This window comes from Mixophyes fleayi, chromosome 4 (assembly GCF_038048845.1).
Source record: "Mixophyes fleayi isolate aMixFle1 chromosome 4, aMixFle1.hap1, whole genome shotgun sequence".
Taxonomy (NCBI): Eukaryota; Metazoa; Chordata; class Amphibia; order Anura; family Limnodynastidae; genus Mixophyes; species Mixophyes fleayi.
In genome coordinates, this window is record NC_134405.1 from 248467173 (window position 1) to 248539261 (window position 72089).

The window sequence follows — 72089 nt, forward strand, 5'->3', positions numbered from 1 at the left end:
ACCGGGGCCACCACACTACGCAGTCAAGATAGATAGATGCGTATCATAGATAAAGTACATTCAGTGGTGTGGGGCAAATTGAAAAATATTCAAAATGCACTGACATTATCAAAAACAAGAGGTTGTCACACGCTAAAACTCCAACATGTATATGATGGAGAGGATGGAGGAGCAGCCGTATGTGTAGTGTAATGCAGACCTGTTGAAGGTTTTTTATATATTTTGTTGTGGTGCCCAGTGCCCACTCCTCTAGGCAGTCCAGGTACATTTATTGGTGCGATTCATAAAAGTTCAGGGTTTTTAATATATTGTGGTGACCCACTCCTCTACGCAGTCCAGGTACATTTATTGGTGCGATTCATAAAAGTTCAGGGTTTTTAATATATTGTGGTGACCCACTCCTCTACGCAGTCCAGGTACATTTATTGGTGCGAATCAAACAAGTTGATGGTTTTCTTATTATATATATTGTGGTGACCCACTCCTCTACGCAGTCCAGGTACATTTATTGGTGCGATTCATAAAAGTTCAAGGTTTTTAATATATTGTGGTGACCCACTCCTCTACGCAGTCCAGGTACATTTATTGGTGCGAATCAAACAAGTTGATGGTTTTCTTATTATATATATTGTGGTGACCCACTCCTCTACGCAGTCCAGGTACATTTATTGGTGCGATTCATAAAAGTTCAGGGTTTTTAATATATTGTGGTGACCCACTCCTCTACGCAGTCCAGGTACATTTATTGGTGCGATTCATAAAAGTTCAGGGTTTTTAATATATTGTGGTGACCCACTCCTCTAGGCAGTCCAGGTACATTTATTGGTGCGAATCAAACAAGTTGATGGTTTTCTTATTATATATATTGTGGTGACCCACTCCTCTACGCAGTCCAGGTACATTTATTGGTGCGATTCATAAAAGTTCAGGGTTTTTAATATATTGTGGTGACCCACTCCTCTACGCAGTCCAGGTACATTTATTGGTGCGATTCATAAAAGTTCAGGGTTTTTAATATATTGTGGTGACCCACTCCTCTACGCAGTCCAGGTACATTTATTGGTGCGAATCAAACAAGTTGATGGTTTTCTTATTATATATATTGTGGTGACCCACTCCTCTACGCAGTCCAGGTACATTTATTGGTGCGATTCATAAAAGTTCAGGGTTTTTAATATATTGTGGTGACCCACTCCTCTACGCAGTCCAGGTACATTTATTGGTGCGATTCATAAAAGTTCAGGGTTTTTAATATATTGTGGTGACCCACTCCTCTACGCAGTCCAGGTACATTTATTGGTGCGAATCAAACAAGTTGATGGTTTTCTTATTATATATATTGTGGTGACCCACTCCTCTACGCAGTCCAGGTACATTTATTGGTGCGATTCATAAAAGTTCAGGGTTTTTAATATATTGTGGTGACCCACTCCTCTACGCAGTCCAGGTACATTTATTGGTGCGATTCATAAAAGTTCAGGGTTTTTAATATATTGTGGTGACCCACTCCTCTACGCAGTCCAGGTACATTTATTGGTGCGAATCATACAAGTTGATGGTTTTCTTATTATATATATTGTGGTGACCCACTCCTCTAGGCAGTCCAGGTACATTTATTGGTGCGAATCATAAAAGTTCAGGGTTTTTACTTTTTAATATATATTGTGGTGACCCACTCCTCTACGCAGTCCAGGTACATTTATTGGTGCGATTCATAAAAGTTCAGGGTTTTTAATATATATTGTGGTGACCCACTCCTCTACGCAGTCCAGGTACATTTATTGGTGCGAATCATAAAAGTTCAGGGTTTTTAATATATATTGTGGTGACCCACTCCTCTACGCAGTCCAGAAAGATACCTTGTTGCAACGTTTTGGACTAATAACTATATTGTGAGGTGTTCAGAATACACTGTAAATTAGTGGAAATGCTTGTTATGGAATGTTATTGAGGTTAATAATAGCCTAGGAGTGAAAATAAGCCCAAAAACTTGATTTTTAAACTTTTTATGTTTTTTTCAAAAAAAATCCGAATCCAAAACCTTAAATCCGAACCGAGACCTTTCGTCAAGTGTTTTGCGAGACAAATCCGAACCCCAAAAATAACGAAAATCCGGATCCAAAACACAAAACACGAGACCTCAAAAGTCGCCGGTGCACATCCCTACTCTTATTATGTTACTATAATCCTTCTTGGTCCAAATGCATGACACTCTCTAGATTGATGTAGAAATTTGGCATTTATAAACTTTGTGTTTGGCTATGGTAACTTGCACCAATGGATGCCACTTTCTCAGAAAAAAACACCTGTTTTTCTATCTCTGCTATGTTTCTGGCTATGGATGACATTTGTATCGGGTGCAAAACATCAATCCACATTATGTATAATTATGTTTTGTAATGCTTTATGATTTGTTTCTTGTGTTCAGCAACTTTTGTTTTATATTAATCTATATAATCTATTAATTAATAGATTAATACATTAAATTAATCTATATATTAAATTAATGTGTTTTAAAGTCATCTTTGAAGGTTTAAAATATTGGCAGATGTGCATAAATCAGTTGCGCCTATAGTTTAGCAGCTTACTTCCTTATTGCTCACTCTGCTTAAAAGTATGAAAAAATGCATTGTAACCAATCAAAAACTGCAGTGTTTAATTACTTTCTACATACATTAGTAAACAGGCTATGAATGCTGCTTCATGGCCATATCACCTATATTTTCCACCAACTAAAAAACTCCCAGCACACTCTATGCTCCATAATGGTTATGAAAAGTATGTTTATGCAGTATTGATCTGCAAAAAAATGCTGGTTCTAGTGTAACCACAAGCACAAGTATACCCGTGTCTGCCAGTGCACACTGCAGGTTTCCGTGTCATAGTTATAGTTCTGCCATAGCCTGGTGCTGGTTGCACATTTTGCAATTTGCTGTATCATATTCAGGCCTTAAGCGCTGTTTGGTTCATTTGTGTAGCATGGGGTTTTTATTTATTTATATATATTTAAAATGCCAGTCATTATCATCAAGATGATTATGATGACTGGCATATCTATAATGCAGCAGCATCTAGATATGCTTATAAGAATATACTCCCAGGAAATAAATGACAACCCGCAAATGTTCTGTTGAGATCCTACCTCAAATTATGAGGCATAAACAATAATTCTCACTTCTCCCTTAACCCACTTTAATCTGGTTTTTGCTCCATCAACTCCACTGAGACCATCATCACTAAAGTCACTAACTACCTTCTCTCCGCTAAATCTATGAGACTCTTCTCCCTTGTCATCCTTTTTGACCCCTCTGCTGTCCTTGATACCATTGACCAACCCCTCCATTTGCAAATTCTCCAATCTATAGGCCTCTGTAACACTGTTCTCTCTTCGATCTCCACACCCGACTCCTTCGCTCTCCACTATTCCCTTACCTGTCTGAGTTTCCCCTTCGCCCCTTGCTCTTTTCCCTCTACATCTCTTCCCTCTGTTATTTCATTAACTCAGATGGCCTCATGTACCACCTGTATGCTGATGACACCCAAATCTATCTTTCCTCCCCTGACCTCTGCCCTTCCCTCATTTCTTGTGTTTCCTGCTGTCTCTCAGCTATCTATTCTTGGATATCCCAGCGCTTTCTTAAACATAATATTTCAAAGTCTGACATCATTGTTTCCCCTCCCCCCTTCCAGAGCTCCTTCACCTCCCCATCTCTCCTTCTATTGATAACATGTCCCTCTTCCCTGACTCTCAAGTCTCCTGCCTATGGGTCATCCTTTACTGCTCCCTCTACTTGAAACTTCACATTCAGTCCCTCTCCAAAACTTGCTGCTTCCACTTCTGGAAAATATGCAATATCTGTCCCTTTCTCACCATGGAACCTACTATAACTTTTATTCACTCTCTTATAATCGCTCGCCTTGATTACTGTAACCATCTTCTCTCTGGCCTAACCAAGTCCCCCCTTGCTAATCTTCAAACTATCCTCAATAACGTTGTCTGCCTTATTTATTATTTTTCTGCTCTATCTCTGTTGTCCCTCTCTGCCGGTCGCTTCACTGGCTCACCATAGCCTACAAAGTTAAGTTTAAACTCCTCATCCTCACCTACAAAGACCTCAGCCAATCCTCTTCCTCTACATCTCCAACCTATCTCTACCCACACACCTTCCTGCCCCCTCAACTCTGCCAATGACCATTGCGTCACTACAACACTTCTTCCTTCTTCAGCCTCCAGGAATTTGCCCGGGCTGCTCCTCTTCTGCGGAATTAACCTCTTCTCTCCAAAGCTTCAAGTGTGCCCTTAACAATGATTTTTTTTATTCAAACCTATCAGCCCTCCTCTGACTTGGCTATCACCTCCACTGACCCAACCTGTACTACTCTGTGTTTTCCCCTTCCCTTTAAGATGTAAGCTCTCATGAGCAGCCCCCTCTTTCCTCTTGTTTTCTTTCTACTATTGCATCATTCTTTGTTCCTCTAGGAAAACAGCCATGTTTTCAGGAGCCTAGGTCTACTTCACATTTCACAATACCTTCACTCTTACTCACTGTCCCATAAATAACTTGATCTGCAATACCGAAATTATCTGAGTGTCATCTATTATTATGTTTAATATGTGATAATATAATACAATGGATTGTACATTTACTATGTATTGTTTGCTACTATGAATATGATGTACAAGCTCTGCAAACATTTGTTGTGCCTTACAAAAAAAATGTAATAATAATAATAATAGAGACCAGACATCTCTACCCTAAAATTATAGTTCTTTTCAGGCAAACCTAGGCACAAAAGTTAATGCTTCAGAATATTGAAATATGCGTCAGGGGTATAACAAGACTGAGCAAAAGAACATTTAAATATGTAAAGACTTCTCCTAGAGCCACTGCCTCATTATGAACAACAGTTGTTCACTTCACTCCAGCTGGGATAGTTGATGTCACTTCAAGATTTGGGGACCTGTGACTGTTATTCTTTAATATTGAGTACTGCTAGCAAAATGTTTGGGTGGCAGTGTGAGCGTTAGTATAATGCTTGGAGCGAGATTGATGTTTAAAGGTACTGATGGTATAGCCAATATCTGTGAACAACCCTGATACAATCAAAGTGTGGGATACAGTTGGTTATTGTCAAGGCTTGGCAGTATAGCTGACATAACTAATGTGTGGATAGACTGTTGGCATAAGAATTATGGGGACTGCCGTGCTCTACATTAGTTTGTCTACTGAATGGGATATCTCCTGCGCCAGGCTTTTCTTAAACAGCCCGGTAGCTACATTTGCATTAACCATACGGAAACAACAATTTCCACATGGTTTGACAAATAGGCTGCTTAGTCTCTGTGTTACACTGCATTTAAGTGCAGATTGCACTAAATCATTGCAACAATTCAGATACTTGTTATTATTATCTAACTAGACAGATAAAAACGAATTGCTGCTTGGTTGCTGTAATTCAGAGAAAATGCTGCATCTAAAGTTCACCAGCAACAGTCTCCTATCTGCCAACACAAGCATAGGCAAGAAGTATTAATTACAGAATGAGCTTTTCCTGAAACCCAACATTATCATCAAAAGATTTAAATTCATTTTCATCACAAGTCATTTTTTTAATACTTTAAATATGTAAAATTATATTGAACTTCCTTCCATTAGATAATATACTGTTTGTATGTATTGGTTTTTTTTTAAAGATACTTCATTATACCAGCAAGAAAGCCGACAGTTACAGGTATCAATAATTTGTAAAGATTTGTAATGGCCACGCGAATGCTCCCCATAAACAATTATAACAGGGACAATTTCAAGTGATTCAATAGCATTGCACTCCAACAAATAAAGCCATAGGTTGTTTGTGCATAACTTTTGAATAATACATTCCACATGTTAGGAACCCCTCCAGCCGGCACAACACATGATGGGTAGGTGATCACAAAGTTAAAACGGGTGAAGAACAGCGACCAACGAGCCTGTCTGGGGTTCAGGCGTTTGGCAGACTGTATGTATTGTAGATTCTTGTGATCAGTTATAACAGAGATCTGATGTGTAGCGCCTTCTAGCCAGTGTCGCCACTCCTCAAAGGCCCATTTGATTGCCAATAGCTCCCGGTTACCCACATCATAGTTGGCTTCTGCTGAGGAAAACTGACGGGAGAAGTAGGCACACGGATGTAGGCGGTGAGTATGGGAATCTTTTTGAGACAAGATGTCACCAGCACCGACGTCAGAGGCATCAACTTCAAGAACAAACGGTAATTCAGAATCTGGATGTCTAAGGACCTGAGCTGATACAAACGCTTTCTTCAAAGTCTCAAACGCGGTTATTGCCTGGGGTGGCCAGTTCGTTGGATCCATTCATTTGTGAGTCAAGGTGACAATAGGAGCCCCAATCTCAGCAAAATCGCAAATATATCTTCTATAGTAATTGGCGAGGCCCAGGAACCTCTGCACCGCCTTGAGATTATTCTGTTGTACCCAATCCAGGATAGCTTGGACCTTGGTTGGGTCCATGGAGAATCCCTCAGAGGAGATTACATAAGCTAAGAAGGATACTTTCTGCACCTCAAATTCACATTTTTCTATTTTAGCGTAGAGGTGGTGTTCTCGCAATTTCTGTAGAACTTGTCTGACATGGCCCTGATGTACAGTTAAGGATTTAGAGTATATGAGGATGTCGTCCAAATAGACGACCACGAAATGACCCAGGAATTCCCGTAGCACCTCATTAATCAGATCTTGGAACACCGCAGGCGCGTTACTAAGACCAAACGGCATGACCAGATATTCATAGTGGCCCGAAAGAGTATTGAATGCCATCTTCCACTCATCTCCATCTCTGATCCGGATGAGGTTATATGCACCTCGAAGATCGATTTTGGTGAAAACAGTTGCACCTCTTAATTGGTCAAATAATACGGAGATGAGAGGAAATGGGTAGGTGTTTTTGACTGTGATGAGGTTCAATCCTCTGTAGTCAATACAGGGTCTTAGTCCTCCGTCTTTTTTAGACACAAAAAAACATCCAGCTCCTACCGGAGATTTGGATGGCCTGATGAAGCCTTTCTCCAAATTCTCCTCAATATAATCCTGCATGGACTTGGTCTCGGGGCCCGAGAGAGAATACAATCATCCCTTGGGTAACTTGGAGCCAGGTATGAGCTCGATGGCACAATCGAAGTCACGGTGAGGTGGCAAAGTATCCGCAGCTCTCTTGGAAAACACGTCCCAGAAGTCGTGGTATTGTGAGGGAAGTTGCTCCGGAATAGACTGGACGATTTGCAGAGGCAGGGTCAAGCAAGACCGTGAACAATACGAGCTCCACTGAACGATTTCTCCTTTCTCCCAATCCACAACAGGGTTGTGACGAGAAAGCCAGGGATGGCCCAGGACCAACGGAACCGATGAGCAATCAATAAGGAGAATTGTTATAGACTCCGAATGAAGTGCTCCAATGTTCAAGTATAAAGGCGGAGTCTCCCATTCAACCTTACCTCTAAGCAATGGATTCCCATCTAAGCCACAGACTGTAATAGCGGATTTGAGTCTTACAGGCGGAATTCCAGCGGTGCGGGCGAACCCGATATCAAGGAAATTGCCTGCAGCTCCACTATCAATGAAGGCCGATAAGGCCACGGAACTGGCACCAAAAGTGACTTGTGCGGGAATCAGGACAGCATTCTTTTGGGAAACAACTTGCAGGCCTAAGTGTATCTTTCCCAGAGATGCTCCTTTCTCAGGTTTGTAAGGGCAAGAGTAGGAGAAGTGGCCTTTCTTCCCACAATAAAGGCATAGTCCTTGTGACCGTCTCCTGTTTCTTTCGTCGGAAGATAGGTGAAGCGGCCCTGAGGGCATAGGCTTCTCAACATCTGTGGGAGCGGGAACAATTGCAGATGAGCAAGAAGATGCCTCCTTCTCTGTTCTCCTCTCCTTGATTCTTCTGTCAATTTTAATAGCAAGTTGCATAAGGCTCTCCAACGAGGCAGGGGAAGGATACTGCACAAGTGAATCCTTAACCTCCTCTGATAGTCCTAGGCGAAACTGACTGTGTAATGCTGGGTCGTTCCACTCACAGTCAGGCGACCATCTGCGGAATTCAGCGCAGTATTCTTCTGCAGAACGTTGAGCTTGCTTTAAAACCCGTAGATGAGCCTCAGCAGAGGCAACTCGATCTGGATCATCATAAAGGAGGCCTAGTGCATTAAAGAAGGCTTCCAACGATTGCATGATAGGGCTCGACTGTGGTGGGGTGAAGGCCCAGGACTGGGGGTCACCCTGCAGGAGGGAGATGACAATTCCCACTCTCTGCTGTTCTGAACCAGAAGACCGAGGTTTCAGCCGAAAGTAGAGTTTGCAGCTTTCTTTAAAATTCTGGAACAGGGCTCTATTTCCGGAGAACCGGTCCGGCAAATTTAACTTGGGTTCATCAACTGAACCAGAACTGAGCAGTGTAGTCCGAGGGATCCCTGGGAGGACAAACGCTGGGACAGTTCCCGGATCATCTGGTAGAGAGTCTCAATATGACCCGCCAGGGCTTGAAGAGGAGACGATTTGGTTCCGCTTTCTTCCATACCAACTTCGTCTCCGAAACGTTAGGCCGGTTATAATGTTAGGAACCCCTCCAGCCGGCACAACACAACCCGGAATCTACTCTGCCAATCAGGTGTTCACTGGAGCCCCTGATGGTGGGGACAGACTGGGCCGCAGACTGACAGAGGGTCGTGAAGTGTGTACCGGCTGGGGAGAACCCAGGCAAGCGGAGTGGAGTGCAAGCAGAGGTCAAGGGCCGGCAGCAGATAGCAGATCCGATAAACAAGCCGGGGTCAGGGGTCACGAGCAGACAGGATGGTCGGTATACAAGCCAGAGGTCAAGGTCACGAGAAACACAGGCAGGGTCCAAATCCAGGCAAGGGGTCATACACGGGTAGTCAAATAGGATTTCCAAGAGACAGGAACAAGACACAGAGCAGGACAGAAGACTGGAACAGAAACTATAACCGGCAGTGAGGCTGCAGACCTCACTGCCTTAAATACTAGTGGCCACCAATCAGAGCCTAGCTCTGAATCACACACAGCCCCCTGCCTGATTAATGTATCAGGCATTAATCAGCCTACAGGCTTGTTTAATTAAACCACAGGAAATTTTACCTACTGCGCATGCGCGCCCGGCTTCCTCCCTTGCCGGGACGCAGCACAGGGCAACAGAGATTCCGACCGTTGCCTTGGCAACGGTCGGCCAGGATCCGGAAGTGATGCCCCGGTCGTCATGGCGACGGCCCGGACATCGGAAGAAGGTAACGAGTGTCGCGGCGGTGCCCGCGGCCGCCGCGACTGTCTAACACCACAGCAATCATCATCATCATCATCATTGTGATGATACCAGGATGTTAGGGTAGGAACCCAGAAGAAAGTCCTGGTATCAAGGGGTTCAGGATTACACAGGCAAAGAAAAGGTGTGGATACAACGGTATCTTTATTACAGCTAACTGCAAACAATAGCTTATATATATATCAAACCATAATTCAAACAACACCCAGTGTTCACCAAACTTCAACCATCACCCAGTAACACCCCAGTGTTCAATAACCCCAAATTGTTTATAACGAAAATAGGTTTTCTTTACCAGTCCAAGTTATAGGGGAAGGATGATGTCCGTGATTAATAGAATAAGCCAGGCAGAGCAGACAAGTCTGCAAGTCCAGGAAAAGCTTGTAATCCAATAGCCACAATACTTCCAGGTAAATTCCTCCTCAGCACACGGGCAGCAGTCAAAACTCCAACGCCAGTAGCTTCTAGAAGCAAAAATCCCACACCCAGAAATCTCTCCTGCAGGCCTTCTTAAAGGGACAACATTTCCCATGTGTGGAATCCCTCCCTGCAGGGTTATCCACAGGTCACAGATACTGGGATTGGCTGGCAGGTATTAGAGGGGTGGAGATGGGAGTGGAGAGCTGTCCTTCCCTCATGGCTTTCCCTCCTGCTGTTTTGGAGACTAGGAGTCTGAAACAGATCCAGGGGAAACAATAGCTGCTCCAACCAGTTGCTGATTGACTTATTCCTGGTTAAGTAAGAGAGCCTCCCTGTTTTAACCCCTTCCAGTCATTTGTGATGTCAGAGGGGCTCCAGCTAATCTCAGCTTCCTGTCTGTAAGAGGGGGGGATGCCTTAGTCAGGAAACAGTACATCCACCATGTTGTAATCCGATATAATGTTCAGATGAATACATGTAACCCACCTGGCTTTATTTAAGAATAATATGGTCAACTTAAGTCCATCTCATAGGTTTTTATACACACTTAGATTATGTAACAAATGAGGTTAATAAATTAATGCAACCCAATGTTCACCTAAGCACAAGCAACTTTCATTCTAAGTGTTTAAAATGACAGATGGGGAAAATGATGGCTGTCAGACCCATCGCGTCACATATACCTCCCCCTTCTTAAATCGGGGCAGAGGGACTGGTCTCTTTAGCGGGACCAGGAGGGATGCCTCGGCCAGGTGGGTTTTGGGGTGCCTCTGTCCATTGTCCATTTTGACCAATCTCCTGGGGTGGACATATCCCTGGATCTGGTGGGCGTTTATTTAACAATCCACAATCTCTCAAAGTTCTCGCACTCTCCCATAATTTTAGTTCAGTCTTCCTCCCTGGGTGATGCAATCTCCCACCCACATAGAATAGGCAGAATATTAAAGCATCCAAATAAGTTTGATAATACCACTTGGAGTTTACCGCTTTATTCCCATCCAGCTGCATGTATCCATCTTTTTGCAAAGTTCCCCCCTCCCCCACATCAATCTCCACAGTGGGCACTAACACCTTCGCCTCTGGCGCATCAGGGTAGTGAGTATCTCCCTCCTCCCCCACTTCCATAAGTGAAAGCTGCAAAAGAGTAGGTTCAGTTTGAGGATCCACGATATCCAATGAAGATGTTGGATCTGTAACTGCATCCTTGTTATCCCAGGTACTTCCAGCAAACTCCTGTATTGGGTCACTGGAGTCATTTTCCATGATTGGGTTGCACAGGGGTAATAACCTGGAGTGTCCAGCTAAATTGACTTGTAACAGCTGGGATCCCCACTTCTTTTTCCTGCTTCCTTTCTGTTTACTGGACAAAGGACAGGATAAGCAGGTTTTAACAGAACTTTTCCTGGGTGGCTTTTTGCCACTTTTATTTTTAGCCTGTGACATTCTGATCTCCTGCGAGTCTGTAGTTTGGAGATTAATAGGGCTCAATTGATGTTTCAGAAGTACTAAGCCAAGCATATTACTGTTTTCTCCATTTACCTCTTCAGCCTTCCCTTGTATGTCAGCAGTGTTAATTATCTTTGAAGAAGTACTTACAGTTCTGTTAATGTGCTTTCCTGGAGAAGGAAAATCTCCTGGGTGGTAATCCAGGAGTCCAGTTCCCTGATCATGTTCAGACACCTTTTGCACAGTTCCTGTAAGGACACCCCATTCTGTTCCACTCAGGGTAATTTTCAGAACTGTGAGGTCTTCTAAAGGAGAGGAATGTGACTCTCCAGAATCCTTAACAGGGCCACTTCCAATTATCACTTCTATTTCCGTCCCATTGTCCTTTGTTGTAGGGACTAACTGATTGTCACTCTTTGTGTTCTCCCTTTTGACCCCTGGCATAACAATTCCTTTTTCCTCTCCTTTTAATTCTGTCATATAATCTGTAATAATGATTTCTGCTGAGATCATATGTTGAGCAGGCTTATCTTTCTTTTCTGTCAGACACGGGTACAGCTGCACATCATTTGCATTGGAGAGCACACATGTGCTATCCTGCATTACTTCAATGGGTAACACGTTTTCAGACACAACAGGGGTGAATAACTGGCCTTTTCTGCAATTCTGGGCTGACTCATACACAGTCTCAGGTGCCAGTAGCTCTGGCAGATTATCACAAGATGCTACATGGTACTGGTACTTACATGGTAGTTCTTTTCCATCCAAGTCACCAAATAGGAGGATCTCTCCTAGTCCTTTCTGATTACTCAGAGGTACAACATCCTCACCAAACAGTTCTTCTCCAGCCTCCCCCAAGATGGTAGCTTGGGCAGCTGTGTATAATCCGGTGGGATTGACCTCCCCCTGTTGGTTACGGTGGTCAGCGGGAGCAGAAGAGCAGTTGTAGGTTATGATACTCTTCCTTAAACTGGAGGGCAAAAACATTTCTCGATAAGTGCTTGTCCCAAGGGTGCTGTCTTGGGAGTACCATTGATCACGCAGCATAAAATCACTGTCCTCTAAATCAGCAAAAGGAAACAGGTAGCACAAATTCTCGTGTGGCTTTGGACTAATACCCCTCAATGTTTCTGTTCTTTGGTTGGCGTTTCTCAGTATTTATTCGATAACACTGATCCTGCCACATTTCAGTGTCAGTGAGTCCTTGTAGCAATACCTGGTCCTCTGCTTCTTCAAAACTCTGTTGCAGACATTGCATTTGTTCCCAAAGGGGTATGTGGGGACCTAAAGTGAGCATCCATTTTCTATAAACACTAAAGGCATTGATGGGATTCTCCTGATCTTTTAACAAACGTTTCAGGATATCCATGTGTGTGCAGTACAGGTAAGGTACACCCCGGATCTGGCATTCCACTATCAGCTCCTCCATACTCATTGTCTCTAGTGGATCTGTAGAATCTGCTAATGGGACAGATTCTATTAATACATTTGCAGGGGATTCATCAGGCATGTCCCTGTGCTGTAATAGTCCATTTACATCTTGTTTGTACTGCTGATTATTGTTGTATCTGGATTCTCCCTTGGCCAGATTCTGCATAGTACAAATAACTTCATGTGTAAAATCATCCCATGCTGGTTCATCCCGAAAATTACAGGCACTTGCCTCCTCTTTCAACATTAGGAACACATCCAACAGGTTCTCCAATTTCTCCTGTAGACTGGCTCCTTTCCACATAATAATCTTTGGGCACTCCTCATCCCAATAATCCAAAATGTGCTGCATTGTGGTGGGGTGGTGCAACACATCCATATCCCCATCCTGCAGACACTCCCACAGTCCTTCATCCCAGTACACCTTTCTCCTGGTTGTACTGGACTGTATCATCCCTTCCTTTGGGAACTTTTGCAACAATGGGCTGTGATCTGCTCTCCTCTTTCCAGAGCTCACATCCATTTTACTTCCAGGGGTCACCTCACTGTGATTTCCCCTCCTTGAGACACGGTTCCATCTTCCGTTCTCCACTGGCGGGGTTTGCCTCCCCTTATCAAATTGGCACTTAGGCAGCATCTTCCCTTGCCTCTTGCTTTTGGCACTTGCAACTGTCTTTGGCAATCTGGACATTATAGCAACTGGTTAACTACTGAGTTATAAATTGAAGGTGGTGTTGGTAAGCTATTGCACCTTTACTTTGCAGAGCCTTGGGTGTATCACGATACAACCCCCTGCACTCTACCTGAACATCAGGACTGTGTGATCCCACTGCTTGCCACCATTTGTGATGATACCAGGATGTTAGGGTAGGAACCCAGAAGAAAGTCCTGGTATCAAGGGGTTCAGGATCACACAGGCAAAGAAAAGGTGTGGATACAACGGTATCTTTATTACAGCTAACTGCAAACAATAGCTTATATATATATCAAACCATAATTCAAACAACACCCAGTGTTCACCAAACTTCAACCATCACCCAGTAACACCCCAGTGTTCAATAACCCCAAATTGTTTATAACGAAAATAGGTTTTCTTTACCAGTCCAAGTTATAGGGGAAGGATGATGTCCGTGATTAATAGAATAAGCCAGGCAGAGCAGACAAGTCTGCAAGTCCAGGAAAAGCTTGTAATCCAATAGCCACAATACTTCCAGGTAAATTCCTCCTCAGCACACGGGCAGCAGTCAAAACTCCAACGCCAGTAGCTTCTAGAAGCAAAAATCCCACACCCAGAAATCTCTCCTGCAGGCCTTCTTAAAGGGACAACATTTCCCATGTGTGGAATCCCTCCCTGCAGGGTTATCCACAGGTCACAGATACTGGGATTGGCTGGCAGGTATTAGGGGGGTGGAGACGGGAGTGGAGAGCTGTCCTTCCCTCATGGCTTTCCCTCCTGCTGTTTTGGAGACTAGGAGTCTGAAACAGATCCAGGGGAAACAATAGCTGCTCCAACCAGTTGCTGATTGACTTATTCCTGGTTAAGTAAGAGAGCCTCCCTGTTTTAACCCCTTCCAGTCATTTGTGATGTCAGAGGGGCTCCAGCTAATCTCAGCTTCCTGTCTGTAAGAGGGGGGGGATGCCTTAGTCAGGAAACAGTACATCCACCATGTTGTAATCCGATATAATGTTCAGATGAATACATGTAACCCACCTGGCTTTATTTAAGAATAATATGGTCAACTTAAGTCCATCTCATAGGTTTTTATACACACTTAGATTATGTAACAAATGAGGTTAATAAATTAATGCAACCCAATGTTCACCTAAGCACAAGCAACTTTCATTCTAAGTGTTTAAAATGACAGATGGGGAAAATGATGGCTGTCAGACCCATCGCGTCACAATCATCTATTTATATAGCGCCACTAATTCCTGAGCCCTGTACAGAGAACTCACTCATATCAATCCCTGCCTCATTGGGGCTTACAGTCTAAGCAGTGGAATAGCAGTTATTATTAAATGATTAACCAACACACATTATTAACAAAATAAATAATTCCCTTTAAAACAGAATTAAACAAATTAATTAGCTGTATGACTCACCAATCTAATTCTATTTCAGACTAAAACCACAGGAGTAACTCACTACACTTAAATCATGTGTATTCTATATGGGGTTCCCAGCCAAGTAGGATAAATGAGCGGAACTTAGCAGGATGTGAAATATTGAAAAATATGGTTGAGTTAAAAATGCCACAGGAATTTTCTTGATACTTTTGGCAAGAGCAACAGGAGATATTTGTTGTTTTGTTGTTTGGATGGAGAGAGATATAGGAGGACGACAGACATAAACAACAAGTATTTGCCAGTCTACACAAAGAGTAGAGAAGCAACAAATCCCTGAATCAACAGACTTATAGTTTGTTATGCCAACTCATTCCTTTACTAATGTCTAATACTCCAGTGGTCGGATTTAAGCCAATTAGTAGCTCTGGGCAAAAGATGCATTTTGACCTCAGTGGGGTTCCTGGTACATCCTGTGCTACTTAAAATCTGGCACATTCACAGTGCTGTAAGTAATTAGAAGATCAATTTATTTATTGCTAAGGGAAAACCATTCTTCAGTTGGGAAAGTCACTCCCAATTATAATTTAGTCTTATAATATTTCCCAAAAGTTTATCTATTATATCACCATTGGCTGAGGAACCTCATCAGCTTAGTCACATATGAATCCAATTAGCATCTGATATGTGGCTAGAGGCTCAAATTAATTACTTAATTACTGTCATATGCACAGTTATATATCATTTCATATTTATTGCACTATATGTAAGAATAGGAGACTCACATCCATGAACAATCCATAACATATGAGAGCTTATTTTATACCATGGTGCTGTGTGTACACATGTGTTGTAACTCATAGCAAATAATCTAACTGTATATTTTCTATAATAATAATCTTGATTGCCATTGGCCTCATTTTCAGATCCAAGGGTAGTTCCATCTTGCAAATGAAATCTAAATGAAAAAAAAACAAGTATTTAACTTATGTGCAAAATAATAAACTTATTTACACCCCTTGCATTGCAACATGGTTTTGTCCAGAAAACTTAATGAAGAAAACTTACTCAATTTCTTGCCTAAGTTCTTTAATGAATCAGGCCCATAGTCCTGATATCAGGATTGGCTTTACCAGGACTCTATTTTCTACACTCTAATCTCAATGCCAAGAGAAAGGTCACTTCACATTAATCACTACTTAGCTTATAAATCAAGGTATTATTTCTGACATTACTCTGTGTTAAGTAGTCCTCCCACACTCCATGTATTCTCTCCCATCATATAAGATTTTTTTTTACTTTTCAGCTAATGGATCTGTAAACACCCACATACAATTTCACCAACTTCAATGTTGCTCTATGTTAACAAGAATTAAAATACAATAAAGTTCTGTGGGCGTGTTCATTTAATATATTGTGCAGTATGCTGCATAAATTGTTAAAGAAAACAGTTTCAATGCTCTGATCAAAGCAAAAACACAGTACAAGGTTTTCTTCTTTGGTTTTAACTAGTATTGTCTTTCCATGTCTCTGTGTACAAGCCCCTAGTGCTCCGTATTGGTGAGAAACAACTCTAAATGTATGAACACAGTCACACAGAAATACCTTTTTTCCTCTTTAGAATTTCTACATACCAGGACTAATTTTCTAATAATGCATTTCGGTGCCAAATATGCAAATGAACCACTGCAAGCAATTGACAAAGTTTTTACCTGTCTAGTGTAAGTAAAACAATTAAATTAAGGATCTGTTGGTAAATATAGCAAACAAAGGCATTGACTACATCCTTTAACAAAAGCAAGCAAGGAAAAATAACAGATAAAAGTATAGTAGTCAAACAAATAGCAAATATGACACATAGGTAAATGTTTACATAACATTGAAAGGGAACCCATTATTATAGGGATGGGAGCATTTTTAGAAGAAATTTAGATTCACAAAAGTATTTGCGTCAATGTTTATATCAGGCCTCTACAAAAGAGGGCCAGAAGAGGAACCAACTAGGAACCGGACTATACTGGACCTAGTAATAACAAACAATGTAGACGTAATATCAAATATTCAAGTAAAGGAGTACTTGGGAAACAGTGATCATAATATGGTCTCATTTGAAATTGGTTTCCAGAAGCAACGATATAAGGGATCAACTAGGACTTTAAACTTTAGAAAGGCAAATTTTAATATGCTAAAGGAGTCTATAAAAAGCATAGACTGGGACAAAGCCTTTGAAGGAAAAAATACGTAAGAAAAGTGGGCTGTCTTTAAAATGTGGTTGGAAACATACACGTATAAGTTCATTCCTATGGGAAAGAAATGTAAAAGAATTAAGTCTAAACCAATGTGGCTAAATAAAAAGGTAAGGGAAGAAATGCAAAGAAAGAAGCGTGCATTTAAATTGTTTAAGTCTGAAGGGTCAGAGGAGTCCTTCCGTAGGTACAAGGAATGTAATAAAACATGCAAAAAGGAAATTAGATTGGCTAAATTAGAAAATGAAAGGCACGTTGCAAAAGAAAGTAAGACAAACCCCAAAAAGTTTTTTAAGTATATAAATGGCAAAAGGATTAAAAAAGATAATATAGGACCCCAAGAAGTGAGATGGGCGAATTGATAAATGATACTAAGGAAAAAGCAGAGGTATTAAACACTTTCTTTTCTTCAGTATTTACCAGAGAGGAACAAATGGCAGGAGTAATACATAAAAATGGAAATGAAACCATGCCATTAATTGATACTTGGTTGTCAGAGGAAGAAGTCCAAAGGCAACTGAAAAATATTAAGATAAATAAAGCTCCAGGTCCAGATGGCATACACTCAAGGGTACTTATGGAGTTAAACTCGGAAATAGCTAGACCGCTATTCTTAATTTTCAGAGATTCAATCTAATCAGGCTCAGTACCAAGGGATTGGCGAATAGCAGACGTGGTGCAGTTGTTTAAAAAGGGTACGAGATCACAACCAGAGAATTATAGACCTGTAAGCCTGACATCAATAGTGGGGAAATTACTGTAAGGTATTTTAAGGGACAGTATTCAGGATTACTTGGTACGCAATAAAATTATTAGTGGGATTCAACATGGATTTGTGAGGGATAGGTCATGTCAAACTAATCTAATTAGTTTCTACGAGGAAGTAAGTGGGAACTTAGACCAGGGCAGGACAGTAGATGTGGTCTACTTAGATTTTGCAAAGGCCTTTGATACAGTGCCACACAAGAGGTTGGTTTACAAAATAAGGGAACTGGGTCTTGGAATCAACATTTGTACTTGGATCGAAAACTGGTTAGAGAATAGGGAACAGAGAGTTGTGATAAATGGAACATTTTCTAATTGGTCAAAAGTCTTAAGTGGAGTACCTCAAGGTTCCGTGCTGGGGCCACTTTTTTTATATATATATTTATTAATGACCTTGGTGATGGTTTAGAGAGTAAAGTTTCTATTTTTGCAGATGACACTAAACTCTGTAAGGTAATAAAATCAGAGCAAGATGTAGCTTCTCTACAGAGAGACTTAAATAAACTGGAGGATTGGGCGGCCAAATGGAATATGAGGTTTAACACAGATAAATGTAAGGTTATGCATTCAGGGATCAAAAACAAGAATGCAATCTATAAATTAAATGGAATTAATTTAGGAGAATCTATAATGGAAAAGGATTTTGGGAGTGCTCATAGACAGTAGACTTAGCAATAGTGCTCAATGTCAAGCAGCAGCTGCAAGGGCATAAAAAGGGGCATAGATGCAAGGGAAGACAGTGCAATTTTGCCACTGTATAAATCGTTGGTAAATGGTAAGACCTCATCTTGAATATGCAGTACAGTTCTGGGCACCACTCTATAAAAAAGATAATTGGGAACTACTAGAAAGGGTTCAGAGAAGGGCGACAAAATTGATAAAGGGTATGGAGTCATCAAGTTATGAGGAAAGGTTAGCCAGTTTAGGCATGTTTACTTTAGAAAAGAGGCGTCTAAGGGGAGATATGATTACTATGTACAAATACATTAGGGGTCAATACAGAGAGCTTTTATGGGAACTTTTTACCCCAAGGACCATACACAGGACACGTGGTCATCCCCTAAGGTTAGAGGAGAGGAAAATTCACAATCAGCAAAGGAAGGGGTTCTTTACAGTAAGGGCAGTCAAGATATGGAATTCATTGCCGGGTAAGGTTGTGATGGCAGATTCAATAGATATGTTTAAGAAAGGGTTAGACAAATTTTTAGCGGAAAGGTATATCCAGGGATACGACCGTTAATTAAAATGAAGGATAGTAGTGGATATAGGGTAAAAATAGGACTGCAATATTGAGTCTGGGGGAATTTTCACAATTGAAACAGATTGGCGGTTGCTTACTCTGGATCAATTTCAAATATAAGTGCAGGATCGCAGAGATCCAAAATAGGTTGAACTTGATGGACTGGTGTCTTTTTTCAACCTCATCAACTATGTTACTATGTTACTATGTTAACTGAAAGTAGGCAGTAAGCCAAGTTCTATGTTGTCCTTATATCCTGTCCTTGTCATCATGCCACTCCAAGCCAAGGTCTCAGTGCCAATGGTTATCAAGATGGGACCTGGATTATCATTGATCTGCAGTAGAACAGTGATAAGGCCAAACCACGGAACCAACATAGAACTGGAGTTGCAGCCTGTTAACAAACTGTGCCCTATATTAGCAAGATCATCATTATCATCATCATCATTTATTTATATAGCGCCACTAATTCCGCAGCGCTGTACAGAGAACTCATTCACATCAATCCCTGCCCCATTGGAGCTCACAGTCTAAATTCCCTAACATATACACACACACAGACAGAGAGAGACTAGGGTCAATTTTATAGCAGCCAATTAACCTAGCAGTATATTTTGGATACAATATGAACCCCAAAAGGAGAGTAAATAGGTAGAGGTTAAATATTCAATATGAATGAGAAATTATCCTTCAACATATATTAAATTGTTTCCACACCTGTTTTGGTTGCACTTTTGAAAGGTATGTCTGCATTGTCATATAAACTATTTCTAGCTTACAATATTTGATGGAAAGTTCAACAAGCACCTGGAGCATATGATTATGAAAGTAAACAGCTTACTATCTGCTGCTGTGCACACAAAACCCTGATTGGATTTTAAAGTATGAGTTCTGATCCCTCAACTGAAGAAGCAATGTCCACTCAATGCAGACAGGGTTAATTATACAAGATGTCACATTGGCTAGTTCCAGTATTCAGAGCTTATATACCCATGAAAACTGGTGGATAAGTCACAATATAGTAGCAAGGATACAGGACTGCCTGGGAATCAAAAGGACATCGGGATAGAGTTATTTATGCAGTGGCTAGTAAAATTAGTGTTGGGGTGGGCTGAGTCAGCATAAATATGGAACTTATAGTAAAGCGATATGTGACTGTGATCTTGTGAGTCCTTAGATGTGTAGACTCATTTAATTGGAAAACAAAAAAAAAAACATAGATAACAGGAGTACTTTTTGAAACAAAAGGATGGCCCTGGATACCCATCCAACAGCACCTGTATGTCTGAGCTCTTGTTCCTTTTCTGGGAATTAGTATGAAGATCCACTGAATGGAGCTGTAGTCAACAACACAAGATACCCTAGCTCTATAACAGAAATGGTGGGAAAACAAATTGCTTACTGTTTAAAAAAAAATCAAACTATTAAACTATTGACGTAATAAAGCGAGCATGTATTAATGATCACTTTTTTGTGTCTAGAAATTGTTTATTTCCCATTTTTTATGGTAATATTAGGTTCCTGATAAGAAAGCAGCTTGGTGGCTTAGTGGTTAGCACTTCTGCCTCACAGCGCTGTGGTCATGAGTTCAATTCCAAACCATGGCCTTATCTGTATGGCGTTTGTATGTTCTCCCCGTGTTTGCGTGGGTTTCCTCTGGGTGCTCCGGTTTTCTCCCACACTTCAAAAAACATACTAGTAGGTTAATTGGCTACTATCAAAAATTGACCCTAGTCTCTCTCTCTCTCTCTCTCTCTCTCTCTCTGTATGTTAGGGAATTTAGACTGTAAGCTCCAATGGGGCAGGGACTGATGTGAGTGAGTTCTCTGTACAGCAGTGCGGAATCAGTGGCGCTATATAAATAAATGATGATGATGATGATGATGAAGGAATGTTTCATAATCAGTGATTGTACATTTGTTACTATATTAAATATTTGACGATTGTAGTGTGATAAGCTGATAAAAATTAAGTATTATATACTGGTGTGTAGCACTTTTATTATGTGCTCAACCCTGTATATGTTTTATGTGTGCACTGACCCATCGATTTTTGTAATTAAATCTTATATATTAGTATTTAATTAGGTTCATCCATTATTGAAATTTATAGCATTGCACCATTGCTTAATCTTAAGCTGGGTACACATATATGCAATTATCATGCAGATCACATGATTTACGACCATTTGGTCAGATATTGCAAGAGTGTGTATGTTTCTACGATCATGTTTTATCATACCAAAACACATTGCATCTGTTGATTTGATTTTCTAAACTTCCTAAAAATCATTATCAGTGATTGAATGATTCGATCAAATGTGGACGTGTGGACGCACACACGACTAGCAGTGTAGGCAGATATCTGTAGAGTGTGTACAGTGACAATGTTTCAGCAGATGGTTATGAGAAATGAAGATCACAGATCTGAATGTAAGTTGTGTCAGTGTGTACCCAGCTTAAGATTCATATTATAATTATTTTAAAAAATCCATTAATTGCAAATAGAAATAAATTAAGAACATCCAAATCATTAGTGTTGTTCAGTTTTTCTAAAAGCTATAATCTGTAGTATTATGATTATATTAATTATTATTATTATTATTAATTATTATTTTGGATTCTCAGACATCTTTTCGAAGATACTGCATTTCCTCTAACCCTATTTCTTTGATGTAGCAGTTTACTTTTACTTTTCATTTTTTTTATTACTGCCTTTATTTAGGGACACTGTTGCCATGGTCGACTGTAGAACCATGCCCTAATCCCTATGCTTTCTTGTCCCTGTGAAAATTCAAGGACTTTAAAAATGAATGCCTGGTGGCAAATTTGTCCCTGAAGTTTTTTAATCGGAAGAGTGATGCTATTGGCAAAACAAAATTTATTTAATTTTTGGGAATTTTTTTTTTTTTTTGGGTGGGGGGCTTCAGTGTGTCTATTTCCTCTTCTTTTTTAAGTGTTGAATCATATAAATCCCTTCTCCACAATATCATTGCTTGTGTTCCTTAGACTTCTTTATTGACTCAATATTTCTATTTCAAACACAATCCATTCTCAGGGGTAATAAACAAAAATCACTCCACCATTATTTTTAACTCAATTAAGTTGAAATGATACTAGGTACAAGATGTAATAAGAAGTAGAATAGTCAGGAACGTAGCCAGGGTTCAATAGCCAGGAGAATAGTCAGACAGTGCTAGAAAGTTGAGGCATGAGGGAAGTCATAGGAAGCAGAGGTCATACACGAATGTCAATATCCGTATCTGGAATGCTAGATTAGAGCACAAATATCAATAAACAGGCAATTTGCTGGTTGGCGGTAACCATATTTTATATGGAGTGCAGGTTACTTCAATTTGACATGTCTATAGAGTTTACTCACAAAAATATTTCTCATGATCAGACATGCTGAAAATTTGTGCATGGAAACTATGTCTTACGCAGACAAGCGGGATGTTGAATGGATGAATCCTTTGAGTGGCTTGCAGCGTACCAACCTCATCATCTTGAAGAATGGTTGCGATCTGAGGATTCACCATAGACATTCATACGGTGACACCTGCCTAACATACACATGGTTACAATGTGGCAGCAGGTAAGGACCTATGAGCAACACCAGTCATGTTTTCGGTAGGCAAGGCACTTCCAATGGAGAAAAAAAAAAGTAGAAATGAGAAATTTTTACAAACACAAAATAAATTATAATGCAATAACTTGTCTGAAGGTGAGTTTAAAAGTTTAAATTATGTCACAATATATTTTTTTTAAACCTACATCCTTGTATTTTTAAAGTACTGTACTGTATTTCGGTGGAGCCGTTGATCGGAAGTATCACAGACAGATGTGATCATTTTGACTGTGCCTCTGCTAAACTGATATTTGTATTAAGAAATTGCTAGTGTTTATATGCCCTAAGACAAGGTTCAGATAAGCACTAGATAAGCACTAGAGCTCTAGGAGGATTAGCAAAAGGAGACAGGAAAGTCAGCAAAATCTTATCACTAGTTACAAAACTCAGAACAAGAAATTAGAGATTGTAATTTCAAATACCAGTACAGTCTTGTATCAGTATATGAGTCATTTTACATTTTGTCCATTGGTAAGAGACTTTTATACTGTTTCTAAATGTAAATTACATTATTATATTTCTGCTAGACAAAGTTGTATCTGGGTAAGGCCATTGTTAGATTAGGTACACACTAGAAGTTTATCAGCCAATTATCAGGGCAATCACCCGATAAAAAAACGCGTGGCCACATATTGCGTTAGTACTTACATGATGAACGACAGTCGTTCCAAAGTGCCGATTGTCGTTTCATTTGGTTGGTTGTTCTGTTTAATAATCTCGTTCCAATCACCTTCCAATCATATAGTGTGTACGTACTCATGATCACAATCTCTATAGTTTACAGAGTCATGGGGCTAGATTTACTAAGCTGTGGGTTTGAAAAAGTGGGGATGTTGTCTATAGCAACCAATCAGATTCTAGCTTTCATTTATTTAGTACCTTCTACAAAATGACAGCTAGAATCAGATTGGTTGCTATAGGCAACATCCCCACTTTTTCAAACCCACAGCTTAGTAAATCTAGCCCATGGTCTTTTCAGCCGATGTCGGCAATGAGCATGTCCTGGTGACTAAACGTAGAGAGTGCTGTAGATGGAATAATTTTTTGCTTGTTTGTTTGTTCGTTCTGAGACTGAATATTTTGTTTCAGAATCACAAAAGCTAACAAAATTCATTATGACATGATGTGGATAGCTATAACAAGGGGGTTAATCAGTGAGACAGGAATAAAGAAATTAATGCATTGGTGCTGCCATTCTCTAACAGACTAGATTAGGTAAATCATGTGTAGTGTGTATGCATGAATCGCCCGACCGATCGGAAAATTCTCCAGTGTGTACCTATCCTTTGGAAGGCGGCCAGTAGTCATTGGTGTGGGGATCACAGCAAAAAGAGATGAGGGGGTTGACCCAGTTATTGTTTTTAACAACCCAGCCCAAATTTAGCCTGAAATAACCTCTAGTCCAGTTGTGTATTGCCATTACGCAAGATACCACCAGCCATTGATTAATCCAAATTATGTTATATCAACAACGCCTGCAACACAGTTCAGTTCAGTAAATACTGGCTGCTGGGGCTCACTCTGAAGAAGAGCCAAAGGCAATGTAGCATTATTAAGTAATTACAACAGCACATGCTACTTGCTGGAACCCTGGTCCTTATTTATCACATTCAATGTATTGATTGGACAACACAAAGGAAGACCTTTTAGTAGTATTTCTCTAAAGACATATGACAGCAGGGCACAATATCTCAATAAAATGTCATGTGTACCAATTTATACAAAGAATGGCATTTGATGTTAAAAATTATATTACATTTCTATTTCATTTCTCCTTATCTATTATAACCGAGGGATGATTAAGCCTGAGGGACATGAAAATCTGTGTTCTCATAACTTTATTTGTCCCCTCAATAAAGCCAATTTAAGTAGGCAGGCAAAGTGAGCCTTGGCTACCCCATGTTGTGTCATTGTGGGAGGTCACTTAGGCCGCATTATTAATTTCCCATGCTGATGGTGTTCTGCCTCTTAGTCTGCAGGTCGAGTTGGAGGATAAGTGCTTCGCTTTTCCTTGACAACTGCTTGTGTCTTGGATTTTCTGTTTTCCTTTCCTTTACTTTGTTCGTTACCATTCTTTTCTACTGTATTCATCCCTTTTTTTTTATTTTTCCTAGGTTTCTCCTTCTATCCTTCTTTCCCCTTATTCCTTTTTCTCCACTCCCCTTTTGCTCTCTGCCTTCCCCTGCCCATATATTCCCTTTACCATTATGGAGAAGGCCAGTGTCGGACTGGGGCATGAAGGGCCCACCGGGGGACTGCACCGCTAGGGGCCAACCAGAGGGGGTGTGGCCAGCCATCAAAGAGGCGAGACCAGACACTAGAGGGGAAGTGGTCAGCCCACGAAGGACAGCTAGCACCATAGTGTAGTATATAAAGCGTAGTATATAAGAAGTAAGTGCTGGGCGGGGTCGATCCCGGGTGACCCGCTGCCATAGCAACGGGTGAGATATTGGCCGGGTCACGCTCAGAAAATGGGACGGTAGTATTATTATTGTTACCCATGAATAATGAGCTCGGTGATGTCGTACACCTGGAGGTCAGTAAAGGGGAGAGAGCACACAGGATTTATTGAGATTTTTGGGTGGGAGGTTAGGCAAGAAATGGACATGAAAGCAAAGTAGGTGAAAACAACATTTAAAACCATATGGATGTAGAAAAAAAATGAGGGGAAAATATTTGAGGGGAAAACTAATGACAGGTTCTGGGTTTGTTCTGAACATTTTACAGAGCAGTCTTACCGGTCTAGTGGGTTGCGGAAAACTTTGAAGAAAGATGCTGGCACATAAGCACCAAAATTGGAACATGGAGTAATGCAAGAAGGTGGCCTGGTCTGATATATCACAATTTCTTTTACATCATGTGGATGGCGGTGTGTGTGTGCTTCATTTACCTGGGAAAGAACTAGCACCAGGATGCACTATGGGAAGAAGGCAACTGAAAAGAGGCAGTGTAATGCTCTGGGCAATGTAGTGCTGGGAAACCTTGGGTCCTGGTATTCATGTGGATGTTACTTTGTTACTTTGACACATATTACCTCCATAACCATTGTTGCAGGCCAAGTACACCCCTACATGGCAATGTAATTCTCTGATGGCAGTGGCCTCTTTCAGCAGGATAATGCATCCTTCCACACTGCAAAAAATGTTCAGGAATGGTTTGAAGAACATGACAAAGAGTTCAAGGTGTTGACTTAGCCCCCAAATTCCCCAGATCTCAATCCGATAGACTATCTGTGGGATGTGCTGGAAAAACAAGTCCAAGTCATGGAGGCCCCACCTCGCAACTTGCAGGACTTAAAGGGTCTGCTGCTAACATCTTGGTGCAAGAAACCAAAAGGACACTTTCAGAGGTCTTGTGGTGTCCATGCCTTGACGGGTCAGAGCTGTTTCGGTAGCATGAAAGGGACCTTCACAATATTAGGCAGGTGGTTTTAATGTTGTGGTGGATCGGTATATATATATATATATATATATATATATTGTGGCAAGAGCCCGCTACTGCAGAAGCACACGCGAACAACTTCTTCCTTTTTATGTAGTTTTATTGTCAGGATGGTAAATGTTTTGACACCGTACAGATTTCACAGCAATACTTGGAGACCCCAAATGCTAGCTAGACATAGCTCAGCACTCTTAAGACCAGCCAACTTCTCCAGCGTTGATCTCGGTGCACAAATGATACAAACAAGCTTTTATACCTTATTCTCCTCCCCCAGCCTTAGCTTGATGGACAGGTGACACACCCACCTTCTCTTTAAAAGGAAACGCCCATCACTGGCTCTGTAATTCAAACAGACAAACCCTGTCTGTTTGCTGAGAGGAAGGATTTCAAGTCATGTAAGTTAAACCAAATTTAAACTTTTGCTTTTCATACATAGGTCTTTACACTCAATCTAGGTGCATTACTGCACAAATGTTTTACTCTACTTCCCTGCTTTCTCTGCATATTGCCAGCTAAATGCCTCCTTTTGTTACATATCCCTCCCCCTAGCGTCTCCAAGTAGGGGGACGCGGACTTCGCGAGGAGCTCATATTTACGTGACAACGCATCTGCATTTTTGTGTAGAATCCCGGGTCTATGTTCTACTGAGAACTTGAAAGGTTGCAGTGCCAAGAACCAGCGGGTTACCTTGGCATGTTCTGCATCCATCTCAATGGTGCATGGTCTGTTATCAAGGTGAAGTCTCTGCCTAGGAGATAATAGCGCAGAGCTCCTGTAGCCCATTTTATGGCGAGACATTCTTTCTCCACAGTGGCATATTTTTGTTCCCTTGGAAGCAACTTACGGCTTAGGTACAGGACAGAATTTTCTACTTCATTCTTCTCCTGTGACAGGACTGCACCTAAGCCAACACCAGAAGCATCACTTTGGAGGAAGAACCTCCGGGTAAAATCCGGTGCTTGAGAACTGGGGAGGAACAAAGAGCTAACCGAAGATCAGACCAGGCGGTTTCTGCAGAGTCAGACCAGGTTAATCTATCTGGACAACTTTTTTTAACATGTCCATTAGTGGAGCAGCTCTAGTGGCGAAGTGGCTTACAAACCGCCTGTAGTAACCTACTAAGCCTAAAAAGTTTCTTAACTGTGACTTTTTCTCTAGTCTTGCCCAATTTTTGACTGCCTCTACTTTGTCTAGCTGGGGTTTGACATGCCCTCGAATAACAACGTACCCCAAATATTTGGCTTCTCTCATGGCTATGGCACATTTCTCTGGGTTAGCTGTTAACCCTGCTGACCTTAATAAAGCTAAGACCGCCTCAACTTTGGCTAAATGTAATCCCCAGTCTGGAGTATAAATCACTATATCGTCCAGGTAAGCGGCTGTATAAGCTGTGTGAGGTCGTAGCAATTTATTCATGGCCCTTTGGAAGGTGGCAGGTGCCCCATGCAATCCAAAGGGTAGGACTTTATATTGATAGAGACCATCAGGGGTGGAAAATGCAGTCTTTGGCTTGGCCGTGGAAGTCAGGGGAACTTGCCAATAACCCTTTGTTAGATCAAGGGTTGTCAAATAATTGCTACCAGCAAGATTTTCCACTAGTTCATCCACACGTGACATTGGATAGGCATCAAACTGCGACATACTGTTTAGGCGCCTAAAGTCATTGCAGAACCTAATTGTCCCATTGGGTTTGGTTTCGGGACAAGCACAATGGGACTATTCCACTCACTAGTTGACTCTTCAATCACATCTAACTGGAGCATCTTCTCGACCTCCTTTCTCACGTCTACCCATCTGGCTTCTGGAATACGATACGGCTTCTGCTTTACAATGACTCCTGGCGCAGTGACAATGTCGTGTTCGATTAAGGTAGTGCGCCCAGGAATGGAGGAGAAGACATCCCTGTTCCGGCGAATCATTTCTTCAGTCTGTTGTCTCTGCTGAACGGACAAAGCTGGCTCTATGTGCACCTCAGACTTTTCAATGGCAGTACTCATGACCTGAGGAGAGGTTTCCTCATCATGCCAAGGTTTAAGGAGGTTAACATGATATATTTGCTCCTCCCTTCTCCTACCTAACTGGCGGACTCTGTAATTGACAGGACCGACAGCCTCTAGAATTTCATATGGACCCTGCAAATGGGCGAAAAGTTTGCTTTCCTGGGTGGGAACCAGCACTAGGACCTTGTCCCCAGGCATGAAAGATCGAACAACAGCACTTTTATCATAACTTTTCCTCTGTCGTTCCTGAGCCTCTTTTACATGTTGCTGCACAATGGGCCCTATCTTTCCTAGCCTCTCATACATTTGGGACACAAATTGTAACAGATTTGGCTCCCTGGGACCTTGCTGCTCCCACCCTTCTTTTAACATATCCAAGATACCCCTGGGCTGTCTCCCAAACAATAGCTCAAAGGGACTAAACCCTGTTGAAGCTTGAGGTACCTCACGGATGGCAAACATCAAATAGGGAATAAGAGTGTCCCAATTTTTTTTCTCTTGAGCCACTGCTTTCCTGAGCATGTGCTTTAATATGCGGTTAAAGCATTCCACCAAACCATCTGTTTGTGGATGGTATACAGAGGTGTGAAGCACCGTAACCCCTAGCAACTGGCACATGTCCTTCATCAGTTTAGACATGAATGGAGTACCCTGATCTGTGAGAATTTCTTTGGGTATTCCCAAGCGTGTAAACATCAATACAAGTTCTCTAGCTATGGTGCTGGACTTTATGTTTCGTAGGGGAATTGCCTCTGGATACCTGGTTGCATAGTCAAGCACCACTAGTATATATTGGTGCCCACGTGCGGATTTTTCCAGTGGCCCCACAAGGTCCATGGCTATCCGTTCAAAGGGAACTTGTACTATTGGTATAGGAATGAGAGGTGCCCTGTACATGGGTTTGGGACAGGTTCTCTGACAAATGGGACAGGACCGGCAATACTTTTTCACTGCCATGTGTACACCGGGCCAGTAAAACCTAAGCAGAACTCGTTCCCGTGTTTTATCCTCCCCTAGGTGTCCCCCACAGACATGTGTGTGCTGCTTTTAACACTAGGGGTACATGGACCTGAGGAACCATTAATTGTTCTACTTTTTCCCCCTGTACATTAGCAACTCTATACAGATAATTACTTTTAACAATAAAATATGGTATACCTTCTACAGGCTGGGCGGCTTTCGCTACCCCATTTACCTCAGTTACACTTTTAAAGGCATGTTCCAAAGTGGCATCATTAAGTTGGCCTCGAGCAAAGTCCTGCAGAGAGAACAAAATTGGTATTGCGGACCAGTCCGTATCCTCACTGACAGGCGGGGTGGGCTCATCTGCGACATCACCGACCAATGCTAGTTTGGACTGTCCATGTTTCCCCGCAGGTGGATGCTTTTGTGGAACTGCTGCTGTGACTCCCAGGATGGCATTCCGGTTTGGCGGTTTCCAAAGATCGATGTCCAGATGTTGTGGATCTTTAGGGGGTTCCTTTAAGACCGGGCTTCCGACCGTTGCATCAGTTGCCGGCATGTCCGGCCGGATCCGCTCACCGAGGTCATCATTAAACAGTGGCAAGTCTCGCCCCAAACAGAGTGGATATGGGAGTTTAGGTGCTATGGCAGCTACCACCATAACAGTTTTGTCTTTGAGTGTGACTGGTAGTATTGTTCTTTCATACTCCTCTGTCGTGCCATGTACGCAAAGAACCTTCACCTTGGGCAACCGAGAAGTTATGGTTTCGGGTAAGGCAGAGCTGGAAACCAATGAGAGTTCACTCCCCGAGTCAACCAAGGCCAGAACAAGGTTCTGGTTGATTAGCACAGTCACCCGGAGCAAACGAGGACTTCCTGATATGGGACTCATGGTAAAACAGCTTGGAAAAGCAGGCCCAATATGTGCCACGGAACAGTCCATGGGTTCCTGTAGTTTAGGACACTTTGCCTTAAAGTGGGCTGGCTCACCACATTCAAAACACTTCAGATTAGACGGCTTTACACCTGGCCCTCTGTCCATAGCAAGGATTGTCAAACCTGGCTTTTGGCGTGGCAGCGGCTTTGGCACAAATGCAGGTTCTTTAGTCATTTGCTGTAGCGCATAAAACCTTTCTACCACGGTGGCAAGTTCTTCATAAGTTTGTGGGTCTGATTGCAGAACCCCCCTTTGCAAATCGCGGTTCAGCCCACGGATGCAGTGATCTATCGCCAGAACTTCAATAATCCGAGAAGGCGAATTCTCCTCAGGCTGCAGCCATTTCTTTAAAATTTTAGAAAGCTCAGCCACTTGCACTCTGACCGGTTTTTCTTTAACATAGCGCCATTGGTGATAGCGCTGGGCTCGGCCTGGCCCTGAAACTCCAATGCGAGCCAATATCTCAGACTTTAGGCACAGATAGTCAGAGGCCCGTTCCTCATCTAGATCCATATAAGCTCGCTGAGCTTCACCAGTCAGATATGGCGCCAGCCTCTCAGCCCAATCTTTAGGAGGCCATTTTGCCCTTTTTGCAAGTCTCTCAAAGGACACCAGATATGCTTCTATGTCATCACCTGGCGACATTTTCTGGAGAACAGGACCAAGTGGTTCATTTCTGTCATGTCTCACCTGGCTTAACTCTTCTCTTAAGAGCCTTGTGTTTTCCACATGGGCCTCGGCAACTCGTAGCATCTGAGCTTGCTGCTGTTGCTGCGCAGCGGCCACATTCACGAGAGTTCTCAGTACTTCCTCCATGTTGACGTCTGCACGGGTTGGTTAGCGGAAACTTGCTTCCCGAAGTATCCCTCTCCTGACACCACTTGTGGCAAGAGCCCGTTACTGCTGAAGCACACGCGAACAACTTCTTCCTTTTTATGTAGTTTTATTGTCAGGATGGTAAATGTTTTGACACTGTACAGATTTCACAGCAATACTTGGAGACCCTAAACGCTAGCTAGACATAGCTCAGCTCTCTCAAGACCAGCCAGCTTACCCAGCGTTGATCTCAGTGCACAAATGATATAAACAAGCTATTATACCTGATACTCCTCCCCCAGCCTTAGCTTGATGGGCAGGTGACACACCCACCTTCTCTTTAAAAGGAAACGCCCATCACTATCTCTGTAATTCAAACAGACACACCCTGTCTGTTTGCTGAGAGGAAGGATTTCAAGTCATGTAAGTTAAACCAAATTTAAACTATTGCTTTTCATACATAGGTCTTTACATTCAATCTAGGTGCATTACTGCACAAATGTTTTACTCTACTTCCCTGCTTTCTATGTATATTGCCAGCTAAATGCCTCCTTTTGTTACAATATATATATATATATATATATATGTGTGTGTGTGTGTGTGTGTGTGTGTGTGGGTGTCCATGCTCACAGAGTTGACAGCGTGGGTTTTATATCCCCATGTACGTTATATTGATTGAGGTAAAGTAATGGATCTGAATGTCCCGGCAATAGTGTTTTTTCAGCCTCGCTTTAGACACAAACAAGTGTCTATCAACTTTGCAGTTAGAGCTATCTGTGAACCACTTGAAACTAGGTCATCTTGTGTCAGTAGATGGGCATTCAGAGTTTGTGCACTAAAATCCTCATGTATAATGTAATATAATATTAATATAATATAATATAATATAATATTACAGTCTAATACACAAATCATTGTTATTGTGATTAATGTGTATTTAGTGTTTAAAGTGTGCTCCTGATTTCTTGTCCTGCATTGTGTATGCATCCTGCATACAGTGGTGATACACTTTTTCTTTCATATGACAAATATAAGTGTGCAGACTAATTCCTTTATTTATTTTTTTCATATGTATATCAGTTGTTGTCACAAACAACACTCACCTGAGTCTGCGTGACGCGTGTGTGACACAGGGTTAACCAAAAAACAACTACCTGGTTTGTCTAAAATTTTTAAATCCTTCCCTATCTATGCCACACACTAGCTTTGCCGTACAACTATGCCACCACCAAGGTTGTTTCTATGAAGAGCTGACACTCTTATTTAGGAAGCCTTCGTTTCTCCCTAGAATTATTCTAGCACAATTTACTTTTATCAGAGTTAACATAAACCACAAATGTTCTCCTCGTTTCAATTATGTAGCGTCTTGACCAAACTGTAGCGTGAATTCGTAAGAACACAGAGACTTTAACTTATTAAGTGTAATTTAATATGGAAAATACATCCACAATGCTTAAGATAACACAGGTAAAAAAGGCATACAAATATAATGCAATTGTTTCTTATAAAATAAAAAGGATAAAACACAGAATTTATAACTCATTTATAATCAAGTTTCTGGTGCTGGGAGAAGCAGGAAAACTGGGACACTCTTCAATATCGGATTGACCCAAAAGTGAACAAATTCTTACAGTCACAGTGCAGTTTTAAAACCAATCTGCAGGGCCCACAGAACCCCTTCCTGTGAAGTCAGAACAAACAGGTCTGTGAGAATGCAAATTAGGGTTTTAAGATTCTGTTGTAGAAACACCTTTTAAAATCAGGTTTTTGTTACCCTGTCCTAACATTTCACCAGTATGACTTACAAACATGATTTTACCTCCACACAACATGTCATAAGTTCCCCTTCATCTGCATACCACACATGCCTCTGGTAAGTATGATATTGGAGAAAATGATATGATATTTTCCTGTGACCCTATTCAGCTTGAATGTGTTAGATTTCATTGTCTTGAAAAAGATATTTTCAAAGGCTTTCACGTTTGCGAGCTGCCATAAATGATACAAGGTGCTACAGTGTATCCAGGCTCTTATCTACCCGCCCCCTCTGGGTAGTTTAACATAAACAAAACACATTTGCAGATTTATATGCCTAAAAATTAGCTTGCACATGACAGTTGTGTATTTGAGGTCTGATTGCTCTTTGTGCTAGTCTACTGTATATGCATGCCTATCTAGTTATTTAAAACACGTCCATTCAATTTTGCTGGCCATTTGAAATGTTTGGAGAGATGTGTATTTGTGGATGTGTAACTAGAAAGCTCTGGATATTCTGGCATTGTTAGTGATTCAAATTATGCTTATACTTTACATGTGGAATCCAACAGAATATTTATATAAATGTAGTTTATAACTGTAGTTAAAAAAACAAGCGTGGGACCAAACTTAAAAACACCCATCTAAATAGTCATGGTAAGATCCTGTTTTTATTCAGGATTTATATTAGAAATGTGGATATGGTAGTTTCACATTTCAGTAGTAGTAGTTTACTTCATATTATTGAACTAAATATAAGAAAGTCAACTAAACTATTAAATTAAGAAATAGTTTACAAGATGTCTGATTCACTTTGTATGTGTCCTTAGCACTCAGTGAAGTATTAGTAAATTAAGGGACCCTTATTGATGCTTTTATTGATCAAAATGAATCTGAAGCGCTGAGATTTGCAGGTCAAATCTATGTAGCTGAATCCAAAAAGGTCTATTTGCTGTGTATATCCTCCAAATGTAATTTGACAGCATCTCCTGCACAATGTGGACAGGAAGTGGCAGGCGCGGGCTGGCAGATGTCAGCTCGGGGGGCGCACAGATGACTGCATCACGTCACACGCGATGCGGCCGCATCACAATATACGTGATACGGCCGCATCAGAGCACACGCGGCCGCATCGCCTGTCACATGATGCGGCCGCCTGTGCGCTGATGCGGCCGTATCACGTATATTGTGATGCGCCCGCCGCTGAAAATAGACAATATTGCATCCGCAGGGTGGCTCACCCCCCGGCCCTAACAACGGTAAGACTGAGTGGCCCAGGGGGCCACTGCCCCCCGGGCCAGCCCGCCCCTGGGAAGCGGTGAACATATTCCAAAAAACTGAGGACACAGGTACCAGCATGAAAATAGGGCCACTTAATCACTGGGCAAAAGAGGCATTTGCCCAGGGCCTACTCACTTTTAGGTTCACAAACCCCCTATAAAAATGGCACCACACTCCAACCACCAGCAACTAAGGAAGCTGGCGATGCTCAATTTCTAAGGGCATGAGCAAATAAATAAGGACTCCACCAGTTTTCTTCTTTTCTGCAGAAGGGAGTCTTCATAATGGCAGTGTATATGCTGCAAGATTTGAATAAATAGCAGTATCAAGCAAATAAGCAGTGCAACAATTAAAGAACACCCAATATTCTATATGTTGTTTATGTTCACATAAATTAGTAAGGAGAAAACCATACAGATGCGTTGTTCTTACAACATTTTTATTTTTTTTCTATACACAAATGAGCACGAGGATGAATGATAATAGAAACCTTATCTCATTTTGATTTTAGTTCCGTTCCTGGAAACAGAACATTAAAAGTGGAACTGCAGTAGAAAGGTATAAAAATTGTTTTCATGTGGTTACAGTGAGTGTTCAAAACATCTGTGAAAAACGTGGTGTGTAAAGACTCTAGGATTTGTGAAAAGACAATGTAGTGCAACACGTACAGTCTCCTAAATATAGAACTTCCAAATCCAGTTTACTGCATGCATTCTCCAAGGTATGTTTGACAGTATGTGACAAGACCAAAGCCTGCATATACTCTTCAAGATCAAGGTCCCTGAGTGATTCCACCCAAAATTACTGGAACTGGAGCTGCAAACAGCATTACTATCATGCACAGACAGTTGTCTCTTCACTTGACAGTTGATTCTCGTTCTCTTCAACCTCTCAGCAAAGTGGATGCTTTAGGATGGTTGGGAGAAGCACCCTTGCCTTCTGTACCTTCAGTTACATTGGTCTTTCTAATCTCTGGCATACAATTCCATTAGCAGCTGCCTTATCCGTGTTAAAATCTGGGAGGGACATCTGATAACTGCAGTTGAGTTAGAAGCGCAAGCAAATGTGCTGTAGCATGCAGGCTATATGATCTTCCATTAGGTAGCACCATTAAAGAAGCTGTTTGCTTCTCTCTCTGTAGTGTTGTCAATGGGCAAAGTGTGGCGTGTCTGCAGTGATAAGTCTTGTAGAGGTGTACCTCAGGGTTCTGACACAGTCTCTCAATCTGTGCTGCTTTCAAAATGTTTTCCTTTACCTTAAACAGTTGAAAACACCATATCACATCCCAAGAGAAAACTCTACGTTACTATCAAACTAAGGGGTCTATTTATGGCCCTAGCATGGTAGCCATCGATAAGTTTCACTGCAAATCGCAGCAGGACATAATGAAGTAACACTGATGCGCATGCGTATAGCACTTTCACCAGCGAGGTGGTTTTGTAGTTTATAGATAGAATTAGTTGTGTTGTTCTATTAAGGTATGTCACAGAACTATCCAGCATAGTTAGGCCCTCTTTCACCCCTGCTGTTCATTATGCCAGTTGGAAAAACTAATTTCCCAGACATTTCTTGCCAATGTGCTGGGCTAATACAAAAGTGGAAGCTGCTCAAATCAATTTATAGGCCATAACAGGTGCTGAAAGGGTGGGGTTATCCTGCAAGGAACATACACACAACATTTTTTCCCCCAGCACACTGCTATAGCCAGCAACAGATCTGCCATTTCTACTGTAGATAAAAATGCAAAAGTCTTTGTTGCACACATTTGCAAATGTATGTTTAAGCCATCCTGCCACGCCAAGGCGCTTTTGCATATAGGATGGTCCTACTCTAAACAATGAGAGTCCCTATATTTGGGCCATACATATGTGTTTTTAAATTGAGAGCTAACTTACCAAAGAGGTACCCCAGAAGCCTCCAAATAGCAATCCAATGTCAGCACTCCCCCTCAGCTACTGACACCAACATGCCTCTCAGACAAATACAAAAGTGGAAGCTGCTCAAATCAATTTATAGGCCATAACAGGTGCTGAAAGGGTGGGGTTATCCTGCAAGGAACATACACACAACATTTTTTCCCCCAGCACACTGCTATAGCCAGCAACAGATCTGCCATTTCTACTGTAGATAAAAATGCAAAAGTCTTTGTTGCACACATTTGCAAATGTATGTTTAAGCCATCCTGCCACGCCAAGGCGCTTTTGCATATAGGATGGTCCTACTCTAAACAATGAGAGTCCCTATATTTGGGCCATACATATGTGTTTTTAAATTGAGAGCTAACTTACCAAAGAGGTACCCCAGAAGCCTCCAAATAGCAATCCAATGTCAGCACTCCCCCTCAGCTACTGACACCAACATGCCTCTCAGACAAATACAAAAGTGGAAGCTGCTCAAATCAATTTATAGGCCATAACAGGTGCTGAAAGGGTGGGGTTATCCTGCAAGGAACATACACACAACATTTTTTCCCCCAGCACACTGCTATAGCCAGCAACAGATCTGCCATTTCTACTGTAGATAAAAATGCAAAAGTCTTTGTTGCACACATTTGCAAATGTATGTTTAAGCCATCCTGCCACACAATGTTGTGTGTATGTTCCTTGCAGGATAACCCCACCCTTTCAGCACCTGTTATGGCCTATAAATTGATTTGAGCAGCTTCCACTTTTGTATTTGTCTGAGAGGCATGTTGGTGTCAGTAGCTGAGGGGGAGTGCTGACATTGGATTGCTATTTGGAGGCTTCTGGGGTACCTCTTTGGTAAGTTAGCTCTCAATTTAAAAACACATATGTATGGCCCAAATATAGGGACTCTCATTGTTTAGAGTAGGACCATCCTATATGCAAAAGCGCCTTGGCGTGGCAGGATGGCTTAAACATACATTTGCAAATGTGTGCAACAAAGACTTTTGCATTTTTATCTACAGTAGAAATGGCAGATCTGTTGCTGGCTATAGCAGTGTGCTGGGGGAAAAAATGTTGTGTGTATGTTCCTTGCAGGATAACCCCACCCTTTCAGCACCTGTTATGGCCTATAAATTGATTTGAGCAGCTTCCACTTTTGTATTTGTCTGAGAGGCATGTTGGTGTCAGTAGCTGAGGGGGAGTGCTGACATTGGATTGCTATTTGGAGGCTTCTGGGGTACCTCTTTGGTAAGTTAGCTCTCAATTTAAAAACACATATGTATGGCCCAAATATAGGGACTCTCATTGTTTAGAGTAGGACCATCCTATATGCAAAAGCGCCTTGGCGTGGCAGGATGGCTTAAACATACATTTGCAAATGTGTGCAACAAAGACTTTTGCATTTTTATCTACAGTAGAAATGGCAGATCTGTTGCTGGCTATAGCAGTGTGCTGGGGGAAAAAATGTTGTGTGTATGTTCCTTGCAGGATAACCCCACCCTTTCAGCACCTGTTATGGCCTATAAATTGATTTGAGCAGCTTCCACTTTTGTATTTGTCTGAGAGGCATGTTGGTGTCAGTAGCTGAGGGGGAGTGCTGACATTGGATTGCTATTTGGAGGCTTCTGGGGTACCTCTTTGGTAAGTTAGCTCTCAATTTAAAAACACATATGTATGGCCCAAATATAGGGACTCTCATTGTTTAGAGTAGGACCATCCTATATGCAAAAGCGCCTTGGCGTGGCAGGATGGCTTAAACATACATTTGCAAATGTGTGCAACAAAGACTTTTGCATTTTTATCTACAGTAGAAATGGCAGATCTGTTGCTGGCTATAGCAGTGTGCTGGGGGAAAAAATGTTGTGTGTATGTTCCTTGCAATGTGCTGGGCTGTCAGAATCTCCCTAGGAAGAAGGAAGGGAGAGCAGATGTTGCAGACTCTCTGAGTACTTGCTGTGCCTGTTCTCTCTTTCTCTCCTCCTCAGTTTCAACTCTTGTCGAATAAATATTTTATTTCTGTTACTAGAACGATTTTCAGAATTATTTATTTAGCTTACTGACTGGCTTTAATGCTGAACTATTACCCATGTAAAAGATATGTGCCTCTCCTTAGCTTGAGTTTTTACATGCAGCTGTTTTTCATGGGGCTACTCTGTTCCTGTTATAGCCCCAGATGAAAACCTGGGTGGTGCAAGCAGAAGGACCAATCACTAGCCACAATCAAGAGATTTCCGCTTGTGGTTGGTCCTCCCACTTATACACATCCATAGGTGTTAGTGCAGCATTCCAAAATAATAACAAGGTTATAAGAAAAGCACAGATAATTTTTGAATAATAAAAGGCCATAGTTGCCTACCCTGCTGGAATGTCTGGGAGACTACAAGATTATTGGGTGACATCCAGGAAGAACAGGCTAGGTTACTGGAAGAACTCTAACTGGCCTGTAAACTGGAGATGGATGTACAGTGACGAGGCAAATTTCATCCTCAAACAACTTGCGCTGCCTACTTAAGGATTCAACTGGTGTCATCAATCACACCCACTTCGTCTTTTTATATTTGGCTTCCACATCTCCCAGTTATATAAAAAGTAGGTACAATTAAGTAAGGTGAAGGTGTTAGGCCTGAGTCATTAAGGCCCCCATACTGAGAGCATCTCAACGATGAGCGTTCTCAATGGCACGCAAATCGGCTCTGCATACTCCCGGAGTCAGCAAGGGATGGATCTCAAGATACGTCTGGTGTTGACTATGGGTGTAGGTTCACTCTGCTGTACTAGACCAGACACTGCAGGATACGTACAATACGAATGTGGAATAGAAAATTGCAAAAGAACACACAGAAAAAAAATATTAATCAATTAATGTTACCTGTCAATAATATAGTCATTTATGATTAAAAATGGAAATTGTATAAAAAAAAAACACTTATAATTTTTTGGTCCCATTGATAAACATTAGAGTTAGGCTGTCTTTAATCTCTACTGTGCATAAAATACATTTTTACAGTTGCTCCTGATTGCAGACACATGTTATAGCATGCATACAATACTGACTCAGGACATAGACTAGACCTTTAGATGGTGCAAGAGAGATGGCAGAAAAACAAGAAACTTTCACACACCCAGAGCTTCATTCCGATGTGGCTGCATTTGCTTGAGTTTGGCACACCCATATTGTGCATCGAGTACAGTCACACGCCCATTCCCCGCCCCAATCACTCCCCAAAATCGTAGACCGTTGTAACTGTCATTTGCGTTGGCATACGCAGCAGACTTGCTTTCGTTGATAGCTGAGTGTCCTCTTTCTGGACATGCACAGAAGGGAATTGCTGAGTCATTAAGGAATGTATCTCTGTTTTTTGTGCAAAAAAAAGAAATACATTCCTTAATGACTTAAGGCCTGTTATGTCTAATGATACTTGATTTCCCAGATGGAGATTATGACCTCCTCCAGTACTCAGTTCACTGACCACTCTGCAATAGTTAATGAGGAAGTTTTCTCCCACTCTTGCCCCTACTTCATTATTTACTGTGTCAGTCACTGTGCTACAGCATTGTATGGCCAGAGACCAGAGCTTATGGGGAGGTTGGTAGTATCAGTGCTGCCTCACAAGGCTCCATCCATTTAAGTTATTATGGACCGCATAAAATATGTAATCATAAAAAAAATATAGTGTTAGGTTTATCTAAATAATATAACATGAGGAATAGAATAAATCTAAATTGTCATTTTTTTAACCTGGATTTTTTTTTGTTGAATTCAACAGGCTGAATTGCAAAACATTGCTCAATGCTAATGTTAAAGCACCATCTTGTGGCCAATGTTGAAATAGACCAAGGCAATAACAAAAGTTGAGAAATATCTTTATGAGTTTTCTTTATAACCTGCAACACAGACAGCTATGGATAGAACTGGGAATGAGACATGCCCATTTCCCTTCTATTATCTATCAATTTCACACAATCCAAGATGGATACCAAATGCTCTTCAAAGGAGCAACATCAGCCATTGCCTTCCCCTGCAATCCGTATACGTTCCCCCAAGACCATACAAACATGGCACACATTATGTGAAAGAAAATAGTTTTTGCCACACATTCATACAATCACAGTAAATCATAACAGCATGCATTTGAAAATCCAGTCATACATATCAAAATAACAAACAATGATTTTTCATATAGAAGCAAGTTCCTCCATATGTGATGAGGTTTCACATCACAAAGAAATTCTGTCATTGGTCAGTTTGCTTGACAGACATCTGACTTTAAGGTATTAGCCAATGCAAGCATTGTGACATGCAAATATGAACGCACAAGGACACAATATGCAAAACATTTGAGACAGAAGGAGATGGCTGCTGGGAAACTCTAAACATATTTAGTTTATCACAGAGCTAATTTAAATCTTAGTATTATTAATATTTTGATTTACCTTTGAAGTGAGAGAGCTGATTTTTACTAAAAGTGCAAGTTATATCTCCCCAATATGATTAAGATGATATATGATACAGACCTGCTCACAATTTAGTATAATTAAAGTAATTAACGAAGTCTTTTGCCATTGGGAAGTGAGAGCTGCCCTTTATGATAGGGCTGGCCTTTTGGCTAAGATTAACTGACTGGTCAGGAGGTTGGTAAGCTGAGTTGTAGACAGTGGATATGACTGGTATTTGAAATACTCTCAGACTCAGGATTAACCTGGAGATTCAGAAGGATGTGAACTTGCAATATGTAATGGAAGAGATTTTGTCTCACCTGGTGGCTGTTAAAGCGGAGGATTTATTCTGCCTGCAGGATTTCCCATTGATCGGTCTGAATCATATCACCTTTAATGAGGAAGATAAATGTTATGAGCTATATCAGAACTTGACCTTATTAAGAGGTGATGTATTATTGAAAGCCTGTGTGGTGACCTTGCTGTCTTTGGTCCCTGAAAGGCCAATTACAGTCCATTTATATGATCCATATACAGATCCGGAGTTGGTGATGGCTTTTTTAAAGCAATATTGCGCATGGGTTAAAAAAGGTGAAAGGCTAAAAAATACTTATGGTATTTTCAATGGAGAAATGAAGTTTATGGCAAAGTTAAATTCTGACCCTGATGGCGTTTATGGAGTGAAGCACCCTCCTGCTAATTTTAACATAGCAGGGCACAGGGAGTTTCTCAGCTACCCTGGTCAATACAGGTATTGCATAAAAATGTCTGTGTTTTGGACATATGCAGAGAGATTGTCAGCAAGAGAACGTTTGTAAGAAAGCAGAACATGATGCTTGTAGTTGTCCTGAAAGGATTAAATGTGACCTTTGTGGTGCGGAAGACCATATGGCTATGGAGTGTCCTTTGAAGCACCTGTTGTTGTACCTGTGGCTGAGGCTGTGTGTAAAAAAAATAAAGAGAAGTGTAAGGTGAAAGGTCATGTAAAAAAACAAAAGTCTGAAAATGATGAGAGCCTTGAAATTGACCCTGTGGAGAGTCCAGTGAGTGTCTTGAGCACTAGTGGCTCAGTTATAAAAGATTGGAGCTCATCTGAGGAAGAAGAGGGAAAGAAGGCTAAAATGTTGAAGACTTTACATGGTGATGAGGATGTGTATCAGGTTCTACTGGGCTGTTTGAAGAGATGGATCTTTCTGAAATTCCTGAGATTTAAAAAACAAGAGTTTAGGAAAAAAAATATCAAGATTGTGCCTAGATCTTTTTTGGTGGGTATATTAGATGAGAAATTAATGCATACTTGCTGACTTCTGGCAAGGTCTGTCTTGGAGAGGGGCGTGTCTTGGGGGAGGGAAAGGGCGGGGTGCGGCCAAATGCGTCCTTTTGGCCCCACCCACTGCGACAAATATGCAGTTCTGTAGCGATTCACTGCGAATTGCGTCATTTTAGCCCCGCAAATGCAAAATGCGGGAGACTTGCCAGCTCTCCCGGAAGTCCGTGAGACCGACCCGAATTTCGGGAGTCTCCCCGGACATTCCGGGAGAGTTGGCAAGTATGAATTAATGAGTTTAGGGTTTAAAGTTTGTTCTGTTCAAAAGGACCATTTAATTGTTCCTGAGAGTTTTGGTCATAAAGATAAAGAGTGGCATGAAATGTTTCTAAAAGCCTGTGTTTTTGTATCGGCACCTTGATTTTTCAAGATGGCTGCTGTTTAAAATATTTGGGATGTGTTTTGTGTGTTTTTGGAGGGATGGTGGAGGGCGTGTTTATGCTAATTTTTTTGAAGACATATGTTAGGTTTGTTATATGATTAAAATAAAGATCCATGATGATGAGGTGATAACTGATCTGAGATTGCTACATAATGTGAGGTTTTTGTTTTGTTCCTTTTGAGACAAAACATTGTACAGTTATTTAACCACTGAGTGGTACATATTAAATAAAAGAAATACACATGTAACTAGTGGTTTCCTCTACCAGTGTCACTGTATTACACAGCTGTTATTAAATGTAGCATTAATGATGCATCATTCTGCCAATGAAGTGTGAAAGCTGCCTATGTGTATGGCCATAGTAAAAACATGCAAGTACTGGCTCTGCGTACCATTGTCCAGTCTACTACATAACTGTTTTCATGTTTAGAAATATTAATACTTTAAATGCCTTGAAAATGCTAGAGGTCATTTGTACAAGTTTATGCAAAAAATTAGGTTGTGTCTGGACCTCTTATAAATAACTTTATTTGTGGCTGGATCATGTAGAAATAGTTTATTGTAGAAATGTATTTCAATTAATGGTGCAGGCACCAATGTATATAATTGCAAATGCACTTATCATGTTACATTGGGATGTTTTGTATGGAAATGTCTTGTTTGGGGTTGTAACTTCTCTTTGGGAATACCCAAGTTAGCAATAGAGTGGAGGGATGTGTTTTTGAAAATACCTAGAGACAGGTCCCGGTGGCAACTGGCAAGTGAGCCAATCAGGGCTCACTTCCCGCTACTGGCCAATCAGTGGCCGGACAGGCGGCCATTCCAACTTTTGGCTGCCGCCAGGCGCTGCCGTCTTCAGCCCAGTTCGCCAGCGGAGAAGGAAGAAGACGTGGGATGTCCAGCACCGGAGACACCGGTGGAAGTGGCAGGGAGACCTTGTACGGGCTGGGAGCTACCCTGCCATGTGAAGACAACATGGCAAGGAAGGAAGCCGACGAGGAGGCCATGTAAGGGCTACAAGCCCCCCTGCCAAGAAGACAGCGGGGACACAAGCGCCGAAGCAGAGAAGAGGCGCCATCGGCTGGAGGGTCTGGAAGACCCGAAGACAGCGTGGCAAGCATAGTTTTCTGGGCAGAGCAGGTGAGTACAAAGTCACAGTTAGGTCAAGCACAAGGCCCTGTGGTGCAGATAGGGGGCACAAGGCCCAACCTCAGATAGGACTAGGTAGGGTCCTTCTAGGGCACAAGGCCCCATACTTAGAGACAGGAGGGGGCACAAGGCCCCATAGTTAAAGACAGGGGGGCACAAGGCCACATAGTTAGAGACAGGGGGGCACAAGGCCACATAGTTAGAGACAGGGGGGGCACAAGGCCCCATAGGTAGAGAGGGTGGGGCACAAGGCCCCAGTGATAGCATTTTAGCACAAGGCTCAATAGGAAGTTGGATTAGGGCACAAGGCCCTTGAATAGTAGCAGGGCACAAGGCCTTGGAGTGGTAGTGGGGCACGAGGCCCTTGGTTCAGGCAGTGCACTAGCCCCTTAGGCTAGTCTAGGCTTTAGGCCCCAGTGAGGAAGGGCAGCAGGCCCTGGGGGTTTATCTGGGTGCAAGCATAGCTAGAGTGTAGCAGGATGCAAGGCCCTTAAGAGCGTAGCAGGGGGCAAGCATAGCTAGAGTGTAGCAGGATGCAAGACCCTTGAGAGCATAGCAGGGCGTGAGGCCTTTGAGAGTGTAGCAGGGCGCAAGGCCCATGAGAGCATAGCAGGGCGCAAGGCCCTTGAGAGCGTAGAGAGTTGCAGGCCTCTAAGTGAGGGGAGCGCTAAGCTCCTGACAGATTAGCAGAGCGGCAGCCCTGTAGTTGTAACAAGGATATTGGGTCCTTGTGATTAGAGGGACAGTAGGTCCTGGTGGTTAACAGGGCAGTAGGCCCTTATAGTTGGTAGTGGGTGTTAGGCCCTGGTCTAGCAGGACGCCTGGTCCCTGGGTAGCGTAGGAGACACTTGGTCCCTTGATAATTAAGGGGTTAAATTACAAAGTCCCTCTATCCGTCCTTAAGGGCACCTAAAGTCCTTAGCCCCAGAACAAGGGGGCTTAAGAGCCGGAGCTCGGGCCGCGGGTGGAGGCCTGTGGAGTGACAGAGTTCCAGTGAACCCAGACAGCCGAGGACGTGTGAGTGGGAGAATTCTGTTTGAGGAGAAGAAAGGTACGGTGCGTCCCGTAGTGGTCCCTCATGATTTGGTGAGTACATGGGGTGTTGGGGAAGGGAGTGTTCTGACAACCAAATAAACTACACGAAAATACCTACAAGTACATTATTGCGACAGCTAAATTGTAGGCGCGATGTAAACCAGACGCGAGGTATGCCTCCACATAATATACCTGCATGCATAAAATCCCTACAAATTTGAAATAACAATAGCATAAATGACTACAATAAAGGTGAACGACAATACTAAATGTCTACACAATAAATGCCTACTGAGAAATATTACCTACAAATATTAAAATCACTACAAAAAAATATCCAACAATAAATATTATCTACACTACATAAATGCCTACCAAAAACGACTCAGAAATAATAACTACAAATCCGAAAGCCCTGCTGAATAAATTCCTAAATACAATATTAACGACACAATATTAATGTCTACACAAAAAATCAATACTGAGATATAAACCCTACACATTATATTAGTACACCTGCCCAAATTGATAATCTATTGCTAAAAAAAAAACAACGAATTTACTTACGCTAAAATTTTTTGGGGGAAAACGGCAAGCCTGAAATCAATATCATTAATAGTTATGTAATTCCCTATGTACCAGATTACTACATTATATATTTGCTTTATCAGACATTACACTCTCTGTATCTTTTGTTACATATTTAGTTTATTATTGACAATCAAAGGTGTTGGGACCATAATAGTTTTAACATAACTTTGAACTGAGATGAACATATTGTTATTAATGTATGTTTTCATGTATTATCTAGCCGTGTTTGCTACTACCCTTTTCTGTCATACTCACAAAACATTATGCCAGTTAGTATGCATTTTAATAACAATAATACGTCAGCTGTTTCATTGTGTTCATAAATGGTATTTAATTAGATCTTAATCTTTTTTTCTTGGAGGAACCGTTCTAAATAACTAATATTTTATTTTAACTGCTGCAGTTTATGATGTATAATTGTCAATGTTTATATTAATTCAGATGTAAATTAAGCAAATTGATGTATTCCTTGTAATTTATATTTTTTAAACAATACATATAATTTTTTTTATTATATTCTCAACCATTCTTTAAAAGAAATTTCTCTACAGCTATATTGTGAAACATGTTATTCTAATTATTTCTTATTTTTATATTAAAATGTTGTCACTGTTTTGCACACAACCAATTATTTAAAACATAGTTCATTTTATAACGTAAGCATTGCACAGACACATTGTTTTGTATATGTATTAATTTATTGTTAATTTATTAGTATTGTCATTATTAAAAACACTTGCTCTTATGCTGTTAATGTACAATTCATGCATCAAATCCATTGATTGGGCAGGTAAATCTGTTCTTCTCAATTCTTTATCTCCACTGTGTTTTTGAAAAACAAGTATAAGAAACTGTATAGAAAATATTAACAATATTCCTAGACACACTTTAAATGTAAATCTCCTGTTTAGAGCACTTCAATCACTGTAACATCTCTAAATTTTAATCGTAACTATAAAAATATATTATATCATTACCATTGCCCTAAAACATAAGTACTTACATTTGATTAGGAAATGGAAGGCCCTATGTCATCACTCCATATATGCTAGATATATTCATGGATAGCAGTCATGGACCCCGTTTTTTGTCTTTGTATTCGTTGTCTGTATGGAATACAGATTATAATATCTATGTTCTTCTTTATTGTACATTGAATCCTATAAGAAAAACTCCTAGGGCTAGATTTACTAAGCTGCGGGTTTGAAAAAGTGGGGATGTTGCCTATAGCAACCAATCAGATTCTAGTTTTCATTTATTTAGTACATTCTACAAAATGACAGCTAGAATCTGATTGGTTGCTATAGGCAACATCCCCACTTTTTCAAACCCGCAGCTTAGTAAATCTAGCCCCTAATCTTTATCCAATCTAATATCTATCCTAATAGTGGTGATGTGTTAAAAATTGCATACAGTGTTACTTTATCCAAAAATATTATATTTTCATAGGCAAATCTAATACATATACTCACCCTGTGTTGTGGCTCATGCCCCAGGTATCAGCTCCCATGACCGCTTCAGAGGTCTTCACCTATAGGAACTGCTTTTCCCGTAGAGCTAGATGCGCTCACAGGTGCTCTGATGCCCCCAGGTCTTGTACTCTAGTAGTAGGAGCTGATACCCTGAGAACGTAGCGCTGGTGAATACGCAGAGGTGGAGTGAAACACACAGACAAACAGACTAGGGTCAATTTGTTAGCAGCCAATTAACCTACCAGTATGTTTTTGGAGTGTGGGAGGAAACCAGAGCACCCGGAGGAAACCCACGCAAATATGGGGAGAACATACAAACTCCTTACAGATAAGGCCATGCTCAGGATTTAAACTCATGACCCTAGTGCTGTAAGGCAGATGTGCTAACCACTACGCCACCATGCTGCCCACAAATATTCTTCTCCATGTGTATTGATTCATCCTATATGTAATCTTAAAGACATTTGCTGCGTTTTTTCTTCACTATAGCCAAAAAACTAAAACACACAATTTAGTATAAAAATAAGGAAAGTAAATCAGTTATTAAATACTTTTCATCCACTGTATTTTATAGATGCTTTCGATTGTTGAAATGCTCCTAGGCCTGTGGTAATTCTTATTCAGCACCCTTATCTTCATAGCATACAACATATCCATATCAGAGTTAATATAAAACTATCATTAAAAAGTGGTTTGTAATACATGGTAGCTCAGTGCTTAGACATGGCTCTAAGTGTAGACTTAAGGGCAACTCGCAGGGGAGAAGCTTGACATCCAGACTTGTTTGAAGACCACCATAGGTACTCGAATTACTACTGAAAAAACAACATTTTAAGGAAAAAAAAAATCACTTGCCTGCTCATTTTGGTAGCGCAGCGGTCAACATTGCGCTTGATCAGACATTGCTCTAAGTGCGGACTTACCTGCTTCTTTTGGGTCGTACAGTTTTCCTTCCATCGCTTTTGAATTCACGTACAACGTTTTTATAAATGGTAGGAGATCCCTCTTAAATATGTCATGCGGTCCACTGTTTCCCTCTGGCTAATGCATGTTTGTAATACAGTTTCCCATGGTTTTTGCCCTTGTTGTGGTGGTTTCCTTCGAGTGTTGGCAGTCACCTTCTGTATTTGGGCTTTTGTGGTGTTTAGTTCTTTAATGAAGTAGGTGATTAGGTTGTATACCCCAAACTACTTCTTGCCCATTATGTTGTTCCACCGTCTGAGCCAACCTTCCAATTTATTATTTGTTCGTGGGATACCCAAACTGTTATTTTCATACATCGACCACATTCTGGGGGAAAACAATGGTGCTGTTTTTGTAGATTGGTTGCGAGTTCTTTCCTGACATCTACCAAGAACATAATTTTCCTCTATATATGTCCAGTTCTGCATTTTCGGGTAAATGTCTTTCAAGTTACTCAAAGGCACCTGGGATGTCGTTTGGGGGCGAAAAGGCAAGGGCTTGCAAATGCCTCATGCAGAGTGCAAAGCCAGGGTCAGTGCCGTACAGCTGAGCTAATCCTGCTATCTGGATACTCCGGTAAAGGCTCTGACCCATGTCAAAGAACAAGCAACATTTATGCTGGCAGTATCCAATTTCGAGCTCGGTGGCATTTAATGCAGCTATCTCAAAATCGGTGAGGATATATTGCGGTGCCAGGTCGATGTCAAATTTCATGGCATAATCCTGAAGTTCTTCTAGAAACTTTTGGTAGCACTCCTGGCTTTTACTCGAAAGTAATTCATAAACTAGGGGCACAAAACATCTGGTGTCTTCATTTGTATGAACCATAGCATAGTTGGTGTAGATCTGCCTAAATAATGTTTTAAAGATGCCAACCATCACACAATATTTTTTTTCAAAATTTTCCCAAGTCCCACACAGTAAAATGCGTTTGTCTCAGCCTCTCCACCGATTGCCTGAGAGCAGATTGATTTGGCATGAACACTGTGTTTGTTGATGGCATTTCTGCTGTCAGACTTTGAATTATCTGCGCCGGGGTCTCCACTGTATTCCGTGCTCGTTCTCTGATGTTGTGTCTTGCTCTGACAATATCAGTTCCTTCTGTCCTCACTGCATGGTTATGTTCCGTATGTGAGATGACTTTGTGACTTGAGGCAAATTCGACGGTGATGGCCCATGCTCGACAGCTGCCATTCTTGAACTCGTTCCATCGCCAATAGCACCTTTCTCCATGCTGTTTGTTCTTGGTGAATAGAAATCCATAAATGTTGAGTAGATTTCCACCTTTGAGACGGCATGAGGGAAACCGATTCAGTCGCCATAATTTCTATAGAGTGATAATCCACGTCTAAAGAAATTCCTCTAATTTGCTGATATTGGTCACAAAGCTGGATATCAGCAGAATGGAAAGCAGATGTCCCAAAGGGGTATATAGCAAAATCAATTATCTATAAAAGAGTCAGGCAAAGCCAGATGTACAACACAAATTAGCAAGGTTATTCAGTAGTAATATCTGACTGTGGTCGCAAACACTTTATATAGCGAGTGAGGAGAGGTGCGACTATTTACCTGCATTACGTAATTATTTAAAATATGACAAATTATCTGATTGATAGCATAAAGTTGCAGGTGTCAGTCTGTGTGTCTCTAGTAATTTAATGTTTGTTATTCATTTAGTTTACACTTCTAACAAAGACACGGTCAATGGACACGGTCACGTGAACTTTATTACCTTGTAAATTTGGCGACAGGTTTTCAGTTTGTTAATACGTGCAGACTGTAACATGCAGAGAATTGCAGTTCTTCACAAACAATGTGTGTAATTTGTTTAATAAAAAAAATTAAGATCAGATGGCATACATGTTTGTAATATATTGGTATTCCATATATTATAAATGTACTTTCTATGAGAAACACAACTTTGTGTTTGGATTTATTATTATTATTTATAAATTGGAAAGTAGATTTCAAAACATAAAATACACATTCATTACACTCTGGTGGGTTACTGACAATGTTATGTTAATGATTTTTACTATAAATGTTATGTCCTGTGTTTTCTGTGATTTTTATACAGGTTTTTAATCGATTAATAATTTTATTTAATTTTATAATTTAAATTGAGTACTATTGCAATTAATGGCCATCCTTGGAGGGCATACTACAGAATTGATTCTGTTTAAACACACTTACGTTAATTAAACGTTTTGTTATATATTTATCATTTATATAATAATATTTCATAATAAATCTTCACCAGACTGAGATGCAATCGAAATTAAAATGACAGTAATGAAGTACGCTAGTTATTTTCATTACCAGTTTTTAACGTTAACTATAAATCTGTATTGTGTATATTCTGCTATTAGATCTTTTAAATATGTTTTTTTTATTAATGTAATTAGCAGGTCATTAATTATATTCTAAAAATCTTACTATGTAGGTGATATACTTTTGGATTCATACTCAATATTTATAAACATAATGTTGGTTAGATTCATTTATATTATAGTGCAATGACTTGGGATGGAAATTGAACAATGCAATTAGACTATGTATAGTGTTATCTCAGAAATTAAGAAAAAGCATGGTATTCGTTTGGATTAGGAATGTTAACATTCACTGCACCCACATTACATTACATTGCATGATTAATCCATGTAGTATAATCCAGGGTGTTTATTTGCACTGCCCCCTCGCTACACTTATGTATATTAATAAATCTCATATTAAAAATAACTAAGAATGAATTTAATGTACAGACAGTGTAATTTAAAAAATCAAAATTGTTTATTATAAAGACATTCCTTAGCAATATATACTAAAACCAACATTTAGCAATATAGATTATATCAACAATAATTTTTTGTTGTTTTATAATATTGTACATTGATTAATTGTTGCCTAAAACTTTCTTATGAACGTGTTAAAAAGGTTAATAAAGCTTTGTAGGATGGTGTCAAATTTCTGCCAGTGTCTTTTATTTTCAGTATGTCTTATAGATTTTCAAATGCAAGTTTGATGGCTCAAACAACACATGTGTAGGATAAATGTGTAGAGTTATTGCATATTATCTTCATTATGATATTCACTTTGTGTTGGCAAGTAGATGCTTTATTAGTTTCTTGTAGGACACTTGTTTGTTGCTGTCACTGTGAAAATGACTTTGTAACATCTGTAGAAAAGAATGAAAAAAATAAAATTAGTATATTATATAATTTTAGCTATCATTACACAAGATTATAAGACGGTGGATAAGTCTTCAACTAAGTTTTATTTAAATATACTTACATTTCTAAATGCAGATTAATTAACTTGTCTACAGTCTGTATGTTGTGAGTTGAAGAGGTTATCTTAGAATACACTTTAGTACACAGTCTTGAATTGAAGTTCCAATGTCTGTCAATTGATAGTAACTAAAAAAAAACTATACACATACTAGAAGGTAATTAAAGATGGAGACAAGACAAGAAGCATGTGAGAGACCAGATAGGGGTGAGACTGCCAAAGAAAGAAATGCAAAAAAAAAATTGAGCAAAGGAGGGATATATTTCTGTTCCCAATTGTAATTACCTGATGTAGTGCTGTGCCTCAGGTCTGTAGGTTGTTCTCTCTTCAATGATGAGACGGTTCTTATGTCTTCAATGATGCAGCACAGTTGGCGGCTGGCACAGTTACATTACAACTAGAAAGTGGCATAAAAGGCCTTTTTAGAGAATGCATGTTTTCAGTGGGAAAAGAGGCCAGATATTATTATTATTATTATCATTTATTTGTTGGGCGCCACAAGGTTTCCGCAGCACCGTACATAGTACAAACAGTAGACCATACAGGGTTAAACAGTACAGAACGATAAACACAAAGTACCAATGCTTCAGTAACTTCGGGACAGACCTATGGAGTAAGGACAGAGCAGAAGAACAGGTATGGAGACACGAGGGAAGACAGGCCCTGCTCATACGAGCTTACATCCTAAGGGAGGGTGGACAAATCAGGTACGAGAGGGAGCTGGTGATGCCAGGGGAGAGAAGAAGGGGCCAGGGGAGAGAGGGAAGGGCGAGCAGAGTAGGTGAGGGTTAAGTGGATGGCTGATAAGCTATGAGGAACAGGTGAGTTTTAAGTGCACGTTTGAAGGAGCACAGATTGGGAGTGAGACGGATGGAACGAGGGAGGTCATTCCAGTGCAGGGGGGCAGCTCGGGCAAAGTATTGGATTCTGGCTTGGGAAGTGGTAATTAGAGTGGTGGAGAGGCGACGGTCATTAGCAGAGCGCAGGGATCGGACAGGAGTGTGAATGGTGAGGAGGTTAGAGATATAGGAAGCAGTAGACTGGGAGAGAGCCTTGTAAGTAGTTATGAGGAGTTTGAAGAGGATTCTGTAGGGGATAGGGAGCCAGTGTAAGGAGGCGCAGAGAGGGGAGGCAGAGGAGGAGTGGCGTGAGAGAAAGATGAGTCTAGCAGCCGCATTGAGTACAGAGCAGAGGGGGGCGAGATGAGATAGGGGGAGGCCAGTGAGGAGAAGGTTGCAGTAGTCAAGGCGGGAGATGATGAGTGCATGGATGATGATTTTGGTGGCGTCATGTGAGAGGAAGGGTCGGATGCGGGCGATATTGCGCAGTTGAAAACGACAGGCTTTAGCAAGGGATTGGACATGGGGGGCAAAAGAGAGAGAGGATTCGAAGGTGACACCCAGGCAGCGGAGTTGGGTGACAGAGGAGATGGTGGTGTTATTAACAACGATAGAGAGGTTGTGGTGAGAAGGGAGTCTAGGGGGAGGGAAGACAATGAATTTGGTTTTAGAGATGTTAATTTTGATAAAGCGGGAAGACATCCAGGAGGAGATGGCTGAGAGGCAGTCGGAAACTCGAGAGAGGAGGGAGGAAGAGAGATCAGGAGAAGAAATGTAGAGTTGAATGTCGTCAGCGTAAAGGTGATACTGAAGACCAAAGGAGGAGATAAGGGCACCGAGGGAGGAAGTGTAGAGCGAAAAGAGTAGGGGGCAGAGGACAGAGCCCTGGGGGACACCTACCGAGAGAAGGGAGGGGGTGGAGGAAGAGCCAGACATGGAGACAGAGAAGGAGCGGTTAGCAAGGTAGGAGCAGAACCAGGCGTGGACGGAACCAGAGAGGCTGAGAGAGAGAAGAGTTTGCTGAAGGAGGGGGTGGTCCACTGTGTCAAAGGCTGCAGAGAGGTCAAGGAGGATGAGTATGGAGAAGTGACCCTTCGATTTGGCCGATAGGAGGTCATTGGTCACTTTGGCCAGGGCAGTTTCAGTAGAGTGTAGAGGGCGGTATCCAGATTGGAGAGGGTCAAGGAGGGAATTGTCTGAGAGATATCTGGTGAGGCGACAGCAGACAATTCGCTCAAGAAGTTTGGAGGCGTAGGGGAGAAGAGAGATGGGGCGATAGTTGGCGACAGAGGTGGGGTCAAGATTGGGTTTTTTGAGGATGGGAGAGATAAGAGCATGTTTAAATGAGGAGGGTACTACACCGGAGGAGAGTGATAGGTTAAAAAGGTGTGCCAGGTAGGAGCAGGCAGTGGAAGAGAGAGAGCGAAGGAGGTTAGAGGGGATGGGATCGAGAGGACAGGTGGAGGGTGGAGAGGAAAGAATAAGGGAGCGAACTTCTTCGCCTGATGTGGGGCAGAAGGAGCACCAGAGTTGATTGTTGGAGGGGGGTGGAGCGATGTGGACAGCAGGTGAGGGGATTGTCACCTGCTAGTGACAGATAGTGGTGAGACTGTCAAAGAAAGAAATGAAAAAAACATGGAGCAAGGGAGGCATATATGTCTGGTCCCAAGTGTACTTACCTGATGTGGTGCTGTGCCACAGGCCTGTAGATTGTTCTCTCTTCAATGATGAGGCAGTGCTTCTGTGCAAGTTCTATGGTGTTCACTTTCTGTTTCATCTGTTTGCGTTGCTGATTCCGAGGTTGGTACCCGAGCATGTTGGTAATGCGTTGCAGCACTCTCTTGCACATGTCTTTGCACTTGTCATTTGCGATGAGTTGCAGACTTGTGAAAACTGCGATGTGCGCTGCTGCTGCCGTCTGATGCTGTGGATTGCACATTTCATAAAAAGTGTACAAATTTGATGATATGACATTTGGAGATTCCGGAGCGCTGTAGAATGTTCTATTTGACGCATTCACTGGTTCAATAGTGTTTGGGCAGAGAGATTCTGATTTGCCAAAATTTGTCTCTGATTGTCCAGAAGTATGCGAATCACAAAGAAACAAGTGGCTTGTTCCTGTGAACTTGCATAGTCACAACCTTCTTCCTCACGTTGTGTTGGTTCAGATGAGATGTTTGGAGCTTCAGCTTCTGATGGAGGTGAGTTCACCTGTTCTGATCTTTCTTCAGTAGTGTCCGTGACCTCAATTGTAGCAGGGTCCACCTCTTCAGGTTCCATGGCGTCCGGAAACTGAACTGTGACTTGCTCAGATTCAGGTTGAGTGGCGTCATCTGCATCTATTGTTGCTGTGTGAGCTTCAGTTTCCAATGTACACACTACTTCTGTTGGATGGACTTCAATGGACACATCCTCCATATCGATCACAGTGTCCTCAGTACTTCCATGCTCAGGTACTTCCTCTACAAAAAGTCGTCTTCTTTTAGCTGATCAAAGAGACAAATGACAAATTTCAACATAGTATGTGCTACTTGTAATACCTCGCATAGATTAAAACTGAAGAACCAGAGGGTTCTTTATGTCCAATGGCTTCCCTGTTTTCTTCTGACTCATAGACAGACTCCGCAATGATCCTTGAAGTTGGCATATCTGAAATTAGAATGATTTTTAGTTTGGAGGGTGTGACATGATGGACCACCTATGCCACCCTGTCTGTTGGTGCTGGGAACCGGCTGGTCTTACTTTGCCACCGTACCCTTTTTTTCCCAATTACATCCCTCCTATCACAAAAAGAGGAGCCTGCTGCCACCACTACATCAGCACCTAGAACGGCTTCCTTCTGGGTAACTCTCGCTGCTAGGATAACCCCTTGCTGGTACACTTGGGCTGGTATACCTGACCTCTTGTCTTCAGATCAGGGTTGCTGTGGATGTTTGTCCCCTGGCAAACCCTGGCCAGAGCTGCAGGTAGCGGGCAAACAGTTGGTACTGGAATGCTGGGTCCAAACCTCAGAACAACTGGAGAACAGATTAGTTTTGGGTCTAATCTGCAGGTCACAGGAATTTACAGCAGGATAAGTACTCGTCAAAGCAGGTTCTTGAAGCAAAATTGTTTTATTAGCTCTAGTGTCCTAATAAGGACAGTTACAGCCACTTGTTCAGAGTACTAGTGACATCCAGAAAGATACCAATGGTATGATACATTGCATGCTCAAATACTCCACTTTTTATACGATTCTAATATAACTCCTGGCAGGGGGTAATGCCGCCCCATGATCCTCCCCAGCCCCAACATGTCTGAGTTATTTTTAGTATCAGGATACAATATGTTCTCCCAAACATGGATTTACATGCAATGCAAAGTTAACAATATTTACACTACTCTGTTATACGCTAAAACTTGCTGCCTGCATTATCTGAGATGCAGCCACACCAGACAGGTAGGCAGTGCCCCCCTGTTGCATATACAGGCTAAATAACGTGTTGTTTACTGAGTGATAACCAGGGCTAATTAGCATGAGTTTACCTGTTTCTAGACAGTTTCAAAAACACATCCCCTCCATTCTATTGCTAACTTGGGTATTTCCCAAATAAAGTTACAACCCCAAACAAGACCTTTCCATACAAAACACATCCCAATGTAACACGATAAGTGCATTTGCAATTATGTACATTGATGCCTGCACCACCAATTGAAATACATTTCTACAATAAATTTTTTCTACATTATCCAGCCACCAAAAAGTTATTTATAAGTGATCCTGCCACAGAGGGTATTTAATTAACAGCTTACAGGTAAATAATAAATAGGGTACAATTAACTCTTGAGGTACCAGTGGACGTCCTCCTCATGCTTTGGCTGCAGACCCTTGACTTTGATATTTTGACTATAAGAAATTAAAGAAGAAAAATAATATTATTTGGGGAAAATATAGTGAGTACTGTGTTGAAGGTTGACAAACATGCTGCGGTGAAGAGTATGCCTAAATGTACCACAATAAATAAGATTTTGTCACATTAAATGTTTTTTGAAATAATATTCACACTAAGCAATATTTTGTAAGGGAAATGAGTCAAATTGAGCTTTACATTGGTAGATTGTCAAAAGTAGGCTACATGTTCTGTATTAAGTTTCTTCAAAAGGTGGATATGGATTATATGTGTGGGTCACGCATGTTCAAGACGTACTGTAAATGTCAATGTAAAAATATCTTGAAAGTTTTGGTGTTATAATAAAATACTTTAGAAAATAAAGCTGCATGAAACTGAAACTATTAGGAAATATTACATTGTTATATGTGGTTTCAGAAATAAATATTATATATTTTAACACATTACGCTACATTATCAATGACAAAAAGTAAGTATGCTTACCACTTTAAACAATAACAAGCTTACCATGAGTCTGCAGTTTTCCTTTTGGAGTCTTCACAGGAGATATATCTTCATCCTATGTGTTCAGGTGCTCACGCAACTTCTCCAGCCATTGGTTCAAGACGATCTTGTGTCTCTTCTTACCATGGGATACTCGGGATGTCTTTGCAATCTTGGACTTGGTACTCTTCCTGCAATCATGGAACAAGTTCTTAACTCATGGAATTCTTCTTACAAGTTTCCTCCGTTCTAGGGATGCCAGCGACTGCAGAAATCGCTTTGGCGACGGATCGTCAGATCTTACTCCTCACATGATAGCTGGTCTTCATACCTTCCTTGCCAAGGATATTCTCGCAAAAACTATAAAAAAAATAAGTTATACAAAGCAATTATTAATTATGTTTTTTTTCAATATTGTAGAATTACACTTTATTGCACAACACTTAATGATTGTTACCTTGTGGATGAGCCTTTTTATTTTGGGGAGGGGGGTTTAAGTGCATGTAGTAAGATTTTTTTTAGAGTAGTAGATAGTAGTATTTACAAAGCCACATGGAAAATTAAAACACTCAAGATTCAGTTGATAGATGTGGGGAGGAATTGACACTTGACTGAACAGATTACAGATGCCAAATAGGCCTATTGTAATCAGAGTGGAAAAGCCACAAAAAACAGTCAGCACAGCTAGAATATATAAAGACCAGACTAAATAAATATGTCATCTTCAGAATTTTTTTCATTTTAATTAGTTTCAATAAAAAGCCATTAACATTTTAAACCCCCCAAAATGTAAATATATTTATATATATATATATATATATATATATATATATATATATATATATATATATATATATATATATATATAACATTTGCATTTAATGTTTAACTATGGTGACATAAAAAAACTATGTTTTACAACAAATTATAAAAAAAAATTACAGAAATAAAAAAATAATAGGCTACTTTTGGAATGTTTGGTTTTTAAAATGTGTTAGGGTAGTATATGATAGGAGTCTAAATAGAAGTGAAAAATATAGGCAGTGAAATAATATTATTTACGGATTAGTTGGGTATGGCTCAAAAGCCAGCCCTTTCTACATGTAAGCCCCTATACCTGGGAGGTGAGTGCATCAGATTGTAACTTCATTTTAATGTTGTTTAAAATATTGAAATATAATTTGTATACCAGTGTACATGTATAGTAAAGTTTAATTAAAGTAAACATGTGAGCATTAATACCGAGGTAACTTATATTGTAGATTTTTCTAGGAATTTTTTAATATTAAGCCTGACTATTTATATGAACATTGACAATGGTGTGGGTGGGGGTGGGTTGGGGGGTGTTAAGGGAAATAAAGAAAAATATCTCTTTCCTACCCGGCAAACCAAAACTTTTTCAGTATCGCTAAACCGGGATCTGTTGATGGAGCTGGAATTGATTTGGGATTCAGGACCCGGCTTCCTCCTCACTGGAGTCTTGAAGTCGTCGATCTTCCTCGGACTTCTCCTGTGAAGAAACACACCTAGAAATTCTATAGAATAAAAAATTAGTTTTGCTTTGAAAAAAGCAGTTTTTGCTCTGGAATGCGGTCTCGAATGAACCGCTATACAAACAGATACTCTGCAGCACTGGAACACCATTTCAGGAACCTGGAACGGGGTCAGCAAAGCTAGATCTGCCACAACAACCAGCAAGCTCATCATAATCTGGGGAGGGACTGGTTCTATGTAGCTGAAAACTAGTGTAGTGTGGAGTAGCAGTCTTCTATCATGATACCAATTAAATGGGTCGGGGTAATAATATAGAAAGTTATCTTAAGTCCTAGTATTATGGTAATAATACCATCTTTACAAATGGAGCCTTTCTGTAATAATGGGCTTCTTATATTAGCATAAATTATTATGCGGCCCAATTTCAATTGCCTGTGAGGATATTATGTGTATGTGGGAGAAAATGCACTATACACAGAAAACGCTTGTCTGGATAGATTGTGTAATATATAGGACAATATCATTTACAAGTATCTCTATGCCCTTTGGTTTACTGTTATCACTGTCCTTGTTCATATATACCATGTTGCAAGGCAGTTTATTAGTGCATTTATTTGTTGGTAGTTCACATTAATATGGGTGCTGACAGGATACTTAATTCACCCACTATCAATATAATTATAGCAAGGATAGAGTATGTGCTTCTCCCTCCCTAGTGGTATCAGGCCAAATAACATGTGCCTGTCATCCTGTATAGGATCAGATTGAATACTGATGGCTTTTATTGCGATTATCATACAGGGATAATCCCAAGCACTTCTTGTTCCTTGGTTAATACCCTGAAAACGCTAGCTCTGATATCTTATATTCCCTGATAATTGGACTAGACTAATAACACAGTCTAGGCGTCAGTCTAGCGATGGAAGCATGCATACTTCCTAACACACACATACTATCCTTGGATCTAATCTCTTAATGTCTGTCTAAGTAAGATCTGCTACATACTGCAATCGATAGCGACAATTCACCGCAAACAGTCCCCTCCACTTCCGGGTCTGATGTCACCTTGCATGACTTACAGCCCGACGTACATTTCGCCTGTGTGACTTAGTCATGGGAATTAATCATCTGTAGCCTGGATGTTTATTTTATACTTTAAATGGCCAATCGGATTATTATATTATTATTCACATATGCCTCACCCTATCACTAGTCTCCTATATTGTTTAATGCAGAGACAATTTTTTTATTTATTCCTTTCTGTCATATATTATATATGAGAATAGTAATCTTTACTAATCCAGTGGAATAGTTCCATTATGGAGATATTATTCTATGTTAGGCATCTTTATTTCAGCTCAATTTCAACAGATATACGTAATTTGATGATAAATATAGATGTTGTTACGTTCCATTGTTTGTGCATATATTATTTAAACCATGCTAACAAACATTCGTATTGCTCATTGTTTTCTTTATTTCCTTTTCCTTCTTATTAGCATTTCCGAAATACTGCATTAGCATGTTACATATGGCATAACATGATTGCTGTACATGGTCATACTATAAGATATTATCTCTCCTATTGTGTTATTGTGTTCTTAAAATATCTTTGCAATATTATTCAAAGTTTCTATTTATATTAATACTGTCCCATGTAAATATTTTTGTTATTCATTTCGTAAGTCATGAAAAAGTGCTTAATATATGTTTTTCATTTGTAATCATTCCTGATTATATTACTTTTAATTTAAAATTTTAATTGATTAATTATATAAGATTTATATTTTTAATTTTTCTTATTCTAATTGTATAGTTTCCTATCCATGGTTTTAAGTTTATTTAAATATAATTTAATGTAATTATTTATTTATAGTATATTAAATATTAGTTTCAGCTAATTATAGTTGCCATATATTTAAAAAATAATGATAAGTAGATAGTGCCAAAAAATGAAGCTAAGTTACTTCTATAAATTTTGCACTTTTCTTACCTAACCAACTACGCAACATTGCTTCCAACTACGCAACATCGCCCGCATCCGTCCTTTTCTCTCTCAGGATGCCGCCAAAACTATCATCCATGCACTCATCATCTCCCGCCTCGATTATTGTAACCTCTTCCTCACTGGCCTCCCCCACTCCGTCTCTCCCCCTCCGCTCTATACTCAATGCGGCCGCAAGACTCATCTTCCTCTCACGCCGCTCCTCCTCTGCCTCCCCTTTCTGCCTTGCCTTACACTGGCTCCCCTTCCCCTACAGAATCCTTTTCAAACTCCTCACCACCACTTACAAGGCTTTCTCCAACTCTACTGCCCCTTATATCTCTAACCTCCTCTCCATTCACACTCCTGCCCACTCCCTGCACTTGGCCAATGACCGCCGCCTCTCCTCCACTCTTATCACCTCTTCCCACTCCAGAATCCAAGACTTTTCCCGTGCAGCCCCCCATCTCTGGAACGACCTCCCTCGTTCCATCCGTCTCTCTCCTACTCTGTGCTCCTTCAAACGTGCACTCAAAACTCACCTCTTCCTCAAAGCATACCAACCATCTACTTAACCCCCATCTCCTCCCTTTAGCTCATCCTCCCTTCTGTCCTCTTGCCTCAACTGGCTCCTCTTGTGCCTGGTCTGTTTACCCTCCCTTAGGATGTAAGCTCGTATGAGCAGGGGGGCCCCCTCCCCTCCTGTCTACATACCTGTTCTTCCGCTCCGTCTTTACTGCATATGACAGGCCGGAGTTTCTGAAGTATTGGTACTTATTGTTCATTGTTCTGTATGGTTTCACCCTGTATAGTCCACTGTTAGTACTGTGTGCGGCGCTGCGGATACCTTGTGGCGCCTAACAAATAAATGATAATAATAATAATAACCAGACTATATGATAACCACTGAAAATTAAGCCATATGTGGGCACTATTTCCAGTTGAAATCAGTCTATCTATCTATCTATCTATCTATCTATCTTTCTATCTATCTATCTATCTATCTATCTATCTATCTATCTATCTATCTTTACAACTCGAACACGGTGTCAATTTAAAATAGAAAATGACAGCAAATTTAGTGTGTAATTAACTCTAAAATATATTTCTTACTCTTCTAATATAGGTGATTTTTGACCTGCATTTCCTGTGAAGTATTCTCTTATTTATGTATAAAGACCAAATGTAAAGATAGTTGTGCGGGATTTTATCATAATGCACCTGTCAGCTTTGCTAGAATCAAGATGTCATGAAGATGTTAAACCTCACAAAGCAATTCTGTCATTGGTCAGTTTGTTTGACAGGCATCTGACTTTAATGGAAACATGGAGACATGCAAATATGAAAGCCCATGAGGACACAGTATGCAATGCCATTGAGGCAAAGGGAGATGGCTGCTGGGAAGCTTTAAACATATTTAGTTTTTCCCAGTACTAGTTTAAATCTTAGTATTATTAATATTTTCATGCACCTTTGAAGTTAGAGAGCTGATTTTTACTAATAATATGATTAGGCATAATACATAAATGATGTATTAATTTGCTAATCAAGTGTGAAAGCTGACTATGTATATGGCCATAGAAAACACATGTAAGTACTGACTCTGTGTACCATTGTCCGTCTACTATATAACTGTTTTCATGCTTAGAAATATTAATACTTTGAATGCCTTGAAAATGCAAGAGCGCATTTGTGTAAGTTTATGCTAATAAGAGGTACTTGCACTTTTCTTGCCTACCCATACCAAAAATTAAGCCATAAAGCTGCACCAACATACATCTCCTCTCTTGTCTCAAAATATCTCCCAACTCGGCAACTCCGTTCTGCACAAGACCTGTGTCTCTCATCCACCCTCATTACATCCTCTCATTCCCAATTACTGGACTTTTTTCGGGCTGCACCCACTTTATGGAATTCTCTCCCTTGCATAATAAGACTCTGGTCTACAAACTTTCAAGCGTTCTCTGAAAACCTACCTCTTCAGACAAGCTTATAATATTCCTCAACCACCCTCTTAACCTCATTACCTTACCCCATTACCACCCGTTACACAATTTCACACAAGACAACTACCCCCTGACCAACATTGTTGTGTGACAAAAACTGGAACATGGTGTCCATTTAAAATAAAAAATTACAGCAAAATTATTGTGTAATTAAAACTTTAACACAATTCTTACTCTCCTAATACAGGTGATTTGTGTCCTGCATTTCATGTGAAGTATTCTTTAATTTATGTACAGAGACCAAAAGTAAAGATAGGTGTGCTGGATTTTATCATACTGCATCTGCCACCTTTGCTAGAATTATCATGTCATAAAGATGTTACACCTCACAAAGCAATTCTGTCATTGGTCACTTTGCTTGACAGACATCTGACATTAAGGTATTAGTGACTGGAAACATGGTGACATGCAAATATGAAAGCACATTATGACACAACATGCAATGCCATTGAGGTAAAAGCGGATGGCTGTTGGGAAGCTCTAAACAAATTTCGTTTGTCCAAGAACTAGTTTAAATCTTAGTATCCTTAATATTTAATGTACTCTTGAAGTGAAAGAGCTGATTTTTACTAAAGTGGATGAATGGATCAATGGTTGGATCAATGGATAAATGGTTGGACGGATGAATGGATGAATGAATCGATGGATGGATGGATGGTTGGTTGGTTGGATGGATGAATGAATGAATAATGAATGAATTAAGTTATTAGCAAATGGAAACATGGTGACATGCAAATTTCAAGGCACATGATCAATATGCAATGCCATTGAGGCAAAAGGGGATGGCTTCTGGGAAGCTCTAAACAAATTCAGTTTGTCCAAGAACTAGTTTAAATCTTAGTATTATTAATATTTTGATGTACCCTTGAAGTGAAAGAGCTGATGTTTACTAAAATGAATGAATGGATGGATGGATAAATGGTTAGACTAATAAAGGAATGGACGAATGAATGGATGAATGAAAGGATGAATGAATAGATGAATGGATAAATGATTGGACGAATGATAAATGATTGGACGAATGGATGAATGAATGAATGAATAAATGGATGGATGGTTAAATTAATAGATGAATGGATGGGAAGTTGAATGGATGGATGAATGGATAGATGAATGGATGCATGGATGGATAGATGGATAAGTGGATGGATGAATGAATGGATAAATAGATGGATGAACAAATGGAAAGATGAAGTAATGGATCGATGGATGAATGAATGGAGGAATTGATGGATTAATGGATGGATGAATGGATGGATAAATGGTTGAGTGAATAATGAATAAATGGATCTATAAATGAATGGATGGATGAATGAATGATGAATGAAATAGTGGATGAATGGATGGATGAACAAATGGATGGATGGATAAATGGATGAATGAATGGATAAATGGATGGATAAATGGATGAATAGATTTATGGATGAATGGATGGATGAATGAATGGATGAATAGATAAAAGGATGACTGAATAAAGAATGGATGGATAAATGGATGAATGAGTGAATGGGTGGATGAATGTATGAATGGATAAATGAATGGATGGGTGAATGAATGATGAATGAATGGATCAATGGATAAAAGGAAAGAAAGATGGATGAATTGATAGATAAGTGAATGATGAATGAATGATGAATGAATGGGTAGATGAATGGATGAAAGGATGGATCAATTGATGGATGAATGGATGGATAAATGGTTGCATGAATGGACGAATAGATAGATGAATGAATGGATGGATGGATAGATGTATGGATGGATGAATTATTGAATGAATGGAAAATGGTTGGATAAATGGATGGATGGTTGGATAAATAGATGGATTGTTGAATGGTTGAACAAATAGATTAAGTAATGGATCATTCTATGGATGAATGGTTGGATGAATGAAAGAATGGTTGAACGGATGGATAAATAGATGGATGGATGAATGCATGAATGAATGGATAGATGGATGGATGGATGAATAGATAGATGGATAAACGATTGGATGGATGAACTAATGGATGAATGAAAGGATAAATGTATAAATTGTTGAATGGTTGGATAAATGGATGGATGAATGAATGGATTGATGAATGCTTGAACAAAAAGATTAAGGAATGGATCGAAGTATGGATGAATTAATGGATAAATGGATGGATGGATCGAACGATTAAAGTATTAATAGATGAATGGCTGGGTAAATGATTGGATAAATGGATAGATAATTGACTGATAAATGAATGGATAATTGAATTAATTGAATGATGAATGGATAGATGGATGAATAGATGGATGAATGATCAAAGCATGGATGAATGTATGGATGGATGAATGAATGAATGGAGGGATTAATTATGGATGTATGGATGAATGGCTGGAATAATAGATGGATGAATTCATTATTGATGAATGGGTGAATGGATGGTGGGATAAATGAAAGGATAATGAATGGATGGATAGATGAATGGATGAATGAATGAATGGATGGATGGATGAATAAATAAATGGATGAATGATAAATGGATGGATGGATGAATGGTTAAATGAATGGATGGATGAATTGATGAATGGATGGATAAATGGATAAATGAATTGATGGATGAATGCATTGATTTATGGATGGATGAATGCATGGATGGATGAATGGATGAATTAGGTGTGTGACAGGATGGACCACCTATGCCACCCTGTCTGTTGTTGCTGGGAACTGGCTGGCCTCAGTTTGCCACCAATGCCTCAAGTTATCCCATCCATTCATCCATTATTCATTCATCCATTTATTTATTCATCCATTCATTCAACCATTCATTCACCCATCTATCCATCAATCCATTAAACTATCCATCCATTCATCCATTCATTAATTCATCCATTTATCCATCCATTCATCCATTTATTGTTACGAGCCGCGGCAGTATGCCACATCCTGGCGTGAGGTAGCAGCCGAGCACGTGCATTAGTTTCAATGCACTGTTATATTTGTGGAGGTTGTAGGGACATCCTCCAACTCCAGGGGGAGCTCTCGCATGATTTTATTTGTCATTCATACATGTTCCTGGTTGTGATATGACTTATGCTAGTTCCCGGCTAGTAATTAATCAGCAGCCTCCTGAGGCTGATTATCAGCCCTGTCCTCCTCCTTTCTGATTTGCCCATCATAGTATTTAAGGCAGCGAGGACTGGGCCTCACTGCTGGTTATAGTTCCTGTTTCAGTGCTCTAGCCTGCTCTCTGTAGCTGCTTGCCTTGGTACCTGTTTATTGTTGCCGACCCTTGCCTGGATATCTGACTATGTTTGACTGCCTGTGCCCCTTGATCTATTGCCTGGACTCTTATGCTGCTGTTTTGCCTGTGACCTCTGACCTTGGCTTGTTTACTGGATACGCTGTCTGCTGCCGGCCCTCGACCCTTGCTTTGGATTTCACTCTGCTGTTTGCTCCTATACTTTATCGCTGGGTTCTCCCCAGTCAGTGCACATCTCACGACCCTCTGTTTGTCTGCGGCCAAGTCTGTCCCCACCACTAGGGGCTCCAGTGAACACCAGACTTTCAGAGCAGACTCCGGGTTTTGATGCACTGGCTGGAGGGGTTCCAACATTTATTCATCCATTCATTCATTCATACATTCATTCATTCATCCATCCATCTGTGATAGGATGGACCGCAGGAAATCACAGCAAGTTTTAGAATACCGCAAGATAAGTGTAAATATTGTTAGCTTTGCAATGCATGTAAATCCATCTTTGAGTAAACAAATTGCATCCTGATTCTAAAAATAGCTCAAACCTCAGTGGGCTGGCTTAGCTGTGAGGCTGTGTTCAAAATTGTATACTAAGCACTGTCTTGTATTGAAATTGTTCTTCTGGTTCCATCTGATCTGATCACTGGTATCTTCAACCAGTGTGTCTGCAAATAAACTTCAGAGACCTGCTTGAAAGCGTCTTCCATGCTGAAAACCCTGTGACCTGCAGATTAGACCCAAAATCTAATCTGTTTCTGCCTGTTTCTGAGGTTTGGACCCAGCATCCAGTACCACCATTCTGCCCGCTACCCAGCAGCTCTGGTCGGGGGGGGGATCCATGTACAGCAACCCTGATCCATAGGAAGAGGTCAGGAGTACCAGCCCAGGTACACCAGTAACAGGGTACACTCACAGTGTCAGTTACACAGAAGAAACCCGGTACTGGATGCCGGTAAGGAGTGCAGTGGTGGCATCATTTGTAAGCCCGCCCTACTGTGACAAGCGGACGCATTTGGGATAACGAAAGGGAATGGTGACAAAGTAAGCCCAGCCGGTTCCAAGCAACAACAGACAGGGTGGCATAGGCGGTCCATCCTGTCACAGATGGATGGTTGAATGGGTGAATAAATGGATTAATAGATGAATGAATGGATGGATAGTTTAATGGATTTAATGAATTGATGATTAGATGGGAGACTGAATGAATGGTTGATTGAATGGATGAATAAATAAATGGATGAATAGATGAATTGATGGATGATTGTAAGGATGTATGAATGAATGAATGGTTGGATGAATGGATTAATGAATGGATGAATGAATAGATGGATAAATGGATGGATGAATTAATGGATTAATGAATGGATAAATGGGTGGATTAATTAATGGTAAAAGGATGGATGAATGGATGGATGAATATGCATGTATGGATTGATAAATGAATGATGGATGGATGATTGGATGGGTAAATGAATGAATGGTTGGATGGATGCATGGATAAATAGATGGATAAATTGATGGATTAATGAATGGATCGATGAATGCATGGATGGATGAATGAATGAATGAATGAATAGATGAATGGATGGATGGAAGATTGGATGGATGGATGAATGAATGAATGAATGAATGAATGAATGAATGAATGAATAGATGGATGGATGGATGGATGAATGGATGGATGAAATAATGTATGAATGAATTGGTACATGATTGATGAATTAATGGAAAGGTGGATTGATGGGTGGATGGATAAATGGATGGATGGATAAATTAATGGATTATTTACTGCATGAATGAATGGATTAATGGATGGAAGAATGGATAGATGAATTAATGAATACATGAATAAATGAATGAATGATAAATGGACGGATGGATGGATGGATGAATGGAAGTATGAATGAATGTATGAAGTGATGGAAAAATGGATGAATGGATGGATGAATAATGAATGGATGAATGGTTGGATGAATTATTGGCTAAATTGGTGGATAGTTCAATGATGAATGGATGGATGAATCATTCATTCATCCATCCATTTTTCGATCCATCTATTCATTCATTCATGCATTTATTCATCCATTCATTCATCCTTCAATCCAGTCTTCTCTCAGAAAAATTCCGTTGGCACTTTTTCACTATGTGGCTTCTCTCTAGGAATTTTTTACCCAGTGAAACTAACTATAGCATTGGAGATAAGGAACTTCTGGCTATCACGATAGCCTTAGAAGAATGGTGATACCTTCTTAAGGTGCTCTCCATCCTATTACTTTATTCACGGATCATAAGAACCTCACCTATTTGCAGCATTATGACTTATCGTGCCAGATCTAAAAATTCCAGGGCTGATGCTCTGTCAAGGTCTTTTGATCCTTTCCGTCCACTGAAGATTCTGGCTTTGACTAAATCTTCAATTAAGACATCCCCTGTTGGACGCTTATTGATTTTATCACTACTCAGCAGTGAGGTGCGGAGTCTAACTTGCCCCAGGTCTTCGACAGAGACCCCCGCAAGGAAGTTTAGGCTTAGCTGTGGGAACACGCAGGTCGCGGTCCTCTGAGAGAGTAATCAGTGATGCATAGATAGAAGAGGTGTCAGGCAAACCGAGTCAAAACCACACGGGTAATAGCGGTACCAAGGGAGAATCCAAAACCATAGTCAACAATACTGGTCAAACACTTGAGAGCAAGATCAGCCAAAAGAGAGAGCACAAACAGGTCAGAAACGATAGCCAGGTCATACACTAGCTTCAATCTGAATATGGGAAACACACAAGTAGTACTGGAGCAGGGGGACCCGATACTCTGGCACCTGGTTGGTATATAGGGCGAGAGGGAGGCTCTAATTACCGGCGGCGGTAGAGGTCCTGGGTGGATAAGAAAAACCTACATGCTCCTCATCTGCTGTCCAAGTACCCGGGGGGGGGGGGGGGGGTACTGTCAGGCGCCATCTCTGTACTGGCACTAGGTGCAGGAGATGGACGCCTGTGTCCTCCAAACAGCTGCGGGATGCTCTTTTGTTTTCTTATGCATGCTGTGTGTGCGCATACCCAGTAGACGCACTGTTGCTAGGCAATGGGACGCTTTCCCTTTTCAAGTTTTCACTTGAATTTTGTTGTTGCAGATAGGTCTGACATGATTTGTCTTTATTTCAGGCTTTACAATTTCAATAAGGGTGTGCAATGATATACTTTTTATATCCACTGTATGTTGTAGTTGGAAATTTAAAGAAATACCTAAGCTTTAAATTTGTTTTTCACTTTTTTTATTAAAGTTCTAGTTACCACATTAGTTTGACAAAAGTGTGCCACAGGAAACATACAATCAAATACGTGATTGTGTTTCAGTTGTGTGTCACAACATGAAAAAGGTTGGCAGTCATTGAAGTGGAGAAATTTGCGGATTAAAAACATACTTTAAATAACAATGTAGTATGATTAACAAAGTTAAAATTTGGCAAGTAAAATAATATAAGAATATAAGAATATAGTTTATATATTCATAAAACAAAAAACAATTAGACTAGGGTGTTAAATGTATCAAGCTGCGATTTTCCAGTGGGATTGTAACGTGGAGATGTTGCCTATAGTAACCAATCAGATTCTAGCTATCATTTGTAGAATATACTAAATAAATTATAACTACAATCTGATTGGTTGCTATAGACAACAACTTCACTTTTCAAACCCGCCGGAAACTCGCAGCTTGATACATTTACCTCATTTACCTCTAGGTCTTGGTCTATAAGAAGGAAGACACTCTAAATATTTTTGCATTCCAAAAATGTTCAAATTCTCTTTTTCAATGAGAGGATAGACATGGGTCCCATCAGAGATTGATATGTGCATATCAGTTTAACCGATATAATGGTCATCAAGATGGTTACTAAAACTATTTACAATATAAAGTATTATATTATGTCTGACCTAATATTATTGGTGGTATTATTATTATTACTATTATTATTATTACTATTATTATTATTATTATTATTATTACAAAGGCTATTATACAAATTATTCACTAGAGGTCACCATTTCTCTATAGTGTTAAATTATGTTTGCAATGTGCTGACAATTAATTTTAGTTGTAAATGTTTCTTTCCACTGATGTTGTTTTCAAATATGTTTTTTATCAGTTTATCCAAGTGTGCCAACAGACATGAGAAGTAATCTTCAGCGTCATCAATTTACAAAATGTCTTTAATCAAGGTTTTATGGTGACTGGAAGTTAAAGATTTAAAGGCACCCCAGTGATTCAAGCTATTGTGAAATTTCACAGCAAAAACTATTTTAAAATAAGGGTATAATATTGGACAATATAAATTCACCATTAGTGCCAAGTACCATCACCAGAGAAGACTGCAGGCGACTTCTCAGAAAGTAAATCTGACAAGATCAGCATGTGAATGCAACGGCCTCTTACAAAGGACCTCCAGGATTCACTTACTAGATTAGAGCATAACATAGATGAAACAAGAGAGATATTTTTTTTTAGATCATACTATTTCCATCTTATTATTATTATTATTATTATTATTATTATTATTATTATTATTATTATTAATAATAATAATAATAATTAATTATATTAATTGATTATTTATTTAGTGGTAATCATATTTCACAGTGGTGTACAGAGAATATGTAATCATTCACATCAGTCCCAAACTGGATTAAAACAGGATCGATCATTTCAAGAATTTTTTTAAGAATTTTTTAAGTAACATTGTCATCTTTGAACCATGTCCTCAGCATTTATTGGAGAATCCTGTTCATGGTTCCTTGTGAGGAGGTAGTTGATCGCTTTGTGATGTAGAGAATCATGTTGCTTCCATAGATAGACTGTCCAGGTCAAGATATATGAAATCTCCTATTGACTTTCTTGCCATTCTTCGTGAGTGGCGATTTCATCAGAGCCATTGAATGAACTGGGCCTTATCTGTGTGGAGTTTGCATGTTCTCCCCATGCCCAGGTTACCTCCAGGTGCTACAGTTTCCTCCTACACTCCAAAAACATAATAGTAGGTTAATTGGATGCTATTAAGTTGATCTTAGTCTCTCTATCTGTGTGTGTATGTTAGACTGTAGCTGATGATGATGATGAGGGCTAATAAATAGAGCACATTGTTTGGACAATGTTAAATATTAGAAAGTCATACCGTCTCTCCAGTACAGGTATTCCGTGTCTATCTGCAAAAGGTCTTTGACAAGTTGAGACTTTGATCTGTATTTCTCAAGACTCAAGACACAGAGAATTAGAAATAGGCATTCTGGTAGGAAAAGAGGCTGGTATAGGTAGTTTGGGATGAGTACAAAAACAAAAGAAAATAGTGTTTATTAGTGAATTCATGACTATGATTATTTTGAGCAAATTCTGTCACATGCAACAAATTATTCCAGCTATTTTCATGTACAGTCATGGCCAAAAGTTTTTAAAATGACACAAATATTATTTTTCACAAAGTCTGCTGCCACAGTTTTTATGATGACAATTTGAATATACTCCAGAATGTCATGAAGAGTGATCAGATGAATTGCAATTAATTTCAAAGTCTATCGTTGCCATGAGAATGAACTTTATCCCAAAAACATTTCCACTGCATTTGAACCCTGTGAGAAAAACGGACCAGCTGACATCAGGTCAGTGATTCTCTTGTTAACACAGGTGAGTGTTGATGAGGACAGAGCTGGAAATCACTCTGTCATGCTGATTGAGTTAGAATAAGCTTAAAAGGAGGGTGGTGCTTGAAATCATTGTTCTTCCTCTGTTAAACATGGTTATCTGCAAGGAAACAGATGCAGTCATCATTGCTTTGCAGAAAAGGCAAGGATATTGCTGCTTGTAAGATTACACCTAAATCAACTATTTATCGGATCATCAAGAAATTCAAGGAAAAAGGTTCAATAGTTGTGAAGAAGGCTTCAGTGCGCCCAAGAACGTCCAGCAAGTGCCACGAACATCTCCTAAAGCTAATTCAGCTGCAGGAATGAGGCACCACCAGTGTAGAGCGTGCTTAGGAATGGCTGCAGACAGGTGTAAGTGCATCTGCACGCACAGTGAAGCAAAGACTTTTGGAGGAAGGCTTGGTGTCAAGCAGGCCAGAGAAGAAGCCACTTCTCTCCAGGAAAAACATCAAGGACAGACTGATATTCTACAAAAGGTATAAGGATTGGACTGCTGAGGACTGGGGTAAAGTCATTTTCTCTGATGAATCCCCTTTCAGATTGTTTGGGGCATCTGGAAAAACGCTTGGAAAGGTGAACACTACCATCAGTCCTGTGCCATGCCAACAGTAAAGCATCCTGAGACTATTCATGTGTGGAGTTGCTTCTCAGCTAAAAGGAGGCTCACTCATAATTTTACATAAGAGCACAGCCATGAAGTAAAAATGGTACCAAAACATACTCTAAGAGCAACTTCTCCCAACCATTCGAGGACAGTTTGGTGATGAACAATGCCTTTTCCATCATGATGGAGCACATTGCCAAAAGGCAAAAGTGATAACTAAGTTGCTCATGGATCAAAACATCAACATTTTGAGTCCATGGCCAGGAAACTACCCAGACCTCAATCCCATTGAGATCTTGTGGTCAATCCTCAAGAGGCGGGTGGACATACAAAACCACACAAATTCTGACAAACTCCAAACATTGATTAGGCAAGTATGGGCGGCCATCAGTCAGTATGTGGCCCAGAAGTTGAGTGACAGCATACCAGGGCGAATTGTAGAGGTCTTCACAAAGAAGGGTCAACACTGCAAATATTGGCTCTTTGAATAAACTTAATGTACTGTAAATGCAAATAAAAGCCTTTGACACAAAATGCTTGTAATTTTACCTTAGTATACCATAGCGACATCTGCCAAAAAGGTCTAAAAACACTGAAGCAGCAAACTTTGTGAAAACCATGTGTCATTCTCAGAACTTTTGGCCATGACTGTACAGACGCATAGAATTTGATCAATTACATCAGTGTCTTTCCTCTGCACATTATCTGCATTGAACTGCAGATGATATAAAGAAGAAACATTTAGTATTAGTATATTATTTTCAAAATGATAACCGTATTATGAAGCCATATTAAGTTTGTGCTTTAAGACACAGGTCCCCATAGCAATGACATGTAATTAACCTGTAAATATACACAGGAAGAAAGGTCATTGCCTCAAAAATATTGAGCTCTGTGCTTACAACCTTGGATCAAATTTGCATTATACAGTCAAAAGAGTTCTCTAGAGTCTAGAGTTGTGTTACTGTTTCCTGCGCACTGATTGCTATGTTAGAGTCCTAACAGGTCCCTGCTGGATGTACACCTGGGAGTACTTTGGAGTGTCATTCAAGCAGAAGATCATTGGTGTTTCCCACATAAAGAAGATGATTTATTCTACTTGAAGTTATCCATTCTAGTGAGTAAACACATGATGCTGTGATCTTTATATTTATATGTATATATTATGTATGTAATCATGTGATTGCTATAAATGGTATAAAATTATATTAACATTAGGGATGTGCACCGGCGACTTTTGAGGTCTTGTGTTTTTTGTTTTGGATCCAGATTTTCTCGATGTTTTGGGTTCAGATTTGTTTCGCAAAACACCTGCCGAAAGGTTTTGGTTCGGATTTAAGGTTTTGGATTCAGATTTTTTTTGAAAAGAAACTAAAAAGTGTAAAAATCAAGTTTTTGGGCTTATTTTCACTCCTACGCTATTATTAACCTCAATAACATTCAATAACAATAATTTCCACTAATTTAAAGGCTATTCTGAACACCTAACACCTCACAATAATTATTTTTTTTAGTACAAAACGTTGCAACGAGGTATCTTTCTGGACTGCGTAGAGAAGTATTCCCC

General features: G+C 40.3%; 1 long non-coding RNA gene across 1 annotated transcript; it reads right to left on the reverse strand.

Moving 5' to 3' along the window:
* Positions 1-50524: 50524 nt before the first annotated feature.
* Positions 50525-56945, reverse strand: LOC142150109 (uncharacterized). The gene is made up of 4 exons (XR_012691013.1): positions 56902-56945; positions 55546-55881; positions 52828-55034; positions 50525-50706 (listed from the first exon to the last, which is right to left on the reverse strand). It is a non-coding gene; the product is annotated as an uncharacterized LOC142150109 (long non-coding RNA).
* Positions 56946-72089: the final 15144 nt, after the last annotated feature.